The sequence below is a fragment of the Simochromis diagramma genome, unplaced genomic scaffold (assembly GCF_900408965.1).
Source record: "Simochromis diagramma unplaced genomic scaffold, fSimDia1.1 OVJJ01000802.1, whole genome shotgun sequence".
NCBI classification, from domain to species: domain Eukaryota; kingdom Metazoa; phylum Chordata; class Actinopteri; order Cichliformes; family Cichlidae; genus Simochromis; species Simochromis diagramma.
The window spans coordinates 3,079,833-3,150,641 of NW_024387492.1; the positions used below are offsets into that span (position 1 = coordinate 3,079,833).

General features: G+C 40.6%; 5 protein-coding genes across 9 annotated transcripts in view; 2 read left to right on the forward strand and 3 right to left on the reverse strand.

Moving 5' to 3' along the window:
• Positions 1–8,085: 8,085 nt before the first annotated feature.
• LOC120724900 (poly(A) polymerase alpha-like) lies at positions 8,086–17,379 on the reverse strand. Of its 2 annotated transcripts, XM_040017403.1 has the most exons (18): positions 17,008–17,377; positions 16,592–16,753; positions 16,398–16,464; positions 16,210–16,291; positions 15,934–16,043; positions 15,797–15,850; positions 15,585–15,699; positions 15,370–15,459; positions 14,856–14,994; positions 14,675–14,747; positions 14,453–14,573; positions 14,157–14,241; positions 12,552–12,605; positions 12,264–12,383; positions 12,065–12,171; positions 11,757–11,986; positions 11,091–11,188; positions 8,086–8,144 (listed from the first exon to the last, which is right to left on the reverse strand). In XM_040017403.1, the coding sequence occupies exons 1-17, from the start codon at positions 17,013–17,015 to the stop codon at positions 11,153–11,155; spliced, it is 1,653 nt and encodes a 550-aa protein (XP_039873337.1). In that variant the 5' UTR covers positions 17,016–17,377; the 3' UTR covers positions 8,086–8,144; positions 11,091–11,152. The 2 variants fall into 2 exon arrangements, with proteins under 2 accessions (XP_039873337.1, XP_039873338.1); XM_040017404.1 differs by lacking the exons at positions 8,086–8,144; positions 11,091–11,188; positions 12,065–12,171 and having other exon boundaries at positions 11,840–11,986; positions 17,008–17,379.
• A 949-nt stretch (positions 17,380–18,328) lies between these two features.
• Positions 18,329–35,335, forward strand: agbl5 (AGBL carboxypeptidase 5). Of its 2 annotated transcripts, XM_040017401.1 has the most exons (17): positions 18,329–18,452; positions 19,193–19,477; positions 19,564–19,735; positions 19,869–20,035; positions 20,168–20,345; positions 21,079–21,257; positions 22,802–23,333; positions 23,521–23,690; positions 23,937–24,072; positions 24,868–25,085; positions 25,184–25,377; positions 27,570–27,749; positions 31,188–31,330; positions 31,464–31,516; positions 31,695–31,882; positions 33,405–33,538; positions 33,648–35,335. In XM_040017401.1, exons 2-17 carry the CDS (start codon positions 19,263–19,265, stop codon positions 33,720–33,722), a joined length of 2,934 nt encoding a protein of 977 aa, XP_039873335.1. In that variant the 5' UTR covers positions 18,329–18,452; positions 19,193–19,262; the 3' UTR covers positions 33,723–35,335. The 2 variants fall into 2 exon arrangements, with proteins under 2 accessions (XP_039873335.1, XP_039873336.1); XM_040017402.1 differs by lacking the exon at positions 27,570–27,749.
• Positions 34,832–36,315, reverse strand: ost4 (oligosaccharyltransferase complex subunit 4 (non-catalytic)). 2 transcript variants are annotated; one of them, XM_040017407.1, is made up of 3 exons: positions 36,193–36,315; positions 35,424–35,570; positions 34,832–34,960 (listed from the first exon to the last, which is right to left on the reverse strand). In XM_040017407.1, exon 2 carries the CDS (start codon positions 35,567–35,569, stop codon positions 35,456–35,458), a length of 114 nt encoding a protein of 37 aa, XP_039873341.1. In that variant the 5' UTR covers position 35,570; positions 36,193–36,315; the 3' UTR covers positions 34,832–34,960; positions 35,424–35,455. The 2 variants fall into 2 exon arrangements, with proteins under 2 accessions (XP_039873341.1, XP_039873340.1); XM_040017406.1 differs by having other exon boundaries at positions 35,433–35,570; positions 36,193–36,307.
• selenoi (selenoprotein I) lies at positions 36,248–49,056 on the forward strand. Its single transcript, XM_040017405.1, has 11 exons — positions 36,248–36,341; positions 36,498–36,777; positions 38,747–38,815; positions 39,227–39,335; positions 39,938–40,012; positions 43,028–43,290; positions 43,378–43,486; positions 43,575–43,623; positions 43,720–43,900; positions 45,332–45,511; positions 46,020–49,056. Exons 2-11 carry the CDS (start codon positions 36,721–36,723, stop codon positions 46,125–46,127), a joined length of 1,200 nt encoding a protein of 399 aa, XP_039873339.1. The 5' UTR covers positions 36,248–36,341; positions 36,498–36,720; the 3' UTR covers positions 46,128–49,056.
• Positions 49,057–59,865: 10,809 nt separating this feature from the next.
• The window catches only part of LOC120725324 (hormonally up-regulated neu tumor-associated kinase homolog), a 13,589-nt gene continuing 2,645 nt past the window's right edge, over positions 59,866–70,809 (reverse strand). Inside the window, exons 2-11 of one of the 2 annotated variants that reach the window (XM_040018142.1) lie at positions 70,333–70,455; positions 69,962–70,131; positions 66,796–66,851; positions 66,543–66,681; positions 66,252–66,379; positions 63,641–63,776; positions 62,898–63,075; positions 62,697–62,777; positions 61,155–61,431; positions 59,866–61,065 (exon numbers count right to left, since the gene is read on the reverse strand). In XM_040018142.1, the coding sequence (XP_039874076.1) occupies positions 60,302–61,065; positions 61,155–61,431; positions 62,697–62,777; positions 62,898–63,075; positions 63,641–63,776; positions 66,252–66,379; positions 66,543–66,681; positions 66,796–66,851; positions 69,962–70,131; positions 70,333–70,455 (2,052 nt within the window). In that variant the 3' untranslated portion in view covers positions 59,866–60,301. Of the gene's footprint in view, positions 61,066–61,154; positions 61,432–62,696; positions 62,781–62,897; positions 63,076–63,640; positions 63,777–66,251; positions 66,380–66,542; positions 66,682–66,795; positions 66,852–69,961; positions 70,132–70,332; positions 70,456–70,809 lie in introns of both variants that reach the window. The other variant, XM_040018141.1, reaches the window with a different exon arrangement.

The following is a 70,809-nucleotide window of genomic DNA, read 5'->3' on the forward strand; positions in this document are numbered from 1 at the left end:
GCTGTTTTATGGTTTCCTGTTGGTCTCTCTTTGCTCTGGACTGAAGCTATTAAAAAGTAGGACCTGCAGTAATTTGCGTTATGCAATGTGGCAGGTCTCAGTGCCCTTATAGAAACTCCTCACACATGCACAGAATCCCTTTCAGACTCTAATGTTTCAATTAATGCTGAACGAGCTATGAAATATACAAGACTTGGAACCAAACTATGAAAAAAAAAAAATGACACACATTTTGGTTGTTTGTGACATGACTCTACTCAGATTTCTGTGTCTCCAACATGACATCCTATTAATTTTGTTTATATCGAGGCAGGTGGTTGTCAGTAAAAGTCATTTCGTCAATCAATTTTTTTTTCGAACTGACTATTTTTCAAATGAAAAAATAAGTTGCTAATTTTGTCAGTGCTCTTTCTAGACACTGCAGGTTTAATTGCTAATTGTTAACTGGGAATGAATGCATTTGCATATTAATTAGTTAGCCCATTTGCATTTTTAATTTGCTGCCTTCAAAGGGGGTGAGATAAAAGGTCGCACAATTCTGAATAATTTAAATAATTTATGCTCCATTGGTGAAAAGAAGCTGAACAGAAGTGTTCTGCGGATATTAACCCCTGAGAGCTTTTACCGAATAAAGCACTCCAAAAATTGTTTTAACAAATCTAATTAAACGGAAAAAGGTCTGAACACACAACCACCCAGAGCACCAGGAGCTAGAGTGTGTCCTCGGGAACAAAAAACGCTCAGGAGAGAGTGATGGAGGGTGTATGGCTATGGAGGACGAGACTTCCAACCCTCCATCCGGATATGAAGGCCTCTCGTAGTCTTTTCATCATTCAGATTGATCAAATACCCCTACAGGAATGCTGATGGAGCCAGTGCTTGGTAATAGGAATTCTCTATGAAGTTAAGCTGCTCTTTGCAACATGACATGCTCCATAAGCAATCAAAGAGATGCATGTACTGTGGCGGATCCTTGAAAGTTAGCCGAGTGCGTGTCCAAGTTGTCATTTTAATGAATGGACAGCACCGGCACGAGTACCTTTATCAGATCATCGCAACAAAGTACTAACAAATAGACAGCGCCTATAACTTTAACTTTAACTTCCGTCTCCTCTTCTAACTACTCAAGTGTCCATTAAAAAAAAACAAAAAAAAAACTTCTTTTCCATTTTTGGTGCAAGGAGCTGATATTTTCACTCCCTCGTCTTCAACCAGGTCCCGACTGCATTGTGAAACTGTCTCCTCGCCTTTGTCCCAGTGATCTTAATTACAGGCCCTGGGCCCTGTGCAGAGAAGCCCATTTAAATCAGAACACATCCAGCTTCCATTATGGGCTTGGCATTTGGTCTTTGTGCCCATGCTCTTAAATTACATGCTGCCAATCCTAGTGGGCACGGGCAAGATGAGGAGCGGAGGATGGGTGAGAGATGAGGTGAAAGGGGGATGAGAGAAAAGAGAGAGGGGGCTGAGAGCAAAAGCGGAGGGGGCCACAGGCTGCACTTGTAGACAGAAAGCTCACCCCTCCCTCTCTTCTTCTGCCCTCTTTATCACCAGATAACTTATGTAAAGTAGCAGATGAAACCCATTCCCATTCACGTCGGCCTGATTGTCAGAATAAGCTTGCATTCCTTTGAAAAGTGATTGACCGTCTGAAAGGGTACAAATTAGGGGCCTGTTCGTCTTTTCTTCTCTGGTCGTGGGGTTTATTTGCGGCAGATTCACCCAGGCCCAAAATTAAGTGAACTCAGGCAGGGATGAATGGGAGTGCTCTGATTGAATAATTGATTTCCTTTGTGCGGCCTGTGTTTAAGAGGGATAACTAGACATCCTTTGGAGTGTAATGATTGTAATTACTGCGATGACTGGTCATGTCAAATATGACACAGGAAAGGACTGTTATTAACCTTTATTCTCCACTTAGAAAAAAAAAAACTAACCCAATATCCTCTTGTCTCTTCAGTCTGCATATGGGTTTCACCTCTGGTATAGGCATGGCTGCTGTAGGTTGAATGCATGGATGAACTCATTCCCTGTCTTCCACTCCTGTCCCATGAAAGGTAGATGGGTAATTGACTGTGCAGTCAGAGTCACTGGTGTGTCAATGACTCACACGGCTAGTGAGCCTTGGGGTAACTCTCAAAGTACAATGCATTATGGCTCCAGAATTTAAGTGCAAAAGATAGGAGTTATTGCCATGTTCATGATATCTGTCAGATTCCCATATGCCTTGACCTCTCAAGCAGCGCAGCCTGAAATGGGCTTTAGTGCACTTGACGCATTTGAGGACCTCAGTGAAACAGACATTCATCTCGTAGTCATCAGACACAGTCTGCTGAAGTTACTGGACATGTGGTCAATTCGAGCTACCGTGTAGCCAAAACAGTGAAGCTTAAAGGCCCAGCTTTAAAGCTACACATGCAGGCTTAACTGATGGCTGCAGTCAAGTCTGCACATGCAGCTGTCTCCGTGCAAAGGTCAGACATAAATTCTCTCTGACTTGTCCGATGTACAACTCAATTTTACACACAGAGACTCTCAAAGTTCTTTTTTTTTTTCAAGAAACTATGCTTCATTCATTGAATATTTCAAAAGTCTTTCATTTTTTAAATGTTATTTTGGTTACTTACAAATAAAATGTCAAGTTGTAAAGGCAAAGAATTGGCCCCTCAGAAGTTTTGCCTCCAGGGTTTCCACATCCAGCACACCTAGAGCAGGATTAGCATTCTTTTGTCTTCATGTTTCCAGCACCTTTTTGCTAACAGCCAGTCAGGATACAGAGTTTTTTTTAATAAAAACTTTAACCACGCAAACTGCAGGATCTTTTTTTTTTAAAGGTTCATGAGAACTAAACCAAAATATGTTAAATGAGGTGTATGAGGCTCTCTCATGCCTCATGCAATGAAACATTTATAACTGCATTTAATTTCTGGCATTAAAGTATTCACCTTTAAATTGAGTTTAAAATTTTAAATGAAACAGTAGACATACAATATTTTATTAATATTATATCAAATGGTAATTCTGCTGGAATATATAGAGACAACAGTTTAAAAAAGACTACAGTCAAAGTCTTTGAAGTGTCATTAAATCGAAAGTTAAAGAAGCATAAGAAAACCATAGCCTCTATAAAAAGACGTTCTCAACTTGGCAACTTGGTTTCTTTATTTTATTATTATTATTGTTACTTTCCCACCGCCATGTTGGGCTTTTTAGAGACAGAAGTGACCGTACATAGGTAAGCACATAAAATAATGAGTCATCAGCTAATGCTAATAAAGCACCAAATTAGACCACACCCTTAGCTCGAGGCTTTAACAAAATCCAAACTGTTTTTGTTGGTTTAGTCGATGTTTTTCTAGACAGATGCTCCCCATGAAGACCAGCTTTTTGTGCTAAACACTCGTGTGGTTAATCCAGAAAGGGCAGTTTCTGTTCCTTCTGAATTGACTTCATTCTCGGCCCCAGAGGACACGGCGTGGGAAAAACCTGAACTAGTAAGGCAGTCTGTTTGATCATGTAAATGGGCGGCAATTAACTTGTTTGCCCCCATGACATTTATCAGTCCAGGGTAATAAAGTTGGTAAACAGTGAATGAAAACACTGAAATTTAAAGCTGAAAGTCATATAAATAAATAAACACCATCAGCTATCTGTGGGATTTGAACATAAAGTCTCTTAAGTGTATGTTAACATGAGCGATGAGCCAGCTCATGCTGTTTTTGTAGCACTGTGAAACAGCAAGGAGCTTACAATACTACTGTTTTGTAGAATTGGATAAGAATTTTCAATATCATGATTTTCTCACTTAATGCTCTCAGGGAATATTTGTGTGTATGTGCTCACACACATCCGCACAATCCAAAAATGGGAGATCTTTGTGTCCATAAACATAGAAAGAACAATAGACTCAATATTGGATGTATTTTGACAAAGTGACATGAGACTGCGTTTGTGTTAACAGATGGAAATCAGCTAAAGTTCAAAGACTCAAGAAATGCAGGGCCAGAGGAAAACCTTATAGTAGGCGTTGGATATTTAAATAGTTTTGTGTAACTGTGTCGCATTTCAACAGCTGGTCCAGAGGCTATAACTGACAAGAGCTAACTTTTACCACTTTTCTGTCACGCACAGCCCATCTATCTCCAGGCAAATCATAAAAGAGGCCCAACCTCCAGGTGAAAATGTCCAGACATGGTAACACCTGTTCAAATTTTCAGTTTATCCAATATTTTGGTTTGTTATTAAATTTCTACAAAACCAAACTACTCTGCAGAGTAGGATGCTTGAATAGCTTTCAAAGAAGATTTTTTTTTTTTGCACTAAAAATCTTGCAGATGGATGACCAAAAAGAAACAGTGTAACATTTTTCAGTTCTGTGTTTCATGTTTCACGGTGACCTTTCAAAAAACAAGGAAAACAAATATTGAATTTAATTGGAACTTTTTTTTAAAAAAATCTTTTTTTTAGTAATTTGGTAATGATCTGAAAGTGAGATTTAATAAAGGATTCAATAAAGCTGATGAGACAGTCTGAATTTCAAATGTAAATATGATCAATAATGAATTGAGAAAAAAGTCTTTTTCCCCCACGCTCATAAGTCTGCAAATGAAGACACAAATTTAGTCTGGAGTTGGTTGCGACTGTGCCATCCTGCTATTTGTGTTCCTTAATGACTTTCTAATTCCTTATCAGTGGGTAGCTAGCCTCCACAGCAGGCAGACAGCGAGCAATGGCAGGGTGCCATCCAGGAACAGGTGCTCTTCCATGTTGTGCTTATGGTGTCCGTAGGCCTCAATTACATCCTTCAGGTTGCTTTTGAATTGAGAGAATCCCAGTGGGTTCAGCGCCTTGCTCTGAGCTTAACTTTTTCTCCTTACACATTTCAGAGCTTGACATTGACTTCAGTTACCACTTTGTTGCCCTGCTGGAAACTTGGCTATAGGGTTTGTTTTAATTTGGCGGAATAGTTATCCCATTGCAGAACCAAAAGAGGTGCCGTTAACTCAACTGAACTCCGGTGGACGTACCTGACAGCTTTACATTTATTTATGTTGTTTTTTTATGACCGCCATCACATTTGAGCTTCATTCTACTGGAAATCTTTATAAGCGTGGTTGCTTTGAAAAGGTACAATTATTTTGTTTCAGCTTTGCTTAAACATGGTCATTTGAGCCAATTACAGTTACAGGTTTAAACACCAACCAGTGTTTCTAGACTTGTGCTGTGAAAAGGTGTAAACGCAGGATTTTAAACAGGTGGCAACACATTGTCGTCCCGGAACGTCCAATGAGACAAAAGTACAAGGTGTCTCTTGGCTTTGGTGTGTAACCAACACCAGGCTGTGGTTCGTGTCACGTTTGCACCTGTGACTCCTGAGCCTTTTTTGAGTGTGGTAGGTATTTTCCCTTTCACTTGCCGGTTAGGTTTAGCCATTGAGAACTATTTGGAAAGGTTACCAAAAACTACTAGTTTAGGTTGAGGGAAAGATGGTAGTTTGTGTTAAAACATGCTGCTTCCCAAGATTAAACACACACATCAGAAAATGGTGTTTAACAAGTGCCTTTAAATGAAGGACTGAGTTGGGAGTGACAGACCCACCTCATTACTCATTTTTCTCTTTTATTTTATTCTTTTTACGTTTTCAACCTTCATTAGAAAGAGCAGTCATACAGTAGCACTCCTATAACTGCATATCTATATTTGAGACTACTGTTTCTACTGAAATGTGTTTGATGTTCTGTCAATAAGAAAAGTTCATTTACAAAAGGTTTACATCAGGGGTGTCAAACATAAGGCTTGGGGTCCAGAATCAGCCCTGCAAAGACTCCAGTCTGGCCCACTGGACAGCTTTAAAAAATGTGGTGAAGTGCACAGATTTACATTGTGGGCTTTCTGTGGCACACAGTTAAGCTTGAATCAAACAAAGCACCCTCCTGCCCTCTGGGAGGCGCTGTAGGATCTCACTGATCTCGACTGCACTACTGTAAATGCTGTATTCATACTGTACAATACAATAATTATAGTTTTAGAACTGTTTATTAATACTCGCAATTCTATATCTATAATCTGCTGTAGCTTTTTGCATTTATAACCATACATATAACCTGTTCATAGCTTGTACATACTTATAGTATATTCATAACATACCTTCATACTGTGTACATTGTATCTATATCTATAATAGATCTATATTCTGTAATATATTTATATCACGGCTAAAGCACTTTCTGGATGAATGCAAACTGCATTTCGTTGCCTTGTACCTGTGACGTGTACAATGACAATGAAGTTGAATTCAATTCTAATTATATTCTATTCCATTGTGTTTAGTGCCAGGGTTCCTCTTTGATACTGGTAGAGTAATTGCTGAAATCATTTACATGATATTAAATAATATTAATTAAAGTCATTGGCACGTGTCGATCAAAACTAAGCCACCTTTTAAACCAGGATATTTACATTAAGTCTTACGCTGCACTCGTTTACATGTGGCTGAAAAGTGTTTAGAGGAGCATATGAAAGTTGTTTATTGTCAACAGTAATAAGTAGACTTCAGAAAGAGGTCTGAATGGAGCTTTGTATCAGACTTTTTGACTTCACCTGTTGTCAAGAATTTTGCTTGACACAAGTTCACAGGCTGTGACTAATTTAAAAGATCGTTATTTCGTCCCGATGTATACGTCAGCCTTTGCTGCAAAGCAGACACTGAGCGTTTTCTTTGCTTTTTAGGACAGTTTTCCAATTCCATAATTTCCAGACGACTGTCAGAATAATTTAGATACATCCTGATATTAGTCTATTATTAACACTCTTGTTTTCATTTGTGGAGCATAAGCAGGTCACACTTTACAAACAGACAATATTTTGACTGTCAGAATCACTAAGCTGATATCTACTCTCATTAATGCAGAAATTACAATCCATAAACACAAACAGCCAAATGCTTTTATTTCTCTTTCACTGTTTTTGAGCTTTAATCTAGCCAAGTTTCCTATTTTGTCCTATAATTTCCTTACTCGGGGACATTTAGAGGACAGACATGAATGTTTCTTATAAAAAAGACTCAGACTCATATAAATTAGAGGCACGCTGTGACCAGCACCTGGAAAGCAAAGATTAGCATCAATTTAGAATATATGTTATTGATATCGGTGTGTTTTATGGGCTCATTTTCTTCTTGTAAAGCATATTGAGACTTTGGGGAGTTCACATTTAAATAAAGTATTAATTACTTCATTAATTTACTTTCTTTGGTGCTGAAAATGTGGCTTTGGTCCAAACTTTAATGGGCTTCCAAAAGGCATTACATTTACACTTTGTGTAGTTTCTGAATCCTTGCTATCACGAAGTCTTCTGAAGGTAACCGTTTAAATGCTGCAACACAGAACAAAACCAAAAAACTACATTGTTTAAAACTAGAAAGCTTTCCATGTGTAAAGAGTTTTTGCTTATTTAGGTTTGTTTGCTGAGGTGTCAGGCATTCCAGTATATTTGCACAAATTCAATAGGTGCAGGTGTGGAATTAAGCAGCAACCAGGTGTTCGAGAGTTTGTGGATTTGTATGCTTTTACAGGTAACTGCTGCTAAAGTGGATCTGACAGTTCCTGGTGGTGGGGGTGGGCTGTGACAAGGAGGGATTGACCCTCTTATCAGTGATCACTTTCAAAGAAATAATATGCACACAACCCCACCTCTTGACTGACAGCTTCAGTTAACTGAGCAAACACAAATATAAAGTCATTTTTCTGCCACTTTGTAACTCAGCATAACTCGGTTAACCGGAGCTGTCAGTCAGGAAGGTTGCGTGTGTGCCGTTGCTGTTAGAGTGACCATCAAAAGGCCAGTTCCTCCCTTGGTTTCCGGCCCGTAACTGTCAAAAGTCAGTCAGTCAATTAGCACAAGCAGCACTTCAGTTTCTAAAGCAGAAGCTCTTGCATGCTTGTGGGGCTGATTTATGTGCTTACATGCTTTTTTCTTCTACATGCAGCGATGCATGTGTGTATAGCACTATAGTATAATATAGGCTTAACACACACAAAAATCAGGCAAATAAAGGAGATGGAGTATTTTATTTTTATGTATTTATTTATGTATTTGTTTTGCAAGCAGAAAGCGATCCAACCGGTCGCAATTAAGTGGTCTGCCTGTAAGAGAAACAGGCAGAACTAAGTTAGCGATCAAGCTTGTAACACCTGCAGAACAATCCTGCACAAGTACAACAGATATCATAAAGATTTAACAAATAACTCGTGGAGTTTGATTTGTCTTGTACACAAAGTAAAGACTAAAATGTGTGTAACAGATTAAAAATCTTCATTATTGGTATCAACTGTGTTATCTTCCCCAGAAATGTCAGTTTCCAGAAATTAAAAGTAATTTATAGCCCCAAAAAGTGATTAACAACAAACTCAAGCCAAGATTTCTTTTTTTTTTAAAGAGAGCAAAAAAGAAAAAGAATCCGATGCCTATTCCGAAGTATTACCCTGGATCCTGTCAGGGAAAAACTGACACAGGCACATTTCACAGTGAATGGCACTTCTCTTCCACCACACTGGTCAGATCACTCAGAGCAACATAACAGTACACATCTACCAGGCCTCCTCTGATCTCTCCCAGGAAGGAGACAACACTTTCATATCAATACCCTGTCATCTCACAATGTGGCATCTTCCCCTTTGAAGGTACAGTAGCGTTGTTGCTGTTGCTCAGATGTGAAACTCTTTCTTAGCTTTTATCATCCTGTTTTTTGGGCAAGGAGGAGAGTAGTGGGAGATGAAGGAAACAATTTCTTTTTAACTTGGACCCACCAAAGTGGAAAGAAACAGCGTGTTGACAGGTGTGTGAAAGGAGTGCTGCTGGGTCAACTGGGGAACTTCAGAGACCAGTTTAGAAGGCTTAACAAAAGTCTCTCAAAAGAGTGGGCTAGTCTTTCTGGCAGAAGAGCAACTACACTCATGTACCAATCAGAAGTTAGCACTGAAGGCTAGTTTCTAAGAATAGCTGATTTATTTATTTATTTATTTTTACCAAAGATTACTATTTGAGAAAAAAAAACATGCTGGTGCCAGAAGAGACAGAAGCCGGAGAGATTTACTCCTTGTCCTGAATTACCAGCCAGCTGTAAACTACAAGTCCCATTCCACAGCAGGAGGATCACTCCTCCCATTAGCCTTGGCAAAGAGCCGACCACAAATGTGGGAGCCGTGGTCGTCGGGAGGCCCGGTTAGGACGAGACCCTCTGTCACTCACTGCGACACTTGTCATAAAATCATTGTATTGCCATCAATCCGGGGACCTAACCACCACCACAGCAGATGGAGGCCCAGCAGGAAGACAGGGGGCCGTGCCCTGAGCCTCAGCCCCACACAGAGTGCACACGGCAGGGGTAAGCAGGGCCACAACTACAGGGGAGCCCCAGACCTTAAACTGGACCTCCCGTGGATACACCTCTGGATTGAGTCCTAATGTTGTCCTTGATTAATTACAGACAAATGCAAGTGAGGGAAAAACAGGCTCGCTTTTAACTTCAGTCAGATCAGACACCTATTTAAAAACATATCAGATCATCAGCGATTAGTCTGGATCACAATTGTAGATATTAGGAAATACATCAAGGTCTAAACAGTGGCCACACAGAGCCCTCACAAATTTTAACACGAAAACAGTGATAAACGCGGTGAGCAAAGAATAAACATGCCTTGCCTCCCCTGAATAAGGATATGTAATGATATTCATAAAGAGACCACCTACTGAGAGTGCAGAAAAAACTGTTCCTTAGCAACAACATACACACTCTTACAAGCCATATCTTGGGAAATTTTGACCGGATTGGGATGCAAACAACAGAAAACCTTTAACTAGGCCATGTTATGAGACAGCTCCCTATGGATGAGTATCTCAGTGTCTCGCCTGGCACAAATCTTCCCCCAAAACGATACATATTGCATATCAACAAAAGACAGTAAAGAGAAAAAGAGCCAGCTCGTGGTATTTTTGCAAAATCAAAATCTCGGCCCGTTTTTAGTCCCGTTCAATTTTTACTTGAGCGATTACAAATCATACCATTAACGTTCCAACATCCATTATGACTAAATGTCAAAAAGAACAAAAGTACCTTTTTGAGCTAGCTTTAAAAGAAAAAAAAAATCACACATGATAATTTTACAAGTTGTCACACAACGGATACTTTGTGCTCTCAAATGGTCACAAAGTGGTCAGCCTCACTTTTTAAGCCCTGTTCTCCCTCAATCACTCGGAATCAGTTTCATATCATCAGCTGAACGCCGCAAATGTCGCATTTGGTGTAGAAATGAGAGAAATCTATTCAATGCAAGTGAAAGTATGAAACTCCAAAGCCTATGAGGGATTGAAAGCTTCTTTTTGTTTTGTTTTTTCCCACTTTTTCCTTTTTCTGGCAATACTAAATTCTTAAGCATAGTTCTATTAGCCTCTTTATCCAAATATATTACAGCCCAATAATAAGTGATGTTTGTTTGTCCCTGTCATTAATTGCAGTTAATCAAAGACAGCAGATGACTTAAAAGCACCACTTAGCAAAGAGCTGGAAGAGGTCAACAGACAAAACACTTTCCTCTGGGAGCAGGGCTTCCAGGAAAAAAGAAAAAAGAAACGATAAATTATTTTTAAATGCACAACATAATAGATCACCACCCCCAATGTATTAATTAGCACCTCACTACTATTATCTGGTCTCCAAATCGACACACTAAAGTGAAAAATGCAAGCATTCGGATTCTTTAATTTCCTTCCTCAAAGTGCAGAATATTCGCAGAGATAACTGAATCCAAAGCTGCTCCCATAACTCTAATCTGCAGCATTTTTTTTCTTTATCAGCCACTGACTGGCGTCTGAAAAGTTGATCTGTGCACACATTGCTTCACTGCAGTTGAGTAGAAAGGCTTCATTGCCCTCTTGTGGTAAAGAGATGAAATTCATCTTGTAAGTGTAGCTTTCAACAGGACTTCCATGAACCTCACAAAAGCTGCTATGTTATGTGATTTTTGGCACATGGAAGACATGAACTGGGGGAAACTAGGGAGAGGTTTCTGTTCATTCGTGTTCTTCTGTACCTGGGGGCTGTAAGGCTGACGGCGGGTTTTGCAAATGCAGAAGGTCCAGCGACGTGGCCACCTTAAGGGACGTTGTGAGGCTGGTCGACGGGCAGACTCTGAGAGACAAGGAACAGACTTATTCACAGCATATTAATATCTCCTGACAGTCTAAGAAAACTGATAACAGTCTGATGTCTTTATGTTAAGGTAGGGGTGTCAAACATAGGGCCCGGGGGCCAGTATCAGCCCTTCAAAGACTCCAATGAGGCCCAGTATTTTGTAACAGTATTTTCATAACCTTTAAAGCTTTTCCTATTGATAAAGATCCTCACCCCTTGCCATCCACGCCACACCAAAGTACAAGAATATTTTCTCTGAATTAATTAAAACTTCATAGTCTCAATTACAGGATACTAACTTACTAAGCAGTGATTTACCAAAACCTTTAAATGTTTTTCATGTAGTTTCACCGGTCAGGCCAACTTGCTTAAGTCAGTTTGACACTCCTGGGTTAAGGTAATGTACAATACTACTACAGATTCTAGTAAGTGACATGGCTGAGTGTCTAATCCACCTTAAAACCAAATTTTTTTTTGACTTTTTTACCACTTAAGAAAGCAAAACAAAAAAAGAAAACCAATCTAACATCCAAGACAAGCAATTTGGATGGATGATTGAGCAAACCTTGTCATCTTTGAATTTTTTGGATGGTGTCTCAGATCTATGGAGTAGTTTTCTCTTTGTCGTGTCCTGTTTGTCAGCGCTGACAGGTGAGACGGGACGAGGCGGCTCAGTTTCAGAGGTTTGGAGAGCTTTCTGCTGTGGCTCATAAATGAGGTCTTCCCTCCTTAGGCATGCGACTGATAAGGACATCCCTTCATCATATATGTTAGAGCTCCTGGCCAGGCTGTTGACTGCAACAAAATAAAAACACATTTTATAATTTCAGGAATTACTTTTTTCTAATTAAAAAAAAAAAAAGAAAAACTTACTGATATTAGTGAAAGTTTTGAAGCTGCGCTCTAGATTATTTTTGCATCTTTCAGAGTATTTCACATTTAAGACAAGTCCAATGAGCCACATTGTGCTCTGTCCATCTCTAAACCAGACAGAAAAACAGGCACGAGTTAGCAAAGACAACGCTACTCGTAAACACGGTTTAAACGTAACCAGAACATCGCTTGTGTTTACTTTTTATTCGCTGTTCTGAGCCCAGGAAAGGCGTGTGGGTGAACATGGGCCAAGGAGACCGGTTCGTTTCTCTCCAAAGCTGACACCAGTAATCTGATTTTCGACTCCACGAGGCCAACCCTGCCAGAGCGAACAACACAGAGTTTTCAGAAAGAGGACAGCGCTACAGCAGTCGGGAATGAAATATTAAACAGTTTTCAGCCTTTAAGAGAAGTGCTGGAACACATAAGAAGGATTCATACCCAAAGTCATGAGATGTTCCAGTTTTGCTTTGCGCTATGTACTCACCATTCGAGACGCTTCTCTTCTGTAGTATAAGATGCTTCCAACACAGCGTAGTGCCTTGAAACATGAGACAGAACAATGGCGATAGGCTCCACACATGCTGGAATCGTACATTAATCATGCTTCCTGTTTTTGAAGCTGATTGACTGTCTAATCAATATTTAAAGCAAGTCAGGCAGTGTAACAGGACAGTGGGTAACAACGCTGTACACATAACAGAGAGAATACTGACGCACTGATGATTTCCCCTTTACTGCACTCGGTGTAGGCCTTGCAACAAACAAGCAAAACCACACTTTAAAGCAACAGCTGATGATTACACCATTAACCTTTTATTTGCCATTTTATTAAGTAACCCAGAAGATCAGAACACACGGTGAATTTATTCAGACAGGACGATGTAAGTGCAGCAGAAATGATAGAAGCTACAGATTCCACAAGAGTTTAGAGAAAGCATTAAAGAATCAGAGAATATCAGGAGCTCAAAAATGACTCAAACCGTCCAGCAGCTCATATAGCGATGAATAAATGAGAAACTACTACAAATACCCCAACAGGTTTCAGTTTATATTTGAATCATGGACAGAAAACAGCAAAATCTGTTCAACAAACCCACCACTCCACCATTATGCAAATGTATGTCTGAAGCAGCATACCAAGAGTTTAGAAAGCAAACAAATAATTTAAAATCCCCACAAAAACTGACAGACGATCCGCTTCCTACAAATTACTCAAACAGACTTCACTGAACGCTTTTCAATTCATGACAGCAAACAGCCAAACTTGTCCAACCACAGTTCAGTAAAGTCAGGTACAAAAGTAAATTCGTCACAGTATCAGGCAAAAGCTGATCCACTTTTTACATTTAACCAATCAGGTTTCCTGTATATAAATTGAATAACAGCAGTGCATTTTCTGTACAATCATCGTACAGTCGGCATCCCAGACATTTTCCAAAAAGAATAACATAAGACAGCCCGGCTTAACCACCCACTTTAAATTTACACAGCACATAGAGTAAGATTACAATGTGTGCACAAAACATTCAGGGTCGCGGGGGGCGCTGGAGCCTATCCCAGCTGTCATAGGGCGAAAGGCGGGGTACACCCTGGACAGGTCGCCAGTCTGTCGCAGGGCCAACACACAGGGACAGACAACCATTCGCACTCACATTCACACCTAGTGGCAATTTGGATTATTCAATTAACCTATCCCCACAAGCTGCATGTCTTTGGACGGTGGGAGGAAGCCGGAGTACCGGAGGGATCCCACGCAAACACGGGGAGAACATGCAAACTCCACACAGAAAGACCCCGGCCTGATGGTGGAATTGAACTCAGGACCTTCTTGCTGTGCGGCAACAGTGCTAACCACCGTGCCACCGCGCTGCCCTTAGCTGTTAATTTCATTTAATTTATTAATATTACAATTTAAAAAGTCAAACATCATCAAATACAACGCTCTTTTCTTTGTCAAAGTACAAATGAACAATCAGAAAACACGAGTGCAAAACATCGATGTGTGGTAAAATATAAGGAAATTGGGGAAGACAGTTGTGTTCTGTGTGTGGCGATGTCGATTTTCATCTTTACATGTCTTAATACATACTGGTACTTTTTGAAAAAGTCAGTTGGTTCAAAGAGTTCAGACCACTTTGCTTTTTTCTGCTCTATTTCCAGGCAGATGGCGTGACCTGTGGATGAGGCAGGAAATAAAAGTGGTTAGAGTCCAGGTATAATTAAACCCCCTCGCTTTGCTTACAGAAGAACATCCCCGATGTTGTGAGTGAAACAGTCTGAACAGTCCAACTCAACTCAGTGAACAGTTTCTTCACATTGGAGCAAACAGAAAGGTTCAAAGACTGTTAAATTACGCTTGTATTTATGGCGCTTATAATCTCTAACCTCGATGAATCTCCTCATTCAAGATGGCAAACGTGGACCGAGAAACACTGACTGAGGTGTTCTGCTGCGGGTACGCTGGGGTGATGATGGGCATTAGGTGATAGCGGTCACATCGATTGACCTGGAAATGCAGAAGCATTTTACTTGTGCTTTTTGAAAATGTTCATTTATTAAACGTCTGGTGGTGGTGACTCCACCAGGTTTTTTTTTAGCTGGGCATACCTTGGTATCCCAAAAAGGAAGGTTGTAGTTGCATTTTTCTACTTCTATCAAGCGGATTGGGATCGGCCACACCCTGAGACAAAACATATGAGAGTTTCACGGCAGCTGATCCTTGTTTGCATTGGGTGTTGACACTTTTTTTTTTTCATCAATGAAATGGGGAAAAAGTGAGACAACTCACCACATGGAGAAGATCTTGAAGAATTTTATCACCAGGGTAGAAGCGGTAGCATTTGGGTACACCTGACAAATCCTGGCTACCATTATGGCCCACGATACACCGCCCAAGAAGCCCAGCTTGTTGGAGTAAATGTTACGCTCTGAAGGGAAACAACAGAGAACATTAGACTTCAGCATCTATATTATTATCTCGAAGCACCCTTTAGGTATTTGATAAGACTTTTATAGTTTGCATTGCTGCTGCTTCCTAATTCTCCTGCTAATTCCTAATACTCAAATTGGTACTTGGACAGGTACTAGTCACTGTGCCACTAAACAATAAATCATGACTTATTTTTCGGCCTGTGGACAGAAGACTACGTCAAAATACTAACAGATGTGTCAGGAGGTAAACTACTCAAGGTCTACATTTTTTATTTCAGAATGTAAGGCGCGTGCTTGAATGAAATGCCAACATGGCTTAACAATATGAATATAAATGTGTAATTATCTTGCAAGTTGAAAGTTCGACTCACGTTTGGCCCATAGTTTGATGGCTCTCAAAGCAACCCTAAAGTTGAGAACATTGGGTACCAGCCTGAGAATCTCTTCTGTAACTCTGTAGCCTACAGACAAGAAATAAAAGTAGAATTTTGTTTTTTTTATTTATTTATTTTTAAGGGGGGAGGCCAAGAAGATCTGTCAGGTGCTAATTAGCAATTTAATGACCAAATTTTAATCTGACACTTACCGTTGAAACTTCTGACACAGCGTGCATCTACGACGTTCTTCACTATGCTGTTATTGAGGAGGTCAAGGTTATCAGGAACGCTCCTCTGAGGCAGCAGAGCGACGACTAAGTCAATCTTTTAGGTAAGACAAACACAAAAACATGATTAAGACAGATACAAAAACACTGAATCATCCTGCATTATTAAAAAATTTGCTCTCTAAACAAATTACCTGTATCCCTTCCCAGGACAGTGTGATGACCGGGACGTAAGCCTCTTCGATGGCCTGAGGACAATGATACCGTCAGCTTGCACAAAATAGCAAAATGTCATTCAACTTTTGTACAATGACTCAGTGATGTGACTGACCTGTATGTCTTTGACCTCCTTCTGAGCTTTCAGCTTTGCAAAGAAGGAGGTGAAGAAGGCTTTTCTCTCAAGGAATCCAGGTCCAACACACAGAGCATCAATATCAGCACCTGTCAAAATGGCACTATTTCAGATAAAAGCAAAGCCAGGAAAAAAGCTAACTACTGTCCTTTCACCGTGTTCTTTCAGAAAGTTAGCACTGAAAGATGCCGTATAATCACAAAGACATGCAACGTTTAATTGCACAACAACATTAAATAATGTCTGGGTAATTACCCTTTGAGTGAACTCCCAGATGATACGAGCCAAATGGGAAGATCTTGCCTCCAACTTTTTCTGTAACCACTTTAGGTACATTCTAAAAATCAAATGACATTACCTATCAAAATAAACCCTGTGCAACTCTCTTTGTTTTTCAGATTTGGAGATTCTTTTTAAAAAAAAAATGCTAGATAAATTCTTACCATTTCTATGCACATTTCTTTGAGCCAATCCCTAAAGAGGGACTCCAGTCTTTTAACAACCCTTTCTCTGCAGGTGAAACAGAGCATTTTTAAATTTCTCCGAAGTGAGGGGTGCTATGCAGTCAACTGCTTGCACTGACTCTTTCTCAAGGTGATGCAACATTAAACAGGGCTGGAAAAACTATGTATAATACCTGTGCTCCAATTCTAAGTTGTTTTCATATACATTGTAGGATTTCATAGTGTCTAACAGTTTTCTGGTCTGGATCAAGTTTTCCTCTTCAGGTAGATCCTCGCTGATTGGACCAGTGAGCCCATAGGTCCTTGGCATGTCTGACCATGTGGGAGCTTGGCTCCTGTTTGGAGTAAAAGGAAAAAGCTAGTGTACTAATGGGAAACCTTAAAAATAAATAACATTATGAAAAAACTAACAATATGCATAAAATGTACTTGCGCCAACTATTTTGTTTCGAAATTTTAAATATGATTCCTTTTAATCCCATAACAAATCCGTAACCATAACAAAGACCGGATAGCAGTGATATATGTGTTTTAGCTAGCTAAATTGCTGAAAAAGCAGCAAAAAAAAAAGGGGGACGCAAGTACTTACAGAAACATTGTTGCACTTGTTTCTTTAGTTGAGTCAGGTATATCTTGCTTGCTTGCTCAAATCAAAACAGCGCTAATAATAACACGCTCCTTGAACATTCCATGTTCAGCAATGAAGGTGAGCCGCAGAAGAACAGTGACACGTGACGTGAGCCCCAGGTATGTATGCTTTTAAAGCTGCATTAAAGTGCACATAAAACACGACAAGTATCAAGGGTAATTTACACAAAAAACACTGTAATAGATAAACAGTAATAATTTAACTCTGTCCGTGAAGCTGGATTTAAGAAATAAGCGTACAAACCTAAAGTTTTTTGAACAGGTTTAGCGCCCTCTTGTGTCAGTACAGAAAGTGACCTCACTGGGTTGGTTGCTGCTTATGGAGTAACATTAGTTATTAGCTAAGCTAACTAATAACAGAACCGTTACTGAGTGGAAAAGAAGGCTGTTATAAATAAAAACAGCCTAAGAGAATCCATTTTATTACCCCTGGCTGCAACAATTTTTTTTGTTAAAAAATAAATAAATAAATAAACAAATAAAGGATCAATATAAAATATTTGAATTTGATATTTAAATATAAGCAAAATATTTGTCTATTACCTGTGGTATTACATAAAAATATTACTTTATTTCAAACGAAGCTCGTTGTTTTGAATACCATTAAGTGTTTAACTATGCATATAACTTATGCAATAAGTCTGAATTAATGAATTAATTGTTAGTTAGTGTGCTTCATTATTATAAGGTTGCTCTAATAAAGCCCCAAAAGCCTCCCGGTAGTACAAAACACTACAGCGAGAGCTCTGACAGGGACAAGAAAGACATATTTCTCCTATACTGACTTCTCTCCATTTGCTCCCTGTTAAATCCAAAATTAAATTTAAAATTTCTTCTCCTTACCTACAAAATCCTAATTAGACCCCATCATGTATTAATAAGCACTATTCAGACTTTTTGTAGCTCTCTCCCCCCCCACACACACATATATGAGGTAAGGAGGTGGTGACCATTAACCCCAGGTCTGCTTTGTAGAACAGGCCTTTCAGGTTTGAGATATTCTGGGTGCATAATGTCACTGCAATGCTACAGCCAAATAATGCGTGAGACCTTTAAATAAAGTAAGCCTACACTAAGATTACGTTTCTTTATTGCGCTGTTTCATAAGGAAAAGAACAACAAAGTTGGTAACTTTAATTGCTGTTTTATTTTAAAGATAAATCTACTTATATTTTGATTATATTTTTGCATGGCCACTGTAATAAGCAGACCAAATGCACAGAATGACTTTAAAACGTTTCGCCTGCAATTTGTTAGGCTAAGACACAAGGAAATTTCCAGGCAGTGTCAGTTCTCCAGAGAACCCTGAACGCAGCATACAGAGCTATGAATTGAGGGTTGAGAAGGACGGTGAAACAAAAATGGACATCGATCGAAAATAGGCTGGTAAAATTGACATTTTATATTTTCACATAAAGACGCTGATGCAGATTAGGTGTCGAGGTAGTGTGTGCACCAAAAACGTAGAATAATTAAAAAAACAAAAACAGATTCCTTCAGAGCAATGACTGCTAGTTCCGTTGCTAAGTTAGCCTCCGTAGCTTAGAAAGGTATGCTAGCTGTGTGGAACATTAAAGGAAGGACACTGGCTATTAGCTGTGTAATCGATTTTAGCTAGCGGTTGCTAATTTGCCTTAAATCATGTGAAATCTTTTTATGAACCGACTGTAATGCTTGCAGCCGTTAGTTCACTCCCCCTTTTTACGCTGCCCTCGATTTCTCGGTCAGCTGTTGTTGTTATTGCTTGTTGTTGATACACTGAAACGTTATTTCATCTTGTTGGAGAGACTTTCACTCGCGTTTTTGTTAATGATAAGGAAACAGTAAGCAACCAATGTACAGCAATGGCTACACGTATAAAGCTTGTAATTGTAGAAAATGTTTTGTGTTGTTGGTTGTGGCCATCGTTGTAGTTTCTGTAATGGCCTCGAGGTGTCGCTGTTTAGTCTTACAATCAAAAACTAGTATTATGGTATATTACATCTGTATAAAATTCTTTGTTTATTATGTTTTTGAGAAATACGTTACATATACATAAAACCCCTGTTGTAGCCGGTTATACCTCCTTTCCCTTTTATGTTTTTGCCCAGTGTTAACATATTTTTGTAATCCTAATTTCATGACAGGTGATCTGTGTCAGAACTCTGACGGGCACTTCACAGAAAAGAAAAGTGAAAGAGGCCAGAGTTCAGAGCCATGGAGGCTCGCTTTGGGAATATTGTGTTTAGCTCCAAGTTTGACTCAGGGAACCTGGCACGTGTGGAGAAGGTGGAGAAGGGCAACTCCAGCCTTTCTTCTGACACACCTTCTAGTGGAAGCTCCTCCTCTGGGTCAAGCCTCACCCCTGATTATGAGTTCAATGTGTGGACGCAGCCAGACTGTGCCGGCACAGAGCACGAGAACGGAAACAGGTAACCAAAATTTAATTTTTCGTGCCACACCAACTTTACCACATTAGATGACTTAAAGTATCCCGTATCATGTTGTGGTTTTTCAGATCATGGTTTTACTTCAGTGTGAAGGGGGCAGCACCTGGGAAGTTACTGAAGATCAATGTGATGAACATGAACAATCAGAGGAAACTCTACAGCCAAGGCATGGCTCCTCTCGTACGCACTTTACCGGGCAAAACCCGCTGGGAAAGGATACGAGACAGACCAACATCTGAGGTAGATATTCACTCTCTGAGCCTGTCAGAGAGGATGTGGGCAACAGGACTCTGTGAGGCAGAGTACTGCCTGTCAGGCTATTATTATCCATCTATAAATATCATTCTTCTTCTTTTCTTCTGCTGCTTTTCAGATTGTAGATAACCAGTTCATCCTTTCATTCACTCACCGGCTATTGGAGGTGAGAGGGGCTACCACCTATTTCTCCTTCTGCTACCCATTCTCTTACACAGAGTGCCAGGAGATGCTGCAGCAGTTGGATCAGAGCTACCCCAGGGCTGCTCAGCTCAGTCCGACCAGGTAAAGCGCACAAAAGACACAACTATGTACACACAAATTTGGAATCTTTTCTTTGTCAAAGTACCTTAAATGTGTACAGTTCTCTAACATTTTTTTTCCTTAAACTCTTTCCTGCACTGCTCCCACTGCTAGTACTCCAGGCACTGTGTATTATCATAGGGAGTTGCTATGCCACTCTCTAGATGGCAATAGGGTGGACCTTCTCACTGTGACCAACTGCAGCGGGATGCAGGATGAACGGGAAGCCCGTCTGCCCAAGCTGTTTCCTGACACCAACACTCCAAGACCACACCGCTTCCCTGGCAAAAGGGTATCATTTAATCATACACAAAAACAAAACAATCACTATTGTGTAAAGGTCCCCTATTATGAAAGTTAGTTTTAGACCATTATGAGATTTTTTTTTTAAGTACATTCCCGTGTGTAAAGTATGATCTGTGAAGCAAAGTCACAATGCACATTCTTCCGAAACCTGGCACCTAGACCGCCTCCAAGCAGTTAGCCTCCCCCCATGAAGAAAAGAGTAAACTAGTACATTCGCACATAATCAACCCATAGCTGCTTGTTTCTTCCTCGGTGAGTCTGATGTAGCGAGTTATAGCATGCTGCTAATATAGATGCTAAATGTAATAATGTGGATTGTCAGCAGCAATTTTCCCACCTTAGAAAGGACTGTTTTACCACAAGTAAAGAAATGATCATTTTAATTTAAACTTAACTGGCTTTTTGTTAAGCTGCATCCACACTGGAAGTGAGTTGCTCATTGTGCATTACTTTTAAGCTGAAGACTGTTCACTTTCAGGAATTCCAGGTTTTGGCTGCCTAGGTAAACCCCTAATGTATTTACTACCAGTACAAATGTCAATTATTGGTATTCTTAAAGTCGCTGAATATCCTTGACTTTCTGTGATCTCCAGTTGCCACATGGCTGTGAATCACTTCCAGTGTTTTGTAGATTGGGACCTTTAATGATAATTTATAAGACTCTGACCTTAAACAGGAACGTTCACTCTTGGTATTTGCGTGTCTGTGTGTGTTCCCAGGTGTTTTTTCTCAGCAGTCGGGTGCACCCTGGGGAGACTCCCTCATCATTTGTGTTTAACGGTTTCCTCAACTTCATCCTGAGAAGAGATGACCCACGTGCACACGCGCTGCGCAACATGTTTGTGTTCAAGCTCATTCCCATGCTGAACCCAGACGGGGTTGTCCGTGGACACTACAGGTAAGAGTTTCACATTCATCCACATCCTTAAATGAGACACGAGAGCGTTTCCTCTCAATAATAATGTGAGTAGTGTGCACCACAATGATAGTCTGGAAATGTGCTACAATGTATTGTCGTGCTACATTGTTCTTTCATTATTGTCACAAAGCAAGTTGGTTTGATGTTGAGCCTGTTAAAAGGCTACACAGCAGTTAACAGTTGCTAGTATAAGATGATTAGCTCTGTGTTTCTGCATAGGAAGTCTTACAACTGTAGACCCATATGTACTGCAAATACAATGGATATATCCTATTAAAAATAAGCATTCTGTGTGTTCAAAATCTTTGTTTTTTGGCTTCCTAATGAAATTTTGATTTGAACGGAAAGTTTGTCTGAAGACCAGGCAACCAATGGGGATATGGCACCTGATGCTACAGTGCAAATGTGTCTGAATTTTTACAATGACCATTAGTTTTTGTATTACTATGTGCATATCTTCCTCTTACTTTGCCTTCACAACATTCATTGTCAATATCAACTGAATGTCTCTGCTAACATGTGCATACATTTAAAACTTATATAAGAACTAATTTATGCATGTGTGTGGCCAATGAACCTGCTCGTTTTAGGAGAAATCAAGAAATCCAGCTGGAAAAATTAGGTTTCTTCAAGCCCTATGCAGTTATCACTCAGGGGGAAAAAAGCCCAGTGACTACGACCTACTCAGAAATTACGTGCAATTTAATGCAGGCGCATTTGCACTCAGTTAATGGAAAGCTGCCCACCTGCTATCTGCTGTAACACTGTGAAGATATGTATATGCTGACACAGGGGTGAGAGAATAAGAGACACTGGAGAGTTTTTTTTTCACATTCCCAGCAATAATTTAGACTACACCAATGAGAGAGCACCAAATCATGGTAGACCTAGTGGACACAGGAAGACAGAGTAAAATATCATTAAGTCATAATCTGGTTTTAGCCTGGTTCTTCTTTAATATTTTAACTTCTTTTCAGTTTTGAGGTTTTATGTTTAATTATTGTGTACAGACGATAAATTGCTTGCGTTAAATAAATAAAAAAGCAATATCTTTCAAGATGTGACAACTTAAAATACAGTGATGGAAACCCTGGCTCTATTCTGGTTATGGAAACTGCATTTGGTACAAATGATAAGATTCTGGAAATCAAACTGGAAGGGAAAGTCGACCACAGCTGAGTTTAGTTTAGGCTCATCACTGCTACTAGTCATAAGGTGGTTAGAAGAGCCAGCAGAGGTGAGATGTGGTGACCTTTTTACCAGATGTCCCTGTGTCTCAGAGAATGATGCACTGAGGTGTCAGTAAATGGTGACGCTGCTTTCTTGGCATGTTAGTGGTATGCTGCCTCTTCTTTTGATTCCCAGACCTGTGTTCCTCTGTACAATCTAAACATCACCATGTAATAATGTATAAAATAGCTCACATGTTAAATATAGCAGAGGTGAAGTGTACAAAATACTCTCTGCTGGGTTTAGATTTGTCGACAATAAAAGATTCTTTACTTTCTCTTTTTTTTTTAAAGGACGGATTCCAGGGGTGTGAACCTGAATAGACAATACTTGAACCCCAGCCCTGAGTTACACCCGTCCATCTATGCAGCCAAAACACTGTTGCTCTACCACCACACACACAACCGCTTGCACAAAACACAGCCAAGCACTCGTTCTAACGGCCCCACCCATACAGAGCCCCCAGCTGCTAAAACAAAACCTGCAAATCAGCATGAAGCACCTCCCCTCACTGCCCTCGAAGTCACCTTAAACCAACGGAACGCAGAGAAAGATGCAAATCCTGCGCAGCCAGAGGTCCCCATGATGATGGAGGAAAACGCCTGGGCTACCTCAGAGGCGGAGAAGGGAGATCAGAACAGCTCATCGAGCTCCACAGAGACTGTAGTTCCAGGTGCTGGAGATTTAGCAGTACCACAGGTGGAGGAACAGGAGTCGGTGCCACCACAGGAGGGGGGTGTGGCATATTATGTCGACTTGCATGGGCACGCGTCTAAACGTGGGTGTTTCATGTATGGAAATAGCCTTCCTGATGAGAGCCAGCAGGTAATAATGAATGCATTTTATCCATTACTTTGCAGTACTTTTGCAAAATTGTCAAATAACATTCAAATTTGTTTTTTACTTTTCTTTCATTTAAATTTTTTTTTTTTTTTAGAAAAACATTTTCTACATTACATTTGTAATACTTTCTGTCACGTGTGTCTGAATTGCTGTGATTTTCTTGCCGCAGGTCGAGAACATGCTGTATCCAAGGCTGATCGCTGTGAATTCTGCCCACTTTGATTTTCTGGGCTGTAACTTCTCTGAGAAAAACATGTACGCACGAGACAAGAGAGATGGCCAATCTAAAGAAGGCAGCGGTCGGGTTGCCATTCACAAGGCAATAGGGCTGCTTCACAGGTCAGACATTAGATTTATGACATTGCTGCAATCTGTGTTCGGTGTAGGAAGTTTACGTAGTCATTTTTCAGGTGTTTAAAGTGTGATTTCCAGAATTTTTACTCAGTTTCGAATTAGCCATAATGACCAAGCGCAGATTTTGTGGGCCCAGTACAAATTAAGTTGCAAAACGCCTTGGAAACACAGTAATGCTTTTGTGTTGTAATTTTATATTTTATCTTGCTTCTGCAACTGGGTACCGACCAGTTACACTCTGGAGTGCAACTATAACACAGGAAAAACCATGAATACAATCCCACCTGCCTGCCATGACAACGGAAGAGCTACCCCCCCTCCACCTCCATCCTTCCCTCCAAAATACACTCCAGAAATATTTGAGCAGGTAGGAAGCGCATATATAACACACACATGCATATCATATCATATCATATTATGCTCCACTTTTCTTTGAATTATTTCCCACCCATAGACTTTACTTGGGAGGTATGTCCAGGTGTATTACCATCCCCTTCAAGCATACTTGTCACCTCACATTAGAATTTTCTATTTTCTATTTTCATTTTTTTATTGATTAGTGAGAGCAACATCTCAAAGACAAGGCCTACTTGCTCTTATTTTGAAAGCACACTAACCACAGCCTGCAGCATACTGTATGTGGAACCGGTTAAGACACATGTGATGAGCTCACTGAAGCTATAGAGCAAAACGAGGGTTACCTTGACATCAAGACAATGGAGTTAGAGTTATTCGGCAGGATGAAAGACTCACTAGAGAGCAGATTATATTACTTAGTTGTTGTCACAAAGTATTTGGCAAATCAAATATTTAGAAAGAGAAACTATGTTGCTAATGACCGATAAAGCACTTGTATGCACCGACCCTCCTCCTCCAACAAATAGAACTAGAAATAGACCTAAATCAATACCATCTGGAAAGTGTAGGAAAAACATATCTGGACAGAAAAACACAGTGGAACACTGTCAGTCATTGACTGGCTTCCCCAGAACCCGGATGTATATTTGCACATTTTAATAAATCATTGCACCTGTTTCCCATTTTTCTACAAAAAGACAGTACTGTACACCTACCCTGACACGTTAAAGAAATTTGGCAATTTATGTAAACAAAGTGCGCCTATCTATATCAGTTCTGAAATAAATTTGGGTGATGCCATCAGGTGGGGCGTGCTGTGGCGATCTCTGCCCTGGACATGGCAGAGTGTAACCCTTGGCCGCGACTGGTGCTTTCTGAGCACACCTGTCTGACAAATCTCCGAGCCTGGATCCTCAAGCACGTCCGCAACACCAAAGGACTGAACACTCACATCCATGCCAACCCTCCCCCACGAATACACCACAATGGCAGCAAGGTGTCACCACCAAAGAGCTTTAACAAGTGAGTTCCCACACATTTTTTTAACTTGGATGCCTTTAGTTTGTCCAAAGATAACCGCTGGGTCATGGATTTCTGTGATTTCTTCATTTTCCTACTAGCTGTCTGTCTGGATCTGCATCGGAGAACACCTTCAGCCGCGTCCGCTGCAACAGCCAAAGTAGCAGCAGCCAAACACCCTCGCCGAAGATGCACAATTCCCCAAGTTTTACTTTCGGGTGCCCCCCACCCCGAACTCATACACAGCACAACAGCAGCGGACGTGGAGGCAACAAAACACTCGGGCCAGTCAGAGGTAAGTTGAATTCCCAACTATCTGCCTGTGCTGTGGCTGCCTTTTTTTTTTTTTTTTCTTAAGTCACATCTCCTTTAGTGGTCCTCTGCTCCACTCTCTCTCTGTATCACAAATCCTCTCTTGTGGTCTCTCTCTTTCTCATTTTCTTCTCTTTCCTTTTCTTCAACCTCTTGTTCGTTGCTGTTGGAGCTGTTCAGAAAGGCTGGCTGATGTGTTATTGTCTGCGTGAATGTTAGTCTCTGGTTTGCTGCGCGTGACGTGAAACTGGCAGCAAGGTTTGGGATGAGCTTGGTGTCCTGGATGTTAACGACCTGTAACATCCCCCACATTACCCCCGCATGACCTTTGCATGACCCCTTTTCCTGTTGCTGTGTCCTTACCCTAAAGAAATCTTTCTCACAGTATGGATAATACAGTATTCTAACATGATGTTTAGAGTTAGTTAGAGTTATCAAGTTTCTTTTCTCCTTTTAAAGAAATATGATGAGTGCAGAATAGACACGCGTCCCTGTCTCAATAACACATGTACCAGGGTTTCCACCAGTGTATAAAGGGTTTGCACGTGACATCATGGGCATGTCGAGCTGTCCGCTATATTGGACGTGATAAGCGTCACTACTTTTTTGGCTCCTCACAATGCCTGTATTCTGCTACATCAGGGGTGGGCAACTCCAGGCCCCGAGGGCCGGTGTCCTGCAGGTTTTAGATCTCACCCTGGGTCAGCACACCTGAATCAAATGATTAGTTCATTACCAGGCCTCTGGAGAACTTCAAGACATGTTGAGGAGGTCATTTAGCCATTTAAATCAGCTGTGTTGAATCAAGGACACATCTAAAACCTGCAGGACACCGGCCCTCGAGGCCTGGAGTTGCCCATCCCTGTGCTACATGGTTGGGTGCAGCAATCATCAGAGACAGAAAAAAAATCTTTTTAACCGCTTTCCTGTTGTTTCAGATAGAAGAATATGAAAATAAAGTTGGCAGATAAAGGCATCAGATAAACAATTTAACAATTATAAGTTAATTACATTTTTAACCTCCTAAGACCCCAACTCTTTCGTGGCATGTATTTTTAATTTCTCCTTGCTATTTGGGCTGATTGGGACCTGATGAATGTAAAAACAAAGAATTACATTTTTTTGTTTTTTACCTGATTTTTGTCTCTGAGAAAAAGGAGATCCACAATTATTAAAGGGCATTAAAGAACCTGGCAAATGTTATGACTTTATTCTGTTTTACTTACTCTGCTCATATTCATCCACTTCGGTCCACTAATCACTGTAAGATATATCCTTCATCACTTTATTTCAATAGAGTTGAATATGTTTTGGTGTTCTCCAGCTTGTATATGCATGCATGCTTTTAGGTCTGTTCAATATAACGATATATATCGGATGACGATATAAAAACATCTGTCGTTTCATTTTACGCTATCGTTTGTTTCGTGGTGTCACAAAATAAACTGTTTACGGCAATGTTTTTTCATCGTTTTGATGGTCACTGTAGTGGCTATATTAATTTCTTTACGTTCCCTCTTTCTCTTACATTTAAAACAACCACACTACGGATGGATAAGCAACTTTTTTTTTATGCGTTGTCGTTAGCAACAATGACGGTAAACCCAGCTTGTGGCTCCGCTGTCTGCTTGTTTATTTTTCCACATTAACCTTTCACAATAAAGCTGAAGATCTGTTGAGATTTTTCAAAATAAACTGAAATGATGACAAACAGAAGGACCAGTCAAAACAAATCGAGGACCTTATTCCTAAACGAGGGGCTACCTCTGTACCATCGACGTGGTTTGGTTATGAAAAGTCTGACACGGACCAGAAAACTGTACTACAGAATTTACAGAAAATGTAAAATTTTTGTGACATATATTGTTGTCGGGATGATAAAGGTCTTATATCCGGATATGAGATTTTGGTTATATCGCACCTACATGCTTTTTACTTTCTCCCCATGCTGGAAGTGTGAAAACAGATATAGCGATTGTCTTCCTTTTCTCTTTCCTGGCAGAAACCCTGTGTACCAAAAGAATTTCAGTTTGCGTTCATGAGTTTTTTTGCATTTACTTTGCGTTACCTGTAATGACTTTGTTCTCAGTGCATGCAGGGTAGTTTCAGCCGCTTTGTGTATCCCTACGGTCCCTGCACGTCTCTGAGCAGGTGTATGTGTCTCCCTCTCTGTAGACACTAAGCCCCAGGAGAAGAGACGCCCCCCCCATCACCACCGCTTCATCCTCCGGTCTCCCAGCAACAGCCACACACCCGCTCGTCCCCCACTCTCACCCCCTTCCTCCTCGTCCTCCTCATCTTCCTCAGTGTGTGCAGCAGGCTCCTGTCCCCTCCCGGCCTCCGTCAGTATGACAGGTCTGTACTCCCTCCAGCCCCCCAGCCTCTCCACCTTGCTCCCATCCCTGCAGGCCCTGCCCCGCCCTGGGCTGCTCTCCAAACTGAGTCCCCTGCTCCTTCAGAGCTTACCGCCGGCCGCCAGCAGTCCAACTGGGCCCACCCCGGACTGAATCTGACTTAAACCATGAAACACTGGGCACATGTCCTTGTGCGAGATGATTGAGTGAGATTGTCTTTTCAGAAACCAGCCTGGTAGTCCATGTAGGTCAAAGCGTGCGTGCAAAACATCACTGGTGCTAGTAAATAATTTTTTTCTTTCTGCACAGTAATTACATGTCTACAGTTTTAGCACCTTAAGGTAAATAACACTTTCACTTGAGAGCGAATGTGTTCCTCAGATCTCAGCTATGACTGAAATGCTTTTTCTCACCGACCTTGAATCAAGTGCTGGTTGCCGCACTGTCCTCTGGCTCTTTGATAAACATAGCAGACTGGTTAGTAAATGGGGATATTTGCTTGGGTACCTAATATCTGCTGTCCTATAAGACGTTCAGAGCACACAGTAGATGTTATCCGTAGACATCATAATATTATAATATGGATCCAGACGAAGCTTTTTCTGTATACAATAATAAGCTAAAGCTAATTACCACGTTACTCTGCTCACCATTTGAAAGTAGCCGGGAGATTTTCTTCTTTATTCGCACAGTTGCTTTTGTGATGCGTTTAATTTTTGAATTATTTATTGGTTTTATTTGACTTTTGAGACATATTTTTATAGACTGAACACAGTCAGACTTTATTTTCTTTAAAAGCCTTCCCAAGCACCCTCTGATCTGTTCTGTTGTCTTTGGGTTTCGCTTTAATGTTGATTTGTAAAACGATGTCACAAGTCGATCACATTATACTGTCATTTGAGGCTAAACATTTAAATAGCTTTTTTTAATTTCTTATGATTCAAAGTGACATTTAAAGGTTTGCTTTTAGATTTTTGTACACAAGTCAGTTTTTCATTATCTAAATACCATTAAAAATAAATAAAAACAAAAACCTGCATCATTCCAACGTCGGACCAACATTGGTCATGACGTTATAATCACAGCATAGCCTACTGCCAGAAACTGTGTACCCTCATTAGCTTAAGTCCTTAAGGGGCACCCACACAGGAAATGTTGTGCGGCTCATTCGTTGGCATTTACCATCCTCATACATCAGTAAACAGCATCCTTCCCTCTCATTGGTGATAGCTACAATTTCTCTGATTATCGTTGACTTTGGTCACCATGTCACTCACTTCCTGTGTGGAGACCTCATTATGGATTTTGCAATCTTGTAGCTGCTTTGGGATAACTACGGTTGATTTGTGGGGCTATTTGCCAGCAAGTAGTATTATATGAAAAGAATGAGTTTAGCTTATAACCAGTTTGACTGGCAGGTGTTTATTGTTTTTTTTAATATGACACTAACACTGGTCTGGTGTAAATATGGTGAAGACTTTTTGTTTGTTTATGTATTATATGTTTCCTTAAACCGATGAAGATAATATTTATCCTAATTTGTTCAAGCAGATAGACATGTTCCTTGTGTAAATCGATCGTGGCAGGTGTGTAGTAGGCTGTCGACGGCTAGAGTTAATATATCTTGTGGTAAGCAGTCATGAGAAGCTGCCATGTTGTCTAAGATTTTACTCATCTATTGTGGAATTATAGTAACTTGTCTGTAATTCGTTTTTTGCGTGCTGTTATCCAAGTACTTGATGATGGTCTGTGTTTTAGGACCGGCCGTTTATGTTGCACTGAACATGCAGAAGTGAATTATTATTTATTTATTTTTTTTCTTCTTTTTTAGAAGGAGCAAACAAACCAGACCATTAAGGGATCAAAATAGCTTTCAGAATATCTGGCCTTTGCTCACTGTAGCTACTGTCTGATCCAGTGCTGTTACACATTGTAGTTAAGCTGTGCCTTGCTTTGTTGTAAGCAGTAGGTTTTGAAGGTCCTGCTCCTATTGTGATCTTATAGGGTATATATCCTTCTTCTTCATCTGTCTTTCATATTCAGTGTGACTTGCCTAAGTTGCAGTGATCTCACAACATAAATTTCTTGCGAATTCAAGCGTTGTTAAGCCAAATAAAAAGCTCTTGTAGAAACAGTCCTTAATACTCACGCTGGGCTCAGACTACATGATACTTCAGTCTGTCGCAGTGGTCGATGTGTCAGGTGATTAAGAGTTATAAAATCTTGTTCATCTCTTCTTTCACAATCAGTGTGATATCATTGGAGGTACAGTCGATTTTAAATAAGAGTGTCAACAGAACAGCAAACAAAGGAGTGTCTATGACGCTGGCTATCTTGTGTTACTGCTTCTCACACTTCTTCCTAACTATACTGGAACATCATTCTCTCTTTTGTAATGTATGCAATAGTACACCTACCTTATATGCTAGCCCTTTTGTTGGCACATAGCTTTTGTTTTTGTCTATCATGACACCCTATTGGCATGCGTTACTCTCATTTTTGTTCCCAACCTCCAATCGATGCTTTACGTGACTCAGATCTGACCAGCCTGGTATCGTATAGTCTGAACACGGCATTAGCTTCAAATGTCAGCTCTCTAAGTTAGAGAAGCTCAGAAAACCCTGCAAATCTGATGGTTGTCTTGTGCTTACTGGACAGTAGTCTCATCTAATATTACTGTACTAAAGGTTTTAGTGTAGCCTCAGCTCAGTGGAGTTACGATCTATCAGTTTAGATCAGTGCCCTGCTAAATGGTGAAGGAGTGTTCTGTAGTTGTTGTTTTTTTCCTGCTTTCTCACTGTGAGCTATGATGTTCTGTGTCCCAGTTGTTTCAGCCTTAAAGAGTCTACGTCTTCATTGAAAATGACGAACTCAGCTTTAGGTGAAAACACTGTATGCATAGTCACATTCTCAGTAGGTCTTTCGGCTTTATACTCCTTATGAGAATTGTGCCGTTTCCTTCAATGTGGTGCTAACCTTCTATACCAGACTACAGTTATGTGTTTGTCCTTGTAACGTCTCTACAATTGTCACCTTTCTTGAATGTGCTGCTGTCTTTTAGCGCCTCTCTGTTTAACCTCTGGAATAAAAACTATCCGTTTGTCAAGCAGCTACAGAGTGTGGGTCCTTTTGCTCTCTTTTGACTCTGATTGTGATCTTTATTTTTCAACTTTCACGTCAAGGAAAAGATCAACACCAAAACTCTCACCACTTAAACTTAGTTAGGAGTATATGTAGATTATGAGATATTACAGGACATTCAGTTATTTCAACATATTTGGTTTTTGCCAGCATAATTGTGATACTTTAAACATACACACACTAAATGGCTTAAATCTTAAGTTTTATAAATCAGATTCTTAGTGTTTCATCTTCCACTCTTTGTTTCTCCTTTCTTCTCTTTGTTCTGTTTATTTATGTGTCTTCATGTGGTTGACAGGCATTAGCTGCCCGGACCTTGAGACTGGTGGACCCAGTTCTGCGGTCTGGTCCAGAATGCCTCTACCTATACGTCCTGGGCACATAGGGAGAGGGTGCCGAACTCTTACAATCACTCATCCTCCCACAGAAGCTGGTAGAGAGGTTAGGTTACCTTGCTGGCTCACTCACTGAGCAAATTCACATTTCCATTATTAACACTTTGTTGCGAAAGATCTCCCGTATTAATATACACTTAGACTATGATGTGTTGTTGTAATGTCTCCATGTGTCACAGACTGCTAAAGACCAGGGGCCTGAACACATCCTTTCCTCCATCAAATTTAGCAAGTAAGCCCTATCTTTTTTTCTTTTTTTTTTTTTTGCATTGTAATAATTTGACTCCAAAACAGTCAACAAAGGCTGGGATCTGAAAAATAAAATGAAAACCACACTGGAAACCCCTTCTTCATGCTGATATTTTCTTTCTTGAATAGCGAAAATGTTAACCTCTCTGTCGCCTGCCCAGGTGTGAGCTGCAGCCCCACGTCAGCCGCATTCCCATCCGAAGGATGGGGTCGACTGACGCACCTCCCAAACACAACAATAAAGCATCTCCATCTAGCAATAACCCACCAGGAGGTAAAGAGGTGTCTGCTACCATGAAGGTGTGGAAGCTGCTCAGACCTGGCCTCCACAGACACCTGTCATTGTCAGGCATGTACACCTGCTTGTTGCTCTGGGCTGTTTATGACATAGATTACAGAGATGAGCTGACCATTGATCAGTTAAAAATGGGGATAAGTGACACAAAGGCATCTCATAAAAGTATGTTTTACTTGATATTAAAGGAGAATCGTTTCTAAAACAACAACATAGAACTCATGATTGTGCTTATTTGTGTATCTGACCACAGTGTGCATGAAATGTAATGAGATAACTTTGAATGACATCCAGAGAATTTTCAGATACCACTTTTGAAGCTCAGATCTGTACATCCATATAAAGGACACACATTCAGGATCCCCAAGTGGTAGAATGACTTCAGTCACCCCCTGATTTTGACACTGGCTAATATGAGGTGGACATTTCTGATTTTAAGTGAAATATTTCAACAGCTGTTTTTGGTGCAGTCATACATTTCCCCCTTCTAATTACTATGGTGTTTGCCACCTGGCTTTGATCCGCAGATGTAGTAGTTACTTTAGTGGTAATTAGCATATGTTAGCATAGTGATGCTTCAGAGTGGACCTATTAGGCACATTAGCTTAATGTTTTTATTCTTGAGCTCTGCTACAAGTTTTGAATGATACACATGCTTATTTTAGTGACACCTTGACACAGTCCCTCAGGTTATCCACCATCTTAAACAACATGTTTTACCGCTACAGTGCCGAATGCTTGTAATAAATATAAGTAAAACTTTCTGTGAGGCCCATGTATGTAAGAGTGATATATATATATATGAGAATGGAAAAATATATAATTTATGATGGTCAACCCAGGCACATAGCTCTGGCTCTGAGCAAGAAAGCCCTACCCACTTGCTGCTCAGATCTTTTGTTTGCAATCAGCAGCCAGTCAGAAGAAAGTCAGCTTAAGGAAGGGGCGTGAGCTGATTTCTGTGATGTAGTGAACTGAACAGCTGCGCCAAGGCCCAGCATGACATAAATAAAGATTAATTTCAGCTTCAAAACTTTGGAATATGGAGCTGAACTGAGTGTAACTGGTCTTCTTTAATCCAGGGAACACGCCATCTGTGACCATACACTGCAATCCCCTCTCATTCACATCAACCAGACACAAGAGTCTTCCTGTTAAAAGGGGAGTTTTTCCTTCCCACTGTCGCCAAAGTGCTTGCTCATAGGGGGTCATATGATTGTTGGGTTTTTCTCTGTATGTATTATTGTACAATCTACTGTACAATATAAAGCGTCTTGAGGCGACTGTTGTTGTGATTTGGCGCTGTATAAATAAAATTGAATTGAAAAGAGTAAAAATAAACAGATGGAACCCAGCAGTCTTTAGACTCAGAAATGGACTTTAATAAACTGCCTCCTGCTGGAGCATTTTATTACTGCACTACATAATTTTGTGTCCACTAAAATGTAACAATTTCTGAAGTACTGGTCCTTAAATCCACAATGTCACCATCAAGTTTTACTTAATACTCCCATTTCCCATATTACAGTGGACACCTCACATATTCTTTGCTTCCCTCTGTTGTTCCATTCTGCAGGTGTATCTGAGAAAGAAGCTGCCATACAGCTGGCCTCTAAAGCTTTAATGAAGAAAAGCACAGACAGAAGTATCACGTGCAAAGAAAGTGCTATCATAGAAAGTGCAGCAGAGGACATGGGAACACAACAACAGGTGAAAACCGATGTGCACACTTCTTGTTGTTAATGTACATTTAGATTGAAGCTATAATTTAATATGAATAACTAAAAGATGACTAGGCTGTGTGATGTTGTCTTTAAAGGCGGAGGAAACTCCAGTGACTGTGCCTGACACTGTGAACATGTGTGAGACAGTAACCCTGTGTGGAGAAGCCTAGGAAACCGACAGCCTAAAAATATCATATTGAGCAATTGAATACTTCAAAATGTGAGAGGGGCTTGTCACCAGTGGAGGATTGGTTGGGGCATGATGATGTGCAATATAAATAAATTTTTTTTTATGTTTAATCGTATTGTTTTTAGCCTTTTTGGGCAACATTTAGAACCTAGAATTACCTGTTACAACTACTGAGCAGCTTTTGTTTTTACTGGAATAGCTGAAGGTTAAGTGCCTTGCTCTATGACATTACATTAGCAGCTGTATTGGGGGAGTGGTTCAACCTTTTCAAATTTTTCCAGCTGCTCAAGAATGCAGACTTGAACATTTCAGCTACCATAATTGTACCTCACATTTCCTGTTTTTGTGATTTAAGTTGCATTTTTCTGGTCCTTGCTGCTCCCCTCAGATACCGACCAATACTGTTATGCACTGCTAAATATTTTATTAGGCAGCCACTTGTACAATTACAGGGAAGGGCTGATTTTTATTTAGACTCATAAGCACAAAAGCAACTTTATAATCTCATTATCTCTATTGTGGATGTTTAACAAATGTTAGATGAGTGTATTTATTCCACTTTTGTGATTTGCACATACTGTTTATAAAATGGTTTTCACCTACTTGGCCTTTTTTTTTTTTTTTTAGTTTTTGTGATTCTACTCACCATAAAAGTAAATGTCACATTATAAAATCCTCCTGCGTGCAGGTTTAAAATAATGTATTATGTGTATAAGAAACCAAAATTGCTGAAGCTAAAACAAGCTTTGTGTGAGGCTTATGGAAGTCGAGGGTTAAGTTAATGCTGCAAAATGCACTCAGTGAGGTTAATGAAGGAAAAGTGATGCATCCAACTGGAGTGAACACCTAAATAGTTACCCGTTTGTACTGAATTAACTTAACTTTTCTTCCTTTTATATGTACATGTGTATATTTATTCATATAGCGTTCGTGTTTTGGGTTTTTTTGCAAAAAAAGATTGTGATGAACAAAACTGTGTTTAAATTTGGAAGTATAAATAACCTGCAATAAACTCCATGTATTTTAAAGTTGCATAACAAATGTTTACATGTGTACAGAGCAGGTGAAAAAATTCAAAGACTGTAGAAATTCAAATTCAAACATGTTTATTAGAAAAAGAAAAAAAGATCCTTGTGCAAACAGAAATTACACCTCTTAGAAAGAGGAGATGATGAGGGGGATGATGTAATCAAGGTGGTGGTTTGATGTCCATCTCATCTGTGGGGAGGAAAAAAAAGCCTCAGTTGTTTCACAGTTGTTAAACCTTAAAATCCTGTTTGTTTGTAATTATTCCTCCAGATTTTTAGTAGTGCTCAGTGATCAGCCATGAACTAGGATGGAACAAATTAACTATATATGTAGCCCAATAACCTTTATTTCTGTGCATTTTCCTTTATTAATGACACTTACTGAAAACTGTAGAAGGGACTTTTCTTCAATAATAGAATAATGTAGCACTGACAGCATCAAAATTATACTAACTAAATGTAAAAGCTGCCATACTATAAAACAGTTATCGATGGATTTGAGTCATGTTTTTTTTAATACATGGGGGTATAAATAATAGAAACACAATAAAAAGAAAAACTGAAAGAACCTGCTTTTGTCCAATTTGTTATTTTATGATGATCAACATCAGAAATGACAATGTTAAAAGAAAAAAACGCAAACAGTGTCTGACCTCACTGACCTCTGCAGTCATACTGTACAACTCTACTCCTGCTTCTTGGGGTTATTCACAGCAACGTAGTGGTATAACACCACTAGCAGGAACAAGGAGACGCCAAGCATGTTGGCAAAGATGGCCAGCTGCACGTCTGTCACCATTCTGCAAAAGGACACAGAGGCAAGATTAGGCAGGTGCTGGGGTGAAGAAAAAGTGTGTTACATCAGTGGGTAGTAGGAGAAGAGGCATTTTCAAAAGGTTAAAATAAAGTCATGTTTATTTTGTATATTCTGTGCTTATTTTTACAGCTTTGGCAGATATCTGAATGCATTTCAGGACCTTTCACCAGTTTCAAATAAATGTCATTCTCTCTCACTAGCGACTTGAAGGTAAGGCATGACAATTATGTCACAAATTAACAGAGAAAGTTGGGAAAAAATGAAATAGTAGCGAGATCATGCACAACTTCATGTAATGTTACAATTAAGTGCCGACATTTTGCACGTTGCCGCAGTTTGCATATTAGGATTTTTATGTGAATCAACAGAGTGATAATAACAGATAGGAGTGATCGGATAGTTTCAAAATAATCCGCCAAATTATCATATATTTTAGTAAAATTTCTAAGTGGACAATCAACGTAGCGTTAGCAATGCTAAGCATGCTAACTACTAACACCCCCACGAACTGAACTAAGTAAAATAAGTAACGTTTCATATTATATTTCAGCAAAATTACAAATTTTATCCAAGTGCAATCACGTTTACCAAATGTTATCACTCACATTTTCTGTTAAATTGCTTTTTAACTCCCGGTTCGAGCAATACTCCAGCTCTCCAACAGCAGGTAAGCGCAGTGACGTTTCTTCCGGTCAAAGAGGAAAGCCACGTCACATCTAGGAGCGCCATAGAAGCTGTTTGATTGATGGAGTTGGTGAGCAATTAACAGGAGTCAAAACTGTTTCCGGCACTTTAAAAGTTATTTTAGCATTCTTTTTATCAGAATGTGAGACCACAATCACCATACCATAGTGGAAGAGGGACCCAGTCAACAGAATTTCATAGAATTTTGTGTGGTTTATTTTTTCAGGGTCCTCCAGGCCTGCGTGGCGGTAGTGAGCTACGGGTACCTTTAACCGGGAAGGGGGTTGCGCTCCGTAGGAGTGGCTCCTATGGTTCGACATCGCCTCACCCGGCGTAAACGAAGGCGGCCAAGCTAGATGGTACTTGAACACGGCAGCTAACATTGGAGATTTGCATTTCCAAAGGAAGAGATATTTAGTTATCTCGTCTTTGAGCCAGACCCTACCGCCATGGCTCTTTACGAATATGTCACTCAGGAGCAGCTTGCGGGCTTCGACAAATATAAGGTATGATTTATAGGTTACAATGGCATGCTAGCCGCTGAGCGGACAGGCTCTGTGCGTTTAGCAGCTAGTTGTCACGATCTGCAGGGTGCTTCCCCTGAAAAATGTGTAAAGGTACTCAGAGTTTACGGAACGATACCGGATGTTCGCCATTTTTCCTGTTGAAAATAAAAGCCGCAAAGTAGCTCATCTCATATTCACCAATGGTACGTTTTTTGTTTGAAAATTTTGCTCGGAAGTGTCCTTATTTTCTGTGTTTTACTTTACATTTGGTGCATATGCGCTAACAGCTAGCGACTCCTCTCTGCTTATGTTGTATTTGAATGGAGGCTTCTTTGCTTTGACAGCACAACAGACTTTATCTATTTCCTTTTTATTGGACTCCAGCTGTTAATATTTTTTTATTTCAGCCACTGTAAGGAATAAAACTGCTAACGAACACCTGTAATGGTAGCGTGGAGAGGAAACCATTGAATTGGATCCAGTAGGATATGAGAAGCAAAGAAGCACATTAAAAACGTCTAAATACAATTGTAAAAACTTCTGGGGTGTACAACATTGTCTTTTGATGGGTTTTGAACGGAATCACACTTTGTGTTTGCCAACTAATAGCATTTTAGTTGTTAGTTAATTCCCATAAGGATGCGCTTCACTGGGCTATTACCAGTGCGCTCATCTGTAAGGACATGGAAGTCATGGAGTATTTTAAGTAGTAAGTTGATCTTTGAATATCTTCATTTTGTTAACATGTGCTATAACATTACAACTTTTTCTATATGTTTTGCATTATTTCAGTCAAGTTTCTTCTTCCTTTAAAACCCTAGTGTGGGTACTCAGGCTCCTTCCTAATACCTCATGCTTTTACTGCTTCACACAGCAGCAAAAGCAAGAGTCGTCATATATCTCTGATTGTCACAAGAAACCATTTTCCCAGTTTTTTCCTTGTAAGTGGCTTCCCCTGTCTAATAGCATCCGTAACCCAAGCACTGGTTTCTAGCAGACAGCAGAGAAGGACAAATGAGAGCAAATGAGGGGATTGTGACTCTCCTTGAAAACAGAGGTTGCTTTCTCAAAAGGGGAATAAAGATGCATATAGATGAGCTTTAAGTGGGAAGAACACAAGAGCGTGGAGATTGCTCAGCTGATCAGTTCACTTTTTTTTCCTGTCACTCCACTTCTCACATTCCTTTGTAACAGGTCACAGACTGCAGGGCCACCTTAGTTGGTGTGAAAGTGACATACTTGTGTATCTGTTAGTGCACACAGACTATGATTATAGTTCCCGTTTTTCCATGTATGGTTATAATTAATCACACAGGTGATTACACAAACAACCTATTATGTCATTACATATTATAATCATCATTATCTGCAGTGAACACGCTGTCAGTATTGCAGCAGTAGATAAACATTTTCATATTAGGTTAGATAAATCATTGTGTAGGCTTGAGTGAGAGCACTGTGTAGTAAAATTAGCCTGTGTCCTTAGTTGGCTGTTGCAGTATTAAGTGCTGCACTGTATTCACAGTGAACTTGGAAAGTGAAGACTGGGGAGCCCAGCTTTTGTAAGAACAGTGTATTTAACAAAAACAAAGCAAAACAAAAACAAAGCAAAACAAAAAAACAATAGTTTTGTGTAGACCCCTAAAAATGAAGATCCCACCCTTCTTCCAAGTATCTAAGAGTGACAGTGTGATCAAAGTCTATCGCAGGAGATGGGTGTGCCAAAGGATAGATATCAAAGAGTCAATATCTACTCATAATAGGAAAGCATACCAAAATAAAACACACAGTCCAATGCAATAGAGCTTTTACATTGGGTCCTACAATGGAAAAAGGTGCACACTGCAATCAGTTTTATTCTTATTTAGTACCAAGACGGTCCAGTTAACAAGGCAGTTGCTTTGCTTGATCTGCAATGAAATACAGAATAAAGACCTGTTTGTGATCACACCTCTGTGCCTCTTTGCAGTACAGCGCAGTGGACTCGAATCCCCTGTCCATCTACGTCATGCATCCTTTCTGGAACCTTGTTGTGAAGGTGAGGAAGACCCGTCCAGCTTAATGTGTCAGTTGCAGGCTACATCATTAATGAGATTTCCAGCCGTGTGCTGTGATACAGTAGCGAGACGACCTGATGCATTACCAGCGCGCATTTTTCTGCCAGTGTCAGAACACATCAGTCACTGATTGTAATGGTTTGTTTTAGATTTGGGAGGATTTTTTGTTGTTGTTGTTTTTAATGCTGTCATTTAACCAGACAGTCATTTGAAAAGGTTCATATTAATATACATAAATCTTCTGTTCAGCAGTACTAATTAAATTCCAGTTATTCAATATGCCATTACTATGATGAGAAAACTGTGTGTGAGAGCTGAGTGCCATGATCATGAATTGTTGTTCTCACAGCCTCTGGTTTTTTTTTTTTCGTTTTTTTTTTTTCTCTCAACAGTTTCTACCCACATGGTTGGCACCAAACCTCATTACATTTACAGGCTTTATGTTCCTTGTGTTGAACTTCCTCATGTTGGCCTTCTACGACTTTGACTTCAATGCATCTTGTAGGTCATTCACTTTTTCTTTTTTCTTAAACTGGGGAGGGTTGCTCAGTTTGTTTTCCCTCAAACAGACTAGACGTGGGTTGAATCCATCGCTGTTGTCTAGAGTAGGAAGAGAGATTCAGGCATGTGCAAGTTTGTTTATGGAAGGCAAAGTCCAGCGATCGACTGCCTATGGTGGCTCATGGTAATCACTAACCCGTTACGTCATTAACACAGGCAACAACACCCAGGGAGCTGTTCCTGTTAACATGCCCAGACTACATCTCTGTATTGCTAATAAGATACTTTGCTCTGGCGTGTCTGCTGTCCAATCTAAGTGGTTACTTTATACACACATAAATGAAACACTCATGGACAAAAGGCCGACCTCTACAGTCAATATGAGGGCCAGTCAGGATTTTATCTGTCAGTACTGAGCTCTTACAGGAATAGCTAATCCAAACAGTGCACACATATTAACAGTTGTCCTAAAATATTGACTTTTTTTAGATTGGATAACATTGGTCTAGTGAGTGGAATCAGTAATGTGGAAAATTACTCTAGTCTAAGTTTTTCATGATCTCCGTGTGTCGTGCCATATACTCACAATGTTTGTTTCTCAGCTGCAGGATACCAACACGTGCCTAGTTGGGTCTGGGTTGCAGCGGGGATCTTCAACTTCTTAGCCTATACACTTGGTGAGTTCTGACCTCTGCAACTCCATGTGGCTTGTTTTTATTTTTATTGTACATTTTTTTTTCCCCCTTCTTACTCATGGGAAGTAGAGAAACTCACAGGGAAGTGCAGTGCCCCTCGAAAGCTTAAAGGCCCCTATTCTGTTTTTGTTTTGGATGTTTACTTTATAGAATGAGGCACGCAGACACCCGTTTTTCTGGATTGTTTATATGCACTCATGTTACATCTCATAGCATTACATTTTCATTTTTTAGAAGTATCTCTAACTGAAATCATAAAAGTTATCAGACTATTTGTAACTTGAATCAGATAAAGCTGCACTTGTCTGTCTAAAGCTATGCATGACATCCTGGAGGTATGTGTATGAAATATACGGGACCAACCACCATTGCAACAACATTATAAGAGTAAATATATTGCACTCCCAATTCTGATATCTATATATTTTATTTAAAAAAACAAAACTTGAAGGAAAGCATATTTGAAATAAAATTGTTGTCTGATATTCAGTATGATGTGTGGTTGTCAAGGCTGAAAAAAAGAGACGTATCTTCTGACAAGTAGCAAGGTGGGGGAAATCCAGGCTGGAAAATGTCATTGGGGAAATAGGTTTCAGTACATATGGCTGCCCACTTAATAGCTATAACATAAGTACAGTGGTCCCTCGCTATAATGCGGTTCACCTTTCACGGTCTTGCTGTTTCGCTGATTTTTTTGTGTGTGCAATTTTGCATGCTTTTAAAAAAAACAACAACACATTTTTAAACAGCGCATTGTGTAATGTGTTCTGATTGGCTGTAGACCACTGTCAATCAATCTCGTGCCGTGTCTCTTGTACAGTACAGAACGCGTTCAGCTTGTAAAATTTATCTAAATCTTTGATCGCTAGCGGTGTGACTCTGAAGTGCTGTACTGTATGTTTGTAAGTTTTCTCCAACAAACAAAAAAAATGTCGATGAAACGTTTCGCACCGTCAAAGGCAATCACGGGTGCCTTTGGTGTTATTCTGTAATACTGGACTTATTTTTACTTTTAGAGTGTTTAAACCATAAAGAAAAGTGGGAAAATGTTCATGCCTGTCGGAGTAAAGTGTAGAAAGTGCGTAGTGAGGGGTTTTACAAGCATAAAACATCTATAATAATTGTAAAAAAAAAAGTTAGTTACTTGGTGGATTTCACCTATCGTGGGTTATTTTTAGAACGTAAGTACCGCGATAAACGAGGGACCACTGTAATTGGCTTTTGTTAAATTCTCCCAATTCTGTTTGATCTTTGGGCTGAAGGAAGGACAATACTCGGTGTATAAATGCTCAATCAACAATCTTTTATTCCGTACAATTCAACACTTTATGAGCCGAGACCATCCGGAGGAGAGATGAGCGCGGGAAGGTGTCCGCCTGATCTTGAAGTGTCTGAGCGTTCCACACATTTATGTTATGACCTTGGCTTCCTGTGCAGTATGTTCTGTTCTTTTCTAATCAGACAAATAAGGTGATGACTCTCTGAAAACAGTATTTCTTATAACTCAGCAGTATAATGCATCATAAAACAATATCATTCATTCACAATAAATGAGCAGTCTGATGTAATACAAATCAGTTTAATAACTGTGATAGTTATCACCTCTTCAGGAGAATAATGCAAACTAAAACTACATAATGATTTCACAATCTTTAATTAGGGGTCTAACGTGGCATAAGATAATATAATAATCTCACACTTTGAAGCAGCTTCATTCCCTGACTGTAGAGAAGGGTCACACTGCAGCATCCTGAAACGTAAGCCATTCCTGCTGGACTGCAGAGTTAGGTTAGAGTTGAATCCTCTCTCCGTTTCTTCTCTTTGTCCTGAACACCATTAGTGAATGACTGATAGGGCTGTTCGATATAACGATATGTATCGGATGACGATATAAAAACGTCTATCGTTTCATTTTACGCTATCGTTTGTTTCGTGGTGTCGCAAAATAAACTTTACGGCAATGTTTTTTCATCATTTTGATGGTCACTGTAGTGGCTGTATTAATTTCTTAAAGTTCTCTCTTTCTCTTATATTTAATATAACCACACTACTGACGGACAAGCGCTTGTTTATATGCGTTGTTGTTAGCAACAAGGACCGTAAAATCACCGCGTGTCCGCTTGTTTATTTTCCACATAAACGTTTCACAATAAAGCTCAAGATCCTGTTGAGACTTTTCAAAATTAAACTGAATCACGTGAAAGATGCAGAGTATTTACGGATGAGAAGCAAAAAAGAGCCGCCAGGTGCTAAAAAATAAACCTTAGACTCAAACGTTAGAACAGGCTTTTCCCCCGCAGCACGCTGTGTAATAAATACTCACAAAGAAAACGGCGGCCGTTACAACTTATGTCTAAAAATGTATCGTTTCATGTATCGGTTAAAACATTCGACTCCAGGTACACGACGCCCAGCTGGAAACACTTCACGCAAGTCGAGCTGCCCGAGATTCACAGAATTTACAGGAAATGTTACATTTTTGTGATTTATATCGTTATCGGGACGATAGATGTCTTAATATCGGGATATGAGATTTTGGTCATATCACACAGCCCTAATGACTGATGACCTCAGTAATCACTGCGTGTAACATTAAATGTGAACGTTTAGACATGAACAAAGCCTCTTATCTCTGGGCATACTTTCAGTTTTGACTTTCTCATTGCAGTTTATGATAAATATCTTTTTATAATTGTCTGTTGCTCTCCCACTGACATGATCTGTGTTAGTTATACTGATCCCTTCTTATCTATCCTTCCGTCATACTCTGTGAACCATTAAAGTGAAGCAACCGTGATGTTTCATGTGAGGCTGTGCTCCTGAGTGAACTGAATGAAGCCCAGTTGTGTTGGTGTAACAGTGAAGTGGGAAGTAGGAATGTTGCTCCCTTTGACCAGTTATGCTCAGCCTTAGCCGAGCAGAGATGTCATCATATATACATATCCCCATAAACTTGTACTGTATGTGCTGATCTGTGTCTGTCTGTGCTTTTTATAGATGGTGTTGATGGCAAACAGGCACGTCGCACCAACTCTTCCACACCGCTAGGGGAGCTTTTTGACCACGGTCTGGACAGCTGGGCCTGTGTCTTCTTTGTGGCCACTGTATACTCTATATTTGGGCGTGCGGAGAGTGGTGTCGGTGTGGTCACACTTTTTTACATACTGTGGGTGGTGCTGTTCTCCTTCATACTGTCCCACTGGGAGAAATATAACACTGGCATCTTGTTTCTGCCTTGGGGATATGATATCAGCCAAGTGGTAAGTTTTTGGGCATTTGGTTGATTGACAGTGTGAGACACTACTCTAGACTTCTAAACATCTGTCTTGTGTCCTGTCTCCTTGCAGACAATCTCCCTTGTTTACTTGGTTACTGCTGCTGTGGGTGTGGAAACCTGGTACCAGCCAGTTATTTTTCACCTTCTCTACAGAGACCTCTTCACCTTTATGATCATTGGTGAGCTGTGTTTAATTACTCAGTTACTGAATATGTTCATTCATTAGCCAAAGCAGTGAAACTGAAACTAATTTCTGCTGATTTCCAGCTTGTTCCTTCACTGTGACCTTACCTATGAGCCTCTACAACGTCCTCAAGTAAGCACAACTTATATCAGCTTTAGATCATATTTTCTTTTTTCTCTTGCCTTTGCTAATTCTGTTCTTAACTGTTTTCCCACGGTGCTTTTGCAGGGGTTACAGGAATAACACACTGAAGCACAGCAACCTGTATGAAGGTTTACTGCCTTTCCTCTCGCCGTTTCTTCTGTTTGTCCTGTCCACCATTTGGGTGATCTACTCTCCATCCAACATCCTGGAGCTGCAGCCCAGGATCTTCTACCTCATGGTGGGGACAGCTTTTGCCAACGTCACGGTAAGTGTGTGATTTTGTGTTGTTTTTTTCCTTCATCTCTGCAATGTAGTTTCCTCAGTCAGAATTTCTCACTAGAATTTCAAACTCTGTACTGATACCCAGGAAAATACTTGATACCATTTTCTATACCAAAGATTTCATTTGTGTTTTTTCAACTTGTCAAAGATGGATTACAATAGTCCTGGTCCATGCACATGTATTCAGCTACAGTCCTGTTTATTTCATATGCTTCTGGTGACTTGGCTGGGTGATGTGAGGAAAATGTAATATCGTGATATTTTTCGGCTATATCGCGATACACAATATACATCGCAATATGTCTTGAAACCCAGTGCCCCCGAACCAGCCTGTGGAATCGGACTTACTGTGCCGCTTTTCTGTTTCTCTCGCCGATAGTTGTTGTAGCTCGTATCACAGCTACTTATTTAAAGTTTTCTTTGGTGTATGGTTCAGATTGCAGAGTTTAAAACAGTCTTAATTTTGCAGTGGATGACTTTTGAGCTGGTGGAAAGTTTTCTTGGTACTGCTACCTTTTGCGGCAGTAGTTTTACGGCATGTTTTGCAAATTACAGCATTATGTTCAACATCCTCCTGCTATCACCATATTTTTCCTTATCTGCTGGTATATAGACACGCATGCTCAGCACAGTGCGCGGGTAGAACATTTTCTGGTTGGAGGGGGGGCGGGGTTAATGATGCATTCGCAGCATGTGGGAGAAATGAAAATTTAGAGTGAGTTACATTCAGACAGCTTAATATTTCCGTGGCAACTTATACTGGATGGTTACAATAAAGCCATTTTAACCATCGTACGTGGAAAAACTTGAGATACATAGAGTTTATTCGATGTATCGCCCACCCCTACAGTATTTTTCTTTCTAAAATGAGTTGTTAAGGTAGCCTGCCACTGTTTCTGTTTAGCTGCTGGTGGACTTCAACTTTTCAACTTCAGTGTGAGACTTTAGGAGCAACACAACACTTTTTAGACACTTATTGTGTTTTTCTGTTAAGTAATGCTGTCTGTTAACCTCACAGAGGGGCAAGCATTTGCTGCCTAACTCCCACAATAATGTTATCCTTTTATCAAGTAGCCACAGTTACTAGCTGTTGCCTTAAACCATAACTTAACAGATGGCTAATGTGACTGTTAAAACAGTATATAGGCTAACAGTAATGTGTATGTCAGCCTGGTTAACATTTATGTTTAATACCTGAGTGTTGGTGAAACAGTAGCTTTACTGACCTCATGGAATTCCTCAGAAATAGAAGGGCGTCGGTCTGTAAGATGCTGAGTATCTATTTTAGAAAATCAAAAAACAAACTGGTACTATCGTGTTTTTGGAAATCAAAACATGCCATACATATTACTTTTGATGAAGTACATAGTTAATGCTTTTTCACGTGTTTTTTGTGAATGTGTTTGTCTTTCAGTGTAAGCTGATTGTGTGTCAAATGAGTAACACACGCTGCCAGCCACTGAGCATACTGTTACTGCCCATGACAGCGGTGGTGGTGTTAGCCATCACCAGGGTCTTCACCAACGAGACGCTTCTGCTTTATTTGTGGACAGCTGCTGTCGTATTAGCGCACATACACTACGGCGTGTCTGTGGTAAGAGCACATATGCAAAGAACATGTTTGATTCCCTGCTGTGCAAAGAGGCTGCAGCTGTTCCAAAGACAAAGATGTGTTTGTTGCTGTAGCTCTGCCTTTATCCTGATTACCAGCACTGCAGCAGTGCCAGTAACACGCAGCCAACTGAGGCTAAGAAGACACTTAAAAAGCCCCCAAAAACAGTGATTGTGTTCATTTAGATCAAAACTTATAGACGTTAAACCACCAAATTCCAAAAGGTCTTCATTTATGTAGCCATTTTATACATAATACATCTTACTGCATGGCCTGTATAGCTGTAATGAATAATGCTTCTGTCCTATATGATTTAACTTGGAGAGAAAATGTGCATGTTAAAGAGCAATGGCCCAAAACCTGAACCCTGAGGAGACCAGTCATTTTCGTGTTCCTAAACTTTGCATTCAATGCAAAACTGAACTGAAACAGAATATATGAAGGCCTTTGAATTTGAATTAACTGCTGTTTTTACCTTTTTCGTTGCTAGGTAAAACAGCTCAGTAACCACTTCAACATCTTTGCCTTCTCCCTCAAGAAGCCCAACAGCGACTGACAGGAGGAGGAACGAATCGGCTTGAAAGGAGCAGAGGTTTAAGCTTCTCTCCTCCTCTGCTTACCGACACTTCACTTTCATCACCGCGGAAACTGCATCCCCTCCATCCATGACAACACTGCAAGTGGAAAGGACTAGGGTTTTCTTTTTCCAGTGTCTTCAAAAACACACAGTCACTCTGAGCGCGCACGCTCACACTTCCCCTAACCTATCCACCAACCAAACTCTGGTGTCAGCGGTGTGGTGGGCCCAGGGGCTCTGGCTTCCGTCACTGATGATTGGCCAACTTGGTTGAGCCAATGAGGTGCAATTGTTTCCTACGGAAATGTGCTTCAGTCGCGAGGACAGGAGCCCAGACGAGCCATGCAAAGATAAACACTCGCATCGTTTGTTCTGCTATCTTTCGTGAGGGCCCTCATTGTCCCAGCGCAGTGCCCAGACCGCCCTCCTCTTATATTGTCCATAACAAGTCAATGCCTAACCCTTAACCGCACACGTTTCTACTCCAGGCCTCCACCTCACACAGCCTGTCTTCTAAGTTCCGACTCAAAGTGAGGAAAGGCAGAAATTCCCCTCACTCCCGAGGTCTTCACAAAGATAATGTACAAGCTAATTGACACAGGAAGATGCATTATTCTGTTTTAATGCAGATGAATAAATACTTTGTGGCAGATATTTGATTATAGACACAGCCACAAACACACACACGTGTACTCTTAAAAGTATTATGAATGTATCGTATGCCTTGGGGAAATGCCATTTCAGTTTTATTATATTAACAGGAATGCCTCAAGTAGTGTTGTTCTTGAACGTGACCAAACCATCAAACTCTGGCCACATGTGGCTCCACAGCTGGGTCCAGTGTTTAAGGTTCTGTCACTTTTTTTTTTAATGAGATGACTTATATATATATAAATGGTATGTGTCAGGGGGATTTGGGGCATCCTTTTTTTCTAACTTAAATGAAACTGTAAAACATTGTACAAATTTCCCTCTGAAGTTCACTGTCTGCGCTGTCGTCTTAGAACAGAGTTGACTATAGAGCAAACCCAGGTGACTTTTACTAACTTTCCACTTTGACCTCTGAGCACTGGCTTCCCAACTCTACCTACTATCTGAGGTGTCGTGTCTTCATGCTGATTCGTTCTTTTCTTCTTCTTTTTTTTAAACACTTTTTTTTAAAACTGTGTTTTGGTTGTAGTTTTTAACATTTTTTAACATACATCACGTCTTTTGGGGAGGTTTGATTCAACTGTTGCTATGGCAATGGTGTGTGGTAAAGTTGCGCAGCACTTGAATGAAGAGTGGGTCCAAAAACCGCTAACGGAGCGGGCTCACTCTGAGGGAACAAGTCGTCGCACGGGACACCGCGAACTCCACAGCACCGCCTGGCTCCGTGGTCCCTCCTCGCACTGATACTGTCAGCGCCTCTATTTTTGTTTTTTCTCAGCAGTGTGTCTGATAACTTCTCGTTGCTTTTTCCGGTCCTGTAAAACACTGTTCCTCTCTTGTGATTGTAACTATGTATCCAGTGTGATAACCATTCAGTCATGGCCTCGGTACTTGGATTTTCATCAAACTGGTTTTTAAAGCATGCCGAGAGAAGAGGGGCAGGCTTGTTGTCGTTCAGCTCAGGTTGTTAGTTTCACCAGTTTGAGCTTCACCGTTTTTGAAAACCAGCCAAACCAGAAGAAAACCAGTATGAGATGTAAAGTTCTTGTTTACTTGGGGTACCTCAGTCTTTATTGAAAGGTGGGACAGGAAGAACCAGTGAGCTGAAAATAAAAGGACAAAACTCAACACTGAATAAGAATTATAGGAAAACCTTGGACTGGGCTGAGGAACAGTCAGGCCGGTCAGGAGTTAATGTTTGTTTGTTATCTGACTGAATACGATTTACAGTCATAGTAAGCATCATCTCGTTATACAGTCTTCTTTATTTTAAGGATACATAGGTAACATGCACTGGGGATATATAAACAACGCTGGTATCATCTCTGCAGTTTTACCACTTGTGCAGAAGTTTTGTACGTAAACTGTTACTGAGCATCACTGAACACTGAGACCACAACACAACCTAGTTACTGTCCCTGTATGGCTGGGAGGAACATGGACAGCTAAGTAGGTGATTGTGATTCGCAGTACCTGTTTTCAGCCATTATCGCATTATAACAGTTGACACCGATAGGACAGTTTTTGTTTTAATAAATGATGTTTATGGAGCCCCGCTTCATGAAGTAGATTGTAGTAATATGGCAACAACTGTGACTGATTTAAGCCCGGCACAGTGAGCTAACTGTGTCTCTGGTGGGTTTGTGCACTGTCTGGGTATGTACAGCTCCATGAGTACATGTCTGTTTGAGTATGGGTGTATACGCTGTATGTGTGAATATCTCTGTAAATACATATTATTATTTCTTCTTCCTTTTTTTTTTTTTTTTTTTTTTTTAACTGTAAGTGGGATTGTTGACTGTCTGACAGTTCGTGATGGGGTGTGATGCCAGTCAGCAGCACAAAACACAAAATGGTCTATGGAACAGTGTTTAAATGTGTCAATGTTAAGGGTTTTTTGGTTTTGTTTGTTTGTTTTTAACAATTGTAGGATTTTTTTTTAATTGTGCTGCTTTACCAGCTGATGAGATCACCTCCAGGTCTTTGGGATCCTGTGGAAAGGAGCAGTAGGATTTCCTCTCCAGGTTGCAGACACTACAAACTCAATCCAAACAGGGAATTCATATCAGAGAAAATGTTATCTGGGATTTTTTAAAATTATTATTTAAAGAAGGAAACAAAAAATTGTCATGCTGCTTCCTTAGCAAGTCTTAACCACCCACCCTCAGATGAACCAAGCTGTTGTGTAATGCTGCTCTGGCAAACGCTCCAGAGCCTCAGTGTGGCTTCTTGTGATGTTGTACTTAACCAGTAGAAGAAGGACTGTACGGAAACAAATAAAAATAGATTTTCTTTAACATTTTGCTGTTGACTGAGGTTTGAACTTCAGGGCTTGGAAGCCTGTCATTTCTTAAGTGTCCTCCTGAGGGTAGCAGAGAGCAGCGTTCACTCACCTCGTGTAGTAAGAGTGCTGCGCTGGGATTACATACAGCACTATGTTATTAGCTGCATGCAGAATATTCAGAGAAACTTTCCACAGTATCCTGACTGTTGTCTTTGAAGCTTTTGGGTGTCAGCGCAAATTTGATTGGTTAAAAGCAGTGAATATTACAGCTGACCCATCGAACAGATTTGAGCAGCACCTCATACACTGTTGTTTTAATATATGTGCCAATCCTCTTTGCACACAGTAGTGTGCAAGAGTCTCAGACCACCGGTCATTTCTTTATATTTTGTTAGGAAAATGGAAATAGTTGCTATGATTTATTGAAGCAAAAAAAGACTTTGTACAATTTTAATGAGCTTGGAACTCAATATTTGGTGTGAGCGCCTTTTTTCTTCACCAGTCGAGCTCTCTTGTCTTTTGTTTAAGTATTCAGGAATAGTTCTCCAGGCTTCTTGAAGGACATTCAAAGCTCTTCTTTGGACGTTTCTGCCTTTTGGTCTGTTCTCTGTCAAAATGCTCCCACACTGCTTCAGCAATGCTGAGGTCCGGGCTCTGGTGGAGGCCAATCCATGTCTCACAATGTTCCACTGTGTGTTTTTCTATCAAGATGCTTTTAGTGCATTGGCAGCGTGTTTGGGATCATTGTCATGCTGAAAAATGAAGGAACTGGCAATCACAGTCTTTGCAGAATGTATTGTATGGTGGAACAAAGTGACATGTTTTCTTAAAGACATGACTTTCAGATGCTGTAGATATCTTTTTAGGCGTAGCAGTCATTTAAGGGCAAACTGCACACTCCAATTTTCACAACTTAGGGTAGTGTATATATTGTAACTTTAGAGAAATATAGCTGCATCTCATAGTATATATTATCAGAAATGGGAAGCACTTGACCTTTGCAACAGATCTAATCTGACAAAAAAAAAACCCAATACACTACTAAAATTGATAATTACTGATATTCAAGTGTCTTATGCTAAAATAAGAAAATATAAATAAAAATCGAACAAGACCTCAGCTGTAGAAAAATGCTTCCATTATTGCGCCACATTAAGATGAGCATTTTACCACATCATTTATTTCAGTTTCACTCATTTAAATAATGAAATTGCTTTAAAATGGAATATACTGTTGAACCTATTTACACGAATGGAAGAAGCTACTTTTAGTCGCTCCCTTTGTCGCAAGGGGTCGCCACAGCACATGCGTGGCAGATTTTTATACCACATGCTTTTTTTGACACAACGCCCAAGAAATCTGCATCTCCTCCTTGGATTAAACCAGCGATCGGTCGCTTGACAGGCAGATGTGTAAATCGCTACACTGCTGAGTCACATGTGGAAAGAAAAATAGTGAAAATAAAAGTTAAGAAGTGGAATGAACTAATATGTGGATTAAATCATCCACAGTTTTGCCCATGCAATGAATTCAACATGTCTGCAGCTGTTCTCCAGTCAAACTGTGGTCGAATGAACTCCGACAATCTGCAACACAATTACATTTGAGTGGAATAAGGAAAACAATTAAACATACACTAGTTTCCTCTGGTTAATACCTGGGAGCTATGCTGTTCAAGTGAGTTCAATTCATTGCACATTTCTAGCGCTGTGTGTGCCTCAGAGATGAAATATCAAAGGTAGGAACTGGCCCATCCTTGTGCATTATGCAGCTCATCCAGCAGATGGCGCTGTAGCTCAGCAGATGTTGCAGTTTTACTTGCGTAGAGTGGACCAGACAGTTGAGAACTATAAAAGAATTGTTTCAGCACACAGTTCTCCACAAAATGAGCTTCACACGTTGGCATTTTAAAGTCTTCTTCGTAGTATGAACAAAATGTGCCGAACTCAACACCCCTGACTTATGTGGCTCTGCTCTCTCTAACAGACTTCATTAGTAATTGATGTGTCCTTGCATGCAAGTTTGTCTGATAGCAAAAAGTTTGTGTGTTTTTGGTTTTTTATCAGCTTTGCGCTCACAGAAAGACTGTAAAAATAAATCTCACGGGGAAGTTTAAGAGGCAGAGTACTGATTGAAAATGAATGAAAACTTTCAAACAAAGAGAAATCTGAAATGCTTAAAGTCATTAGGGCAGCTGCCAGAGAACATCAAAGAGGCAGAGTCCGTGGCAAGTTTGCCTTTAATAAATGCTTGTAGCTCACAGAGCTGTATGTTTGAATGTGGAGGCGCGTCGGGCCGGCCTCTCCATTGTGCATGTGTAGGTGCTGAGTCCTGCCTGTCAAAACAGCTGGCAGCTCCCCGAGATCTTTTTCACGAAGCAATGATTCATTCAAACAAAGAGCAAGCCGGGGGACTGTTGGCACATTAAACACGAGATCAACTTGATTGTCTGGGAACAACGGCCTGGTTGCAGAAGTGTTACAGAAGAGTGAGGGGGGGATAAATTACAGATGATCGCTCATTTTCAGTCGATCATTTATACCTATTAACATCTGTGCACCAAACGAGTTCCACACTTTATGGAGAAATATATTAATCCCTTAAAATCTCACAGTCTTTTTGCTTGAAATGCTAAAAAAGTTTAAAGCTGGCCTCTTTGATAGCTGTGGTGGATTCACAGCATTAGCAAACTGAAAAAAGACCAAGAAGTCACAAAGAAAGAAGCTTTAGTTTCCTGAACCTAATCCTAAAGCACAGGGGACTTCTGCTGGGTCGATCCATGTGCTCAGTCTTCCAGTCACATTATTACTATTGTCAAAACGTGAGTCCTTGGGGCCACTTTCTGAAGCCATGAATTTTAAAATCATTTTCAGTGAAGAATTCTTTTAGACTGAGCTGATCCATTAAACAGCACAGCTTCTGTGGGACCAGGCGGAAAAAACTTTGTCTTTAATTATATTTGCTAATGAATGAGTAACAATTACAACTGCACACTTGATTGTTCTCAAATCCACCCAGGAACATGTAAAACAGATAACTGACTAATTTTAACTGTCTGCTTATTAGAAACAAATGTATGGACTTTTACTAGGTCGACATAAACTGTGCACCTGTAGCGGCATCTCTTACTGTTTATGAGTGCCAATAATATTTTATAATGAACAGTTCACTTAAAATATTGTTTTTATTGGCTTAGATGTGATAAAATGTTAGTAAGTTTGAATGTTTAGTGAATATACATGTAAATGACGACCTCTAGAGAGGAAGCTTTTTTCATGTCATGTTTTGTTATGTAGATGATGAGACACTTTAGTAAAAAGATTTCATTTTTATTTTCATTGCAGGAAAGATAAGAGAAGCTTTACATGGCAGAGAGAAGTTAAAAGACTGAAGTGATTCTCACTGAACCCAATTCATGCAGACATTAAAGGTGTCTGTCCATCCATCCCTGACCTTAAACTTTTACAGTGCTGTACTGTAGGATTTTGATGTGCTTCATGGACAAACAGGATTTTCTCCCCATTCTCCGATGATCTACCGCGCTTTGAAAGTCGACGTGTGTTTAAGCTGATTGCGGCTCCTACGCGCCGAGGTTAAAACGTCTCTGGTCAGGACGTCCTTTAGTGAATTAGCTGGTGTTGATGCCCAACTGACAGTTAATCAGAGGTGGCATCAATTAAACTGCCCTGGGCTCAGGTTGCTGCCCTGCGGTGCTGGGCGTTTTGTGCACCGCTGACCCCCCGTGACTCATATACGGACGCTCACGGTGAGCAGCTGGAGCCCAGTTAACCACCACGCCACCCTGGACTGTTCCCGGCCCTCCACTGCGAGGTGACTCTCAATTATGGATGACCATCATTAGAAACTAGACACGCCGGAACACAGGGTTACCCAGACTGGCACACACAGGCGCGCACGCAAACACTGTGATGGACACAGCGATTATGCTCAGAGACACCCAAGACTATTGAAGTGCTAATGGAGTAACACCATCCATTTCATTCCATAAGCACTGCACCTGTAACCCCTGTGGCCTCCAGCTCACCACCAGTTAGTATTTTCCATATCAGCGTCATCGTTACTAGCAATTTAAAAATCTGTGTCATATCATGATATTCGAGGGGGGGTAGCTGAGTGGATGAGTTCTTCTCTTTCATGCATGATAGCGATACAATATTCTTGTCTATTGTACATATTTGTGGTTTTGTATCAGCTCTTAATCCTGCATTTGTTCTGGGATCATCTGGGGACATCTCTCATCAGTCGTTAACAGATGAACTGAGCTGTAGACTGTAGACGGTGGCATTATGCGTTCACAGTGTACGCGCACGCAGGCACACACATACGCAGACATGAAGGCTTCAGCTTACAAGTACAATCAGGGTACGTTAGGTTTTTTTGTGGGCTCTTTTCTGCAGCTTTTAAATACACGATTCTCCCTCAGGATTAGTCTGCACGGAGACAACGTTTTGTGCACAGACAATCAAAAGCAATCTAACGAGACCACATTGTTGCATAGCAATTTAGTAAAGACAAAGACACTGATCCACAGAGGGTGGTGTGAACAAATGCTATTTAAGACAAGAAATTTACAATGACTTTATAAATGGGTACAAAGACAAATGAGGAAAGAAGGGAGACTGGAGGGAAATGATGAGTGAAAAAAAGATTTAGGACATCTGCTGGGTTCAGAAAGCTCACGGCTGCTGTTTCTAATGCTTCTCTAATATTTAACTAACTTAACAAAAAACAGCAAACATCAAAAGAAGTTGCAGGGAGACAAGTCCAGGCATGTTTGATGTCTGACCAATTTTAACTAAATGAGCACACATGACTAACTGCCCTTGACCACAAGCAACCATCCCTATAGCATCTTACCAAATGGGCCATAACCTTCAGGTGTGTGTTATCTCAGATATTCCCAGGATTGGACGTCCCAGCAAACTCACTTCAAGGTCAGACTATGCAATGCTTTTTAAAAACTCAGGAGCTGCATCTCAGACTCTACAGTTAGCATTTTAAATGTTAAAGTTAAAAGAAAAAGACTGAACAAGTATAGCTTGGTTGGAAAGGGTTGGCAGGAGAAAGAACATGGCAGCACGGCTCAGGATTGCAAAGTTGCAACTGAACAAACAACAAGACTCTGGAACAATTTTCCTTTGAGAGATGAGGCCAAAGTAGAGATGTTTGTCCATCACACACAACATCACGTTTTAACTCAACATATCAGCACAAATACCTCCTACCAGCTGTCAGACACGGTGGTAGAGCGGTGATGATTTGGGCTTGTTTTTCAGCCACAGGATCTGGGCAGCTTGCAGTTTTTGAGTCAGCCATGAAGTCCAACAGCAAAAGCTCGGCTGAAATACAACAGGACAATGATCTCAAGCAATCTCAATCAATGTCCCAGTCAAAGTCCAGACCTTATGCATAGCTCTCTTAAGGGCCCAAAAACTTCAGTGAAGCAACACTGTAAAGCAGAGTAGATCAAATTTCCTCCTTAAGTCATACAGAAAATGCTTAATTCGAGCAATCGCTGCTAAAGGTGGTTCTACAAGTTATTGAATCATGGATTTTACTTTTCTTGGGACTGCACAGAGTCCTGAGAAAACGTTCTTGTTCTCACGACTGTGCTTGCAGATGTGTTTACAGACAGCTTTAAATGTCACTGAACAGCAGCTGAATAGCATCTTTTTGTGGGTACTCACCCTCTTCATCAGCAGTATGTAAGCATCTGCTTGGGTCCGGTGGCCCTGAGAGGCCAAACGGACTGCAACTTAATAAAACACCAGCAATAAGAAAAACGCTACAAAAGCACACAAAACACAACAGAAATAGGAAAAAACGAAAACAGAAATAGGAAAAAACAGATTTCCAAAAGCACTAGGGAAGTGTTTCTGGGGAGACAATAACCCGACGGACCAGTTGCAGGAACCCAAAACATGGTAGGTGTGTTTTATCATGATTCATATGATGGATTTTTAGGCTAATAGTCAGGCTAACACACTTACCTCTCATCTTTTCTTTCCTCACAAGAGTGATAGATCCTCCACTTCTTTTAAGTGTCTCCCAGCGCAATTCTTAGCATAGTTTGGTTCCTGCAACTGGTCCGTCGGGTTATTGTTTCCCCATAAACACTTCCCTAGTGCTTTTGGCAATCTGTTTTTCCCTATTTCTGTTGTGTTTTGTGTGCTTTTGCAGCGTTTTTCTTATTGCTGGTGTTTTATTAAGTTGCAGTCTGTTTGGCCTCTCCGGGCCACCGTATCCAACAGATGTAAATGTCTCAGAGACCTTATATTACAGCTGTCCATAAAGCATGTATAATCCTGATCTTTTACTATTTCCCATTCCACTTTCAGAAAGTGTGTGTAGTTAGTGCAGAAGTGCCGCAAACAAATGGAAAAAGACCTCACAGAGCTTCACGTTGACCCTCGGATGTCATTCTGACCTAAATGGACCCTTTTATACCACTGGTTGTGGAAAGTCTAACTTTTCCTGCATGAAGCCAGTAGAGCTTGAACTCTACAGTGGGGCAAAAAAGTATTTAGTCAGCCACCGATTGTGCAAGTTCCCCCACTTAAAATGATGACAGAGGTCAGTAATTTGCACCAGAGGTACACTTCAACTGTGAGAGACAGAATGTGAAAAAAAAATCCATGAATCCACATGGTAGGATTTGTAAAGAATTTATTCGTAAATTAGGGTGGAAAATAAGTATTTGGTCACCTCAAACAAGGAAAATCTCTGGCTCTCACAGACCTGTAACGTCTTCTGTAAGAAGCTTTTCTGTCCCCCACTCGTTACCTGTATGAATGGCACCTGTTTGAACTCATCATCTGTATAAAAGACACCTGTCCACAGCCTCAAACAGTCAGACTCCAAACGCCGCCATGGCCAAGACCAAAGAGCTTTCGAAGGACACCAGGAAAAGTATTGTAGACCTGCACCAGACTGGGAAGAGTGAATCTACAATAGGCAAGCAGCTTGGTGTGAAAAAAATCAACTGTGGGAGCAATCATCAGAAAATGGAAGACATACAAGACCACTGATAATCTCCCACGATCTGGGGCTCCACGCAAGATCTCATCCCGTGGGGTCAAAATGATCATGAGAACGGTGAGCAAAGATCCCAGAACCACACGGGGGGACCTGGTGAATGACCTGCAGAGAGCTGGGACCAAAGTAACAAAGGTCACCATCAGTAACACACTACAACGGCAGGGAATCAAATCCCGCAGTGCCAGACGTGTTCCGCTGCTGAAGCCAGTGCATGTCCAGGCCCGTCTGAAGTTTGCCAGAGAGCACATGGATGATACAGCAGAGGATTGGGAGAATGTCATGTGGTCAGATGAAACCAAAGTAGAACTTTTTGGTATAAACTCAACTCGTCGTGTTTGGAGGAAGAAGAATACTGAGTTGCATCCCAAGAACACCATACCTACTGTGAAGCATGGAGGTGGAAACATCATGCTATGGGGCTGTTTTTCTGCCAAGGGGACAGGACGACTGATCCGTGTTAAGGACAGAATGAATGGGGCCATGTATCGTGAGATTTTGAGCCAAAACCTCCTTCCATCAGTGAGAACTTTGAAGATGAAACGAGGCTGGGTCTTCCAACATGACAATGATCCAAAACACACCGCCCGGGCAACAAAGGAGTGGCTCCATAAGAAGCATTTGAAAGTCCTGGAGTGGCCTAGCCAGTCTCCAGACCTCAACCCCATAGAAAATCTGTGGCGGGAGTTGAAAGTCCGTGTTGCTCGGCGACAGCCCCAAAACATCACTGCTCTCGAGAAGATCTGCATGGAGGAATGGGCCAAAATACCAGCTACTGTGTGTGCAAACCTGGTAAAGACCTATAGTAAACGTTTGACCTCTGTTATTGCCAACAAAGGTTATGTTACAAAGTATTGAGTTGTATTTTTGTTATTGACCAAATACTTATTTTCCACCCTGATTTACGAATAAATTCTTTACAAATCCTACCATGTGGATTCATGGATTTTTTTTTCACATTCTGTCTCTCACAGTTGAAGTGTACCTCTGGTGCAAATTACTGACCTCTGTCATCATTTTAAGTGGGGGAACTTGCACAATCGGTGGCTGACTAAATACTTTTTTGCCCCACTGTATGTTCTCTAACACCTTTGAAAGCCTTTGTTAATGGCATGATGCTCATCACATGACATTTCCTGTGGCATGCATGCAAATGCAACGTTCCAGTAGCTATGGATACATCTGTAGGTGCAGCATGCATTTTTAATTGAATTTCCATACCACATTCATCCAAATTGTTGTGCGCATGGTTTATTCAGAATCAGTGTGACTGAAGTCATTTCTAAACGGGTGAGGGTTACCGATGCTTGTTTACTCACACCAACATTTCCAGCATCCAAAACAAGCATTATGGATCTTTTTATGTTAATTTAATCCAAAGAGCTAATATAGTTTCATTATAGAGTTATACTGAAATAACATATTTTGTTTTCAATGTTATGCACCTTTATTTACATAGGCTTACTTTACTTGGCAGCTTTACTGTTATTCTACTATTGTACAGCTTGAATGTGTGCTCATGTCTGATAACAGTATCAGAGCTTACTGGTTCATATCACTGTTAAGTAGCCAGAGAGGTAACTGGAGTTCGAAATGTATCCAGCTCAGTGGGTTCAATCTGTCCATAGTGGGTACACACAGAACATCCACCTCACCAATACACACACTCGCAAACAAAAGTATCAGATGACGGTCCCTGAATTATTGAGAGCCACCAAGCAGCAACCAGATTCTTCTACATCTTTGTCCTGAATATTAATGATCCGCAGATCCTAGACTTGGGGGGGCACAAGCCAGAGATTTGGGGAGAAAACATTGCTGACTTTTTAAATATACATTTATTTTGCCCGAAACACGAGAATCTCAGGTTAAACCTCACTAAATTTCGACAACCACTAAACAGCTAAATCGGGTGTCAGACGTAATCAGACGTAAACACAAAGCGCGGACCCGACGCTTTCTCACCCGACGGCAGGTACACGGACACGCCGTCGGGGCCGACAGCTCACTGATTCTGATGCGTCGGCGGGTCCGCGCTTTGTGTTTACGACTTTTTTGTGCTCGAGTCTGAAGCTGCAGGTTTCATCACTCTCCAACCAAAACTGATTGAACCAGCAGCCAAAGACGATCCAAACTGCGCTTCAGATTTCGCTTCACATAAACATCGTCACGAAGTCCCTCTGACTTTTGGTGTTTTGCTTCCACCACGATAAAATCACACTTCCTGCACCCCCTCCCCTCCCCCTTCAGTGTACTTCAAGAACATTTTCCCATCTAAAAATCTGTTTTCTGCATTATTGCTTGCTTAAATTTAACTGACTTCCGTGAAGAAAGTCTCATGTCTGCTGTTCAATACTAAAGAAATGTAAACTTTTTAAAATGATGCAAAATTGAAAAATGCTTAGCTGTGTTTCTAATCAAACCTTTGTAACGTTGCTCTGCTTCACTTCAGCAGCATCAGGTAATGTTTATATGTTGGTTCATGGTTTTCTTCCGTTTTTGTTCTACTGCAGAATATTTTCAAGGTTATCTGCTATAAAAAGCCAGGCCGGGAAAATCTCCTTCATCTCCTTCACAGGCATCTGCTGTGATGCTCACACCTCTGATAAAGTCTCGCAAGTGTCAGCTTTCTTTTTATAGATATAAAAATATGGATATGTACTGATAAATGATCAGAATTATAATGCTTCTGACTGTCTGAGGCAAAATTTCTCCGATTCAAATTGAATCGACTCGTGGATCAAATCAGAACCTTGTGAATCAGAGTCTAATTGATTCTAGAAATCAGTGACGATACAGCCCTAATGATAGCTCTGTATATGAAGGTGCATTCAGAACAACAGCTAATGTTATCACACTTTGTGTCATGTAAGAGCTTAAATTTTAAGATTTTAAAGCACAGTAACCTTTAGCATCTGTCAGCCGATACTAGTCAGGGCGTAAATCATATGGGTGCTTAGTGCCTATAATTTTACCATAATACAGAAACTTTCTGTTTGTCTGTGAACTCCTACTATACAGGAGTTGAACAACCGAAAATGGCGCACAGGTGCACTTCCAAGTCTTCTCATCTTTGCGTCAGTAGGCCCCTGAAGGTTCTTATCTAGATCAGATATTATGATGTCATTATGTTGCAACATGATAATATCACAATACACTAAAATTGTGTAGTCATTATGCACTTACAGCACCTTATAATAGCATTTAATTTCATGGCAATAACGTCTAATTTATGACCGCAAAACTTGCACGATGTGTTATGATGTTATAATATTGCCTATAAGAACCAACTAGCAATTTATTAAAATAATAGACATATACTTGCATATACACAGTATTACCCCTGTGCTTTTTTCTACTACCTTTGTCAACCTTGACTATTTGATTGGCAAGATATTCGTCAATCAAATAGTCACAAACTGATATTTGTTTGTGCTCACAAACATTTTTTATTCCTCTCACCAAGTGAGACATTGGTCAAAAAAAAAGCACGACCTGGGGCCGGATAATCGGAAGAAGATGGAGTAAGAAGAGTTAAAGATGAATCTGAGGGATAGATTATTTCCTAAATTAGATTTATAATATATTTCTTGTTATGATCATCATGTTTTCATATTATCCCTTCTTTTAACCATGATAGTTGTTTAGTGTACATCTGACACATACCACAAAATAAATAAATAAAAATATTTGTATTCTTTGTGTAACTGTTTTTCTTTTCTTATGGCAACAATAACTTTGAAAAAGAAAGCACATAAAAACATTAACCAGTATCAAGGACTGCTTTTACTTTCACTGTCAGTACAAAAATCTATTTCAGAAGAGTGAATACAAACAAAGCAAAAGATCATCATTTTGAATTCTGCCTTTGACTTTGTGTCAGTGGAGATCAGCACGTCGAAATTCAAGAACAACATGCTTGATAGGTGCTCGTCTTGTTGATGGACACTGGAGTTGTACGACTAGCTTATTGTTAAGAGTTGAAAGCTTTGGCACTGCAGCACTGACCCTGCTGCTGAGAAAAGGCATGAAGAGAACAGCAGAGTGAGAAAGTAATATCGTTAGGATTGTACTTTTCTGTAGCTGCCATTTAAATCTGTTCCAAATAACTGTTGCTCGCTATTATTTCTGTTGACACCAGTATTTACTGAATACTTCTTTAGTTACTGTCCCTGAAATACTATCAGATCCTGTCATCTTTGTGTCAGTAGTCCATGCTGTGTAGCTGACTCTTCCTGTCAGGTTTCCCCTGCAGGCCTGCAGAAAGCAGTGGAAGGTTCAGGTCTGCCACGCGACGCTGGAGAGACGAGCGCAACTGAATTGAGTTCCTCTTGGCTCCATTTATCCCTCCTGCTACTCGCTCTCCTCGTGCTGCAGACAGCTCTTTCCTCCTTCCCCTCTCCTGCCTGAGGTTCTTGAAGACCAGAGTATGTTGTCTTTGTGAGGGGAAAACAGGAGGTTTAGACCCGTTCACGAGGAGTCTCGGGGGCCCGGGTCGGGTCAGCCCTGCCCATGTCATCTTCCTTCCCCGCCCGTCTTTAAGCGCCACGTTGTTGAGGAGTGGGAGGGGGGAAGAGGGCGATGTCTGTGACGCCTCAACAGAACCCAAGTGGCCTCTGTCTGAGGAGTGTGTGGTGCGCGTGTCAGTGTCCAGGAGCGTCCTGGGAGACGTGCCGTTCTTCTCGGATGAATAAAACGTCTGCAGCTTCTCCAGTCGCTCATTGATGCTCAGGTGATGAGAATCTTCCTGGCGTCGGGTGCCTTTGAAGCAGTCTGACACGGGGTCTCCAGCACCATCTGACTGAGTAGTCCTGAGCAGGTGTGTATTTCGGACTGGTCTTGACGTGCTAGTATCTCTGATTGGCTCTGCAGGTAAGGGAACTTGGCAAGGGGCGGAGTCACAGAGTTGAGATGTGGAGTTTTTAGGAGGAGAAAGGTGGACGAGTTCCCTGTCTCCAAAAACAGTTACTAAAATACAACGAGATAAAAGTATAGTATAGTTGACATTGTATTATACTGTCACTGCATGCAGCATTTGTATTTAATGCCCTCCTCACCTTCTGCAAACAGTGTCTCTCGGGCATCTAAGGTCTCCTCATCAGTAGCCCTCTCCTCTGCAGACAGAGGTGCAGGGGAAGGAGAGGGGAGATGAGGGGGTAAGGACGGAGAGGCAGAGTGAGGAAGCTGGGGTAGAGAAGGAGAAGGTGACCGATTCTCGTCACCCTCTCTGTGCAGGTTCTCAGTCCTCTTTCTGCTGCTCTTAAATTCACTTGCCTGTTGGTTCCTCAGAGGCTTGCTCAGCTGCTTCAAGCTTTTTTCATTGGTTGGTTCATTCTGAAGGTTGATCAGTGATTGGTTGTCAGGATGATGAAAGAGGAATATAAAACCAACAATACATGTATGATACTAAAACACATTACCTGACACTAGTTTGTACCACAATGTTGCCTTAAACACTAAAAAAAATTAAAGCCAATGCAAAGAGCATTGCATTATTTAGGACATGGCTACTTTGATTGACAGGTGGTTGCTGCCTCTATCTTTCTGCCCGGTTTCAACTCTGCAGTTTTTGATTTTTGATTTTGATTGTACGCGTGTGTGGTTTGTGCCTTTCTGGAGTTTTTAGTGCAGTTATGTAACAGATATATAATTCGACTTGATGTGTTCATGTAGAACCAATCGTTGAAGAAGTCTGTGCAAAAGAGATGGTGAGAGAAAGGCTGCATTTTGTGTTTTAAGTAGCAATAATTAGCAGCTGTTTGTGTCTGTGGGGTTTACAGAAGCAGCTTGTTAAACAAGCTTGTTGGTGTTAGCAGATATGTTAGCATGTGATCCTCTAATGCTAATCACTTTAAGCATATTTGCACTGCACAAGACACTAAATAATGTGGATTGCACAACACTGGTCATTATATTCTTCATTTCCAGTTAATACTTGTACAGCTGCTGTTATTGTATATATATATATTTATATTTCTTCATACATTCTTATATAGTTCTATACTGTGTATTGTGTATTTTGTTGTACAGTTATTTTATTTTCAACTTTAATTTATATATTTGATCTTATTCTTTCCCAGTTAAATTTACCCTTCATTCTAATTTGTGTTGTACAGTTATTTCATTTTTAACTTTAATTTTTATATTTTATTTTATTCCTTCCTAGTTAAATTTACCCTTTTTAATTTTCATATTTATTTCCTATCTTATTCATAGCCCTTTCTTTTTTTCTTTAGGTCACGAGCAGTTGTCTAAGCATTTCACTGCATATCGTACTGTGTATGACTGTGTACGTGACAAATAAAATTTGAATTTGAATTTTGAATTTGAATTCTAGACTTTAGTACGGGTCCAAAAACCAGCTGGTAATGTCCGTGTTATATACAGTCTATGTGAATCAAATGAATGAGATGCATGGTCAGTTTTTCTGTGTGGGCTGTTTTTGACCTATATGTTCCTTTATTATGTACTGTAAGCACACATGAGTGGCCCAAATTCAGTTTATACTTAAAATGGATCAAAACTTTATCTGACTGTTGATTGAACCAATATGTCAGGGAGAGTAATAATAGTAGTGAGATGGGCGACCTCAGCATTACCTGTTGTGGAGTCTGGGATTCACTGTTATTCCTCTCTTTCCATGTATTCTTGCTGGGAAGACTCCAGTCGTTATTCTCTAGCTTCTGACAAATTAATCATTGTTGATGCCAAACCATGAATATATCACTTGTACTGATGGTTTTTTGTGTTTCATATTTTCAGGCCTTTGTGTGTATATCTGTGTGTTATAACGGGAATACCTTGCTGGCTTTGGCTCCTCTCTGACTCCTGTTGAGCCGGCTGAGCAGCAGGTGATAGGAGGCCGTGAGGGCCGAGGGTCGGTTGGTTGTGACCACGTGTATGATTTCAGAGAGGGAATATCCCAGTGTCTCTGTCATGTATTCTAGCACGGTCGAGTTGAGATCCTCTGAAGACAACCTGGAAAACAAGAGAAAGCTTTGGAAAAGGCTCACAAATGAGAAATAGAAGGAGGAAGAAGAAGTGGCTCTAACAGGCCTGTGTGGCAAAGAAAGACTTGGAGCTGAAGGATTTTTGGAGCAGGGCTGCAACGGCTCTCGCTCACAGACTGTGGCATCATTCCTGCGGATTTCGGAAAACGCATTATTTCCAGCAGGAGCCATACATGATTGCATTTCCATTCTGCGTAAAGTGATAAAAGCTTTTTAGTTGTGCTATAATACACAAAGCTGTTACACTGCTGACCACAAAAATGTTCATTTTGTTCTCAGACACGCAGTGATTTCCCTCTTGGTTCTTTTACCCACACTGTAATGTTTGCTGCAGAACTTTCCCTGAGGAGAGGCTTTGTGTCCTCCTTTTCTCTCATGGAACAGATGCACATTCTTATGTTACAGTATAATAACGGTATAAATCATTTCAATCGTTACAAGAAGGGTTCCACTTTTTGCAAACACATTACCATTGTCTTTTGTGTATATTGATGAATTGGATGTGCACCACATGCGTTAAGGTGTGTTTGTACCTGTTTTTATGAGAGAGAGTGTGCAGAGCTTTTTTGGAATAGCCCTCATTTATCCATCTCTCCTCCATGGCAGCTCTAACGCTGGGTCTCTTTGCTGGGTCGGGCTCCAGGAGAGACAACACAAATGACACAGCACCTGCAAAGATGAATCTTTTTAAAACAGGCGATTTCTATATTTGGTTGAGTTTAAATTTTTATTGCCCATTTTCAGAAAGCCGAAGAAATTTACAAGCATTTTCTAACTTCCCATTAATGCATCAGACAGACAGATAGATAGATAGATAGATAGATAGATAGATAGATAGATAGATAGATAGATAGATAGATAGATTTGTCCAGTATATCCACTCTCCTTACTCTGAAAATGTCCAGTAGATCAATAGTGGATCAATGAACTGAACTAAAAGAGCTGTTAAAGGAAGGTCATGGGTAGATTCTCATGAAGGAGGTGATAACTGTTAAAATGTCCTTTTTTCTGCTTTGTGGTCAAGAGAAAAGAGCAGCATTAGACATAGAAATGAGAGGACCTGTGTAGCCAGTGTGCATCAGCTGGTCGTTAATCACAGGCAGGATTGTGGTTACTGTTTGATAAACATCTCATCACAGATGAGCCCAGGGCTGAGAACCATCTTTTCCACTGCTGTTGCAACCTTATAAGTGATACATACTTAGAGTACTGACGACTTAATCTGCTCGCTCTTTGTGACTTGTGAAACTGTATCAGACAGCGAGGAGAGAGGCAGGGTTTCCCTTCAGGAGAACCAATTCAGCCTGTCAGCCTGTGACAGAGAGCTGTTCTGTGGCAGCCAAGCATGGATGATAGTTTGAGTCCAGATGGGGATTCCAGATACGTTTCACAGTGTAAAAGAGCAGATGGGTTGAAGCGGGATGGCTGCCACATTCAAAGACACATCAGCCAAGACTGCTCTGTTCACTTTACTGCTATCAGTTCGCTTTTGGTTCAGAGCCAGAGCGCCTGTCTCAGCCAGGGACAACTCAATTTGTTTGTAACAGATCAAAGGAAGACACACGATTGATGAATTTTAATCAGTGAACCTGTGGAATCGTCATTCCTCCAGACAACAAACACATAAACTGGCAAACTGGTACAGATGAAAGAAAAAAATATACTTAAGATGAAAGTAGAGAAGCCTAGAAAGAAAATCCTAGAAAGCAAAGATATATAATTTAAAGGATATCACAGAAACAAGCCAGACAAGCACGTAAGCTAAGAAACGGGCCAGACTTCACCAAATCATGAAGTTCATGAATTACCATGGCTGAAGAGAAAAAGAATCGGTATCATGCATAATTTAAAAACTCTAGAAGCACACAGCCCCATTAGGAGGCAGAATAAAGTCTAAAAGTTAATGTGAATGTCTCAGATGCCCGCCCATGGCAGCGGTACAGCCACTAATCTGATCTTGTCACAGTTTCAGAGCCTCGGAGCTGTGCTGGTTTTCCCCACAGTAACAGGAGCTATGTTTGTTTGCGGTGACATGGCGCCATGACTGAGCGTAATGATGGGACTATGTGTAAGAGAGAGACCAAAATAAAGTAGAGAGAAACAGGACACTGAGGCTGCTGTGGACTTGGCAGAGGACAAGTGGTAGAGGTAAGCAGTTTGTAAAACGTTTCTTTCCTCCGATTTATTATGCTACGACACGTCTAAAGGCAAAAACACGACTTCCATAAAGGTTTAATAAGTATCATCATGTAGACTTGTTTTTATATTGGTTTCAGAATGAATAAACACTTTCAGCTACATCAGCTCATAATATAATCTGGCATTTCTTTGGTATGTCCAAGTCTACTCACTTATTCTCATTCGCTTCATTCTCCAAGACTCGACTTCAGAGCTACACTTAACCCAGTGGCTTTTTACTAGTATAAGCTCAATAATCATGGCAGAGGTTCACCAATCTGCAAAAAACTGTCTGCAAATTGGGAAACAGTTTCAAAACAATTTCACTAGAAACTGAAGATTTTGAATTCCTCATCATTGGCAGTAAATGTCATCATCAAAAGATTCAGCAAATCTGGAGGAATCTCTGTGCGCTCAGTTGAAATCCTGGATCTCTGATATTATGGATGTCAATCATTGCCTGTGGGATTGGGCATGATCAAAGCTGAAAGATATATACGCAGGTTTAAGAGCATCCAGATGACATCGTTTTCACGAAAAAAAACCTTGCATATTTCAGCCAGACAACACTAAACTACATACTGCATCTATGCCAACAACATGGCTTCGTAGTAAGAGCCCGGGCGCTGAACTGACCTGTCTGCAATCCAGGTGAAAATATTTAGCACATTATGAAATCTAAAATATGGCAAAGAAGACCCAGGACTGCTCAGAGCCTACAATCCTATTTCAGTCATGAATGAGGCAACTTTCTTCTCCTGAAAGTCCAACAGCAGCTCTCCTCAGTTCCCAGACATTTATGTAGTTAAAAGACGAGGGGGTGCTAACCAGCGGTAAACATAACCCCGTCCCATTTTTTTCTGTCCTATTGTGAATAAAGTTTTGGTTTATGAGATTTTCAAATGATTGCATTCTGTTTAAATACGGTAATGATAGAAGCTTTGTTTCGGTCACTCTGATCGGTACCTTTGCTGATGTCACCGGGGATGCTGCTGATCTCCCCGTTGACCATCTTCTGGTGCAGCTGTTTGATGTTGAACGGCTCAACAGTGAAGGGCAGGGTTCCTGTCAGCATTGCAAACATGCTCACGCCTCTGTAGATACACACAACGGGAAAATGTGAGGAGGCGGTCGACACATTTACATGAAAAATACTGAGAAAATCATTACATAATCGGTTACAACACTATAGAAAAATGTGTTCAATATCCAGGCAGAGAGTTTCTCTGATAGACACACTGAGACTTTCTCACTTACACAGACCACACATCCACTTTGGGTCCATACTTCCTGTGAGCGAGGAGCTCCGGGGCGGCGTAGGCTGGACTTCCGCACTGGGTGCTGAGGAGCTCCAGAGATAAAGAGTCAGTCTTCAGGGTGTTACTCAGGCCAAAGTCTGTGGGAGAAATCATCATCTTACAGCAAAGTTCTTTTCAGAAATGTTAGACAGCTAAAACAGTTTAGCGTAAATAATTGAAATCAGTATGTTAGTGACGAAACTACAACATACCCACAATCTTTATATTGTTGTGTTCATCCAGAAGGAAGTTTTCGATCTTTAAATCTCTGAAAATAGGGGAGAAGGAAAATAAGAGACAAATCGGTTAGGTCTCAAAGGAAGAATGTGGTTCATAGTAGCATTTTTATAAGGCTCTGTCCTTAATCCTACAGGAATTTCTAGTTATTTTTCTCCACACAGCGCTGATGAGTGTTCTGGGGCAATTTACTTGACAGACATCATGGTGGTTGCTCAGAACTCCAACACTAAGCTTTTTCTGGGTATTTATAGATGACCAGATGAGATGGGATCAGACTGGACCCACAGAAGCAAAAGGAATAACCCAAACGCTAAATTTGGGTTTGGGTAGAGCTCAAGCTTTTGGAAAAAATCCTCAAAAAGAGAGTTTTTGTCAGAATAATCTCCTCTGGTGATTATGTTTTAGAAAAGAAGCTAATCGCCCAAACTTAAAAACCTGCACTCGATTTTCAAATCAATTCACGTCACCTTTTTCTGACTTATCTCTTATTCTTTACCAAAATACCATATCGCTGTTCACCTGAAAAAGTTGCTTCATTCCCCTGAAAGTACCCCAGCCTCACCACCAACCACACTGAATGCACTAAAACTACCAAGCTAAATGAAAATCTGCGGTCAGGAGCGAGAGAGCCCCTATAAACTACAGCCTGGGAATCCGCCATGCTCCTTTCATCTGCCTTCATCTAACCAAAAATCCAGAAAACCCTGCTCACACAACCCGAGACAAGTTCAAAGAGAGGCGGAGGAAGAAAGAGAGAAAAAAGAGCAAGAGAGAGCGAGAGCAGACATTGTCATAAAGGAGAAAATGTATGCGGTGAACCTATTGAACGTGGGTGGCAGGAGGTGCGTTTAAGTGCAAAATTTCCATTTATTTCCAGTTTAATCATCTCTGTGTGGCATTGTGGTGCAGTGTGTGTGTGTGCGCGCGCGCGTGAGCGAGTGCGTGCGTGTAGGTGAGCGCGTGGGTGTGTGTGACAGAAAGAGGTGCCATTGAAGGGTTGAGAGCGACGTCGTTGAGGGACTTCATTAGAGAGGAAGTCCATGATGTTGTGATGATGTGTGAATCATGGCGCCGGCGCAGGATGATGAGGTCATTGCCTGGTAATCACATTCCCACCTTCAGAGGAGCCAAGGTCTTAAACCAAAGCGCAGAGCTGTGCATAATGTGTGCGGCTGTTTTGCAAGTGTGTGTGTGAGAGACTATTGAGTCTCTAACACCTACACGTACTTAAATACCACTAAAATAAAACTCTCATCTCCCACACTGCGCTGTGCCCAGCACTTCCTCCTCTGTAGGCTGTTAATGTCCTGCAAACTTCTTTCTGCGTGTGTATGCATGCTTTTTCAAGATGTGTGTATGAATCATAAAGCTTTGAACCATATAAACAACTTTTTGTTTTGATCCGTTTTTTAATTCTCTCTCTTTTTTTCCACCTTTTTAAAAATAAATGTCTTTGACCAAGAATATTTTCAACAAGAATATTTTCTTAGTAATTTTCGATTGGTAGGATTTTCTACTCGCCTATCAAACATGCTTTAGGAGATCACATGTCAAAGGCCATCTGAGATTCAAATTTGGCACTAAATTCTAAATGTACTCAAAAGTGATCGGATCAGGTTTGGGGGTCACTGTGGCCTCACAGCTGGTTGCCCAAAAGCTTTCTTTTCTTTTCTTTCTATGATTCTGAGCTTTAGTTGGAGTCGGGCACAAAACCAGGTATGAGTTAAAATGTTAAAGTGGACTTACTACAGTAATTTCCGCCCCCTTTATTTTATTGGCGGGCTCTACTAGAGCAGCTTTGCATGATTCACAGTTTAAAATAATCCATATTTATTCTATAATGGGTCTTTATACAGCCCCATCAGTTCACTGTCCACCTGACACAGGCCATTTTATCTCCTTTGAAACCAACTTTCCTCTGACTGGCTCTCCCTCATCAACAAATATTTAACACCACTTGCAGGCAGCTGCCATCCTTAAAGTGGCTTCGGTGTGACAAGACACTGATTAAACGGTCATAAGATAGCATCAGTCTGCTATCAGGTGACTGAGTGATTACATCCAATCTGTGATAAATCTGTGAACATTGCAAACCTGTTGCCATCTACACAGAAATTCAAATTCCAGCCAGAAACTCAGTAATCTGAAAGGGAAGTTCAGAATTTCCTCCACAAGTAGATACACAGTTGCTGCAGGACTGTGATTTAAATGCTAAATGAGGTACATGTACAGCAACCTTGCTTTTATTGGGAGTAGAGCACAGAGTAGAATACAACCAGCTGGCAACCAGATGATCTGAGTTCCCTAATGTAAAGAGCAGACAGGCAAGTTATTGGGAACATATTGGGAATTGTCTGCATTAATAAATTAGGCAACAGCTATTTGCAAACCTGTGCCAACCTATCTGAGAGTGACTGCAGTCACTCCAAGTTAGACAATTCTTTAGAGACAGGTTGCCTCCCAGCAGGTGACCTGTGCAGTCGCTGTGCGATCAACACTGGTTGCAACCAGTTTGTTGTTGGAACTGCTTGCAACTGGTTGTAGAATGTGAAAACATTTTGTGCAATCATTTTCCTAATCACAGGGAGGTTCCTGTTCCATGGTTTGCATATATATTTATATAGCAGGTGACCTGGACCTACTGTGTTCACAGTCAGAGTGAGAGAAGGAGATTTTTCATTATTTGATCACCAGCTAAGCTATTGATTGTTCATCATCATCATCATTTTCATTAGTATCATCATCATTACATCATCGGTTGCATTTTAGTATAAAGAGATACCATTTGCAGCATGTTTAGAAGCTCTAAATAGCATCTGTTGTATTGCTTTGACATCAGTTTTACTCGGTGAGAGACTTAAAGCCGATTGTAGTAATATAACAATTTGACAACTGTTCAAAAAGCATTTGATCTTTTCTCTATGCAAATGAGTGAACTGTGAACGATGCAATGGAGTAAATCCACCTATTTACTATGAAGACTAGATAAAGACATGGAGCAGAGTTAGAAGCCTTCTAAAACTGTAGATGAGATCTGCCTCGAAGGCATACATGCTCCTCCTGTGTGTGTGTGTGTGTGTGTGTGTGTGTGTGTGTGTGTGTGTGTGTGTGTGTGTGTGTGTGTGTGTGTGTAGCGACCTGTGCACGATGCCGTGTTTGTGCAGGTGTTCCACAGCAGAGAGGATCTGTCGGGTGTAGCGCCGCACCTCGCGCTCCTCCAGCCTCTTCCTCTCACAGATCCTGTCCATCAGGTCTCCTCCAGCACAGAGCTCCATAACCATGTAGTAACTGTTCTCAGTCTCCAGAGTCTGACGCACAGGATTATTCATATGTGGTTCACAGCAGATATAAAATAACCTTTCAATTACTGTCTGCAATCAACATCTACCACTGAGATAGAAATATGTCTCTGGATTCATGTATGTGTATTTCTGATGATGTTAATGGTTGATGGGTGAATATGTACTTGTTGTTGTTGTTGTTGTGATTTTTTATTTTCATGTCTTTACCTCCAGCAGAACTACAATATGAGGGTGTCGCACCATCTGATGAATGCGAGGCTCCCTCTTCATGTTCTTCTGTACATAGGAGTCCTGTCGTGCTTTTTTTTTGTCTATCACCTTAATGGCTACCTGAGAACAAACATGCACACATGCACATTCTTTTGTTTTGTTGTTTTTGCCAGAAATCAACAGAAATTTACACAAAGACACTTTGCTTTATATAGAAAATAGATTAAAATGTTCACAGGTGACTGTAAGAAAACCTGATATTTATTATGACCAACATGTAACACACTTAAGTTGAAATTTCAGAGGCTTATTTTAAGGAAGTAGGGTGCGTAGGTCTGTCACTTTTTGTGTCTGCATTTTCTCCACTCATCCAGAGGTTTGAGCCAACGGCCTATAGTCATGAACCCTTCAAAAGCTCAGGATACGGACTGCTCTGAACGCTCGAGTTTAGATTTTTGCCACTTAGTATGATGC

Coding starts and splice junctions, on each gene's coding strand:
- LOC120724900 (XM_040017403.1), bottom strand. Junction 15,700..15,796: donor TGTCCTGGGAAGGGATACAG/GTAATTTGTTTA, acceptor CTTACCTAAAAG/ATTGACTTAGTCGTCGCTCT. Junction 14,242..14,452: donor GAATGAGGAGATTCATCGAG/GTTAGAGATTAT, acceptor CCTCATCCACAG/GTCACGCCATCTGCCTGGAA.
- agbl5 (XM_040017401.1), top strand. CDS start 19,263: ATGGAGGCTCGCTTTGGGAATATTGTGTTTAGCTCCAAGTTTGACTCA. Junction 24,073..24,867: donor CTCCAGAAATATTTGAGCAG/GTAGGAAGCGCA, acceptor TGATGCCATCAG/GTGGGGCGTGCTGTGGCGAT. Junction 27,750..31,187: donor GGCCTCCGTCAGTATGACAG/GTCTGTACTCCC, acceptor TGTGGTTGACAG/GCATTAGCTGCCCGGACCTT.
- ost4 (XM_040017407.1), bottom strand. CDS start 35,569: ATGGTGACAGACGTGCAGCTGGCCATCTTTGCCAACATGCTTGGCGTC.